This window comes from Nicotiana tomentosiformis, chromosome 5 (genome assembly GCF_000390325.3).
Source record: "Nicotiana tomentosiformis chromosome 5, ASM39032v3, whole genome shotgun sequence".
NCBI lineage: Eukaryota > Viridiplantae > Streptophyta > Magnoliopsida > Solanales > Solanaceae > Nicotiana > Nicotiana tomentosiformis.
Window position 1 is genome coordinate 86,879,000 of NC_090816.1, and position 72,089 is coordinate 86,951,088.

The following is a 72,089-nucleotide window of genomic DNA, read 5'->3' on the forward strand; positions in this document are numbered from 1 at the left end:
CCCTCTCTCATGTGCAAGAACCATCTCGATCCTCCTTGCGACATTAGAAGCCGCCTGAAAAGAAATTTCACTTCCGGTCTCCTTGGCCATCTGAAGTCTGATAGGGTGAGTGAGTCCCTTAATAAACCTCCTCACTCTCTCTCTCCCTCCGTAGGTAGTAAAAGGAGAGCATGACAGGCCAAATCCACAAAGCGGGACTCATACTGAGTAACAGTCATACTGCCCTACTGTAGACGCTCAAATTGCTTGCGGAATTCCTCCCTCAGTGTGATAGGGAGGAACTTTTCCAGAAATAGCTGAGAGAACTGCTCCCATGTAAGTGCAGGTGATCCGACTGGTCGGGTCAATGTATAATCTCTCCACCACCTCTTGGCAGAACCCGTCATCTGAAATACAGCAAAATCAACCCCATTGGTCTCAACTATACCCATGTTCCGCAGCACCTCATGGCAACATTCAAGATAATCCCGTGAGTCCTCAGAAGGTGTACCACTGAAGTGAACTAGAAAGAGCTTAGTAAACTTATCCAGTCTCAATAAGGCCTCAAAAGACATGGCAGGCCTATCACCGGTCTGTGCCGCAATAACTGGCTAAACTACCCCAACTGGTGGGGCTGCTGGAGCCTGATTCTGGGGAGCCATCTGCTCCGGAGCGGGAGTAGTGGGAGTTTGTGCTCCTCCCCCAGCATGTGAGATGGCTGGTGCCACTGAAAATGTATCATTCTGGGCCACGCCCTCCATAAGACTTACCAAACGGACTAGAGCGTCTTGAAGCACTGGAGTATCTATGAATCCTTTCGGGACCTGAACTGGTCCAGCTGGTACATTCTGAACTGGAATCTCCTCCTGAAGGTCCACCTGAGGTTCTTCAACAGGTGCAGCTGCTCGAGCTCTGGACTAAGCCTTACCTTGGCCTCTGCCTCGGCCTCTACCACGACCTCAGCCTCGACCTCTACCCTTGGCCATAGTTGCCACCAGGGGTTCTGGTCCATGTCCATCGTAGAGGTATTACGTGATCTCACCATCTGCGAGAGAATAAGAGTAGAATGGTTCAATCATCGATGATAGAATAAAATCAAATGACATAATAAGAAAGAAGTGATATTGTTCCTAAACTTCATAGCTTCTGAGAGATAAGTACAGATGACTCCGTACCTATCCCTCAGACTCTACTGAGCTTGCTCGTGACTCGTGAGACCTATGTAACCTAGTGCTCTGATACCAATTGTCACGACCCAAAATTCCCACCTTCGGACCGTGATGGGGCCTAACATTTCACTTGCTAGGCAAGCCAATGTTAGAATAATATTATCTACTTTTAAAATAATTTTTAAATTTATTAATAATCAAAGAACAAATGTGGAAGTAAAGTCTGAAATGTAGTGAATAATCCATAAAACCAACGGTGTCTAAATACCATCCTAGAATTGGTGTCACAAGTGCACCAGCTTCTAGAATAATACAAATAAAGGTCTGAATAAAATAAAGCTATCTGGAAATAAACACACAGCTAAAGTAAAATAGACGGGGACTTCAGAACTGCGGACGCCATGCAGTTATACCTCAAGTCTCCTCCGAGTAGCTGAAATCCGAGCATGTCTATGACATGCCGCTTGGACCAACTCCGAAATCAGCACAAGAAGTGCAGAGTGTAGTATCAGTATAACCGACCCCATGTACTGGTAAGTGCTGAGCCTAACCTCGACGAAGTAGTGACGAGGCTAAGGCAGGTCACTTACATTACCTGTACGCAATATTAATAACAACAACAACAATAGAAATAAATCAGGTAACTCATTTATACTAATTGAAGCCAACTCAGCAGTCATAACCAATTATCATTTCCATCAATTCTATTGCAGCGTGCAACCCGCTCTCACAATATATTCACATTCAATTCTGTTGCAGCGTGCAACCCGCTCTTACAATATATTCACATTCGGTTCTGTTGCGGCGTGCAACCCGCTCCCCCAATATATTCATTTTAATCAAGTCTGTTGCGGCGTGCAACCCAATTCTCCAATATATATATATATATATATATATATATATATATATATATATATATATATATATATATATATATGTTTGTCGACTTTTAAATAAGTCTGTTGCGGCGTGCAACCCGATCCTCCAATATATTCATTTATCAATTCTTATAGAAGAAATTTCCCCAATAAATACAATAATTAATATAAAATTATAAGACAACAAGCATACAATAATTATGATTTAATTATAAAACAAGCAAAGAAAAATAACAAATTATTATGGAAATCAGGGAGAAAATATGCAGTTTAATATTTAATATGCTAAATGTCAAATAACAATTAAGGCACATAATTCAAATAGCATGTAACAATTAATACAGGAATTCAAGAATTAAAATTTGACAAATAATAGGAGAGAAACAATTATTATAATAATTAATTCATGATTTAAAATAATTTATGATTTTTCAAGTAAGTAGGCAAACAATTAATTTGACGACGTATAGACACTCGTCACCTCGCCTATACGTTATTCACATGCAATTCACATAACAAATAATTTAAGGGTTCTATTCCCTCAAGTCAAGGTTAACCACGATACTTACCTCGCTTTGCAAATTCCAATCAATTATTCAACCACAACCTTTTCTTTTAAATTTGACTCCGAAAGCTTCAAATCTATTCATAAATAATTCGATATATTCAATACTAATAATAGGAATTAATTCCATATAAATTTACAAATATTCCGAATAAAAATCCGAAATTCATTAAAATATTTGACAGTGGGAGCCATGTCTCAAATCCCGAAAAAACTTATAAAACCCGAAAACTCATTCCGAGACGAGTCCAACCATACAAATATTATCCAATTCTGATGTCAAATGGACCTTCAAATCTTAAATTTTTATTTTTGGAAGATTTTATAAAAATATAATTTTCCTTCCATAAATTCGCGGATTCATGATATAAATGAATATGAAATCATGAAATATAATCAATATAGGATAAGGAACACTTACTCCAATTTTTTTCCAAAAATCGCCCAAAAATCGCCTTACCCGAGCTCAAAAATGGAAAAGGGTTGAAAATGGGACGAATCCCATTTTCCAGAACTTACACTTCGCGAATGCGAAACTTGTCTAGCTTGGCCTTTGCGAACGCGAGATACCCTTCGCGAACGCGAGATGCCCTTCGCGAACGCGAGATGCCCTTCGCGAACGCGAAGGCAATAATCTTGCCCAGCCTTTTTCCCTTCGCGAACGCGAGGCATCGGTCGCGAACGTGAAGCTTTGAACCTCAAGCCTTCGTTAATGCGGTCACTCTGTCGCGAACGCGAAGCACAAAGCGTGCCAGCCCCAATTTGCTCTTCACGTTCGCGAGAGTACCTTCACGAACGCGAAGAAGAACACACCAGAAGCCTAAAGTCTGCAGAAAACCAGACTTCCTAAGTTCGAAAATGATCTGTTAACCACCCGAAACCAACCCGAGCCCTCGGGGCTCCAAATCAAATATGCACCCAAGTCCTAAAACATCATACGAACTTGCTCGTGCGATCAAATCGCCAAAATAACACCAAGAACTACGAATCGGATACCAAATCAAAGGAGATTTTCAAGAAAACTTTAAAACTTATATTTTTATAACCGGACATCCGAATCACGTCAAATCAACTCCGATTCTCACCAAATTCGGTAGAAAAGTCATAAATATTATAGTGGACCTATACCGAGTTTCGGAACTAAAATACGGACCCGAGGCCAATAAATCTAACATCAGTAATTTCTTAGAAATCATTAAGCTTTCAAGCTTTTAAATTTTCATCAAAATTCCATATCTCGAGCTAGGGACCTCAAAATTCAATTTCGGGCATACGTCCAAATCCCAAATCACGATACGAACCTATCGGAATTGTCAAAATACTGATCCGGGTCCGTTTGCTTAAAATATTGATTAAAATCAACTTAGTTGAGTTTTTAAAGCTCTATTTTATATTTTAATACATTTTTTACATAAAAACTTTTCGGAAAATTGTACGAACTTTGCACGTAAGTCGAGAAATAATAAATGGTGCTTTTCAAGGTCTTAGAACATAGAATTACTTATTAAATTTAAAGAAGATATTTTGGATCTTCACAATAACATCTGGCCTGGCCTCCCCCTCTAGGACAACCCTTACCCGCCCAAAGTCCTAAAATTGTTCCGGATTCAATCTGAATCATATCCCGAGCCCCCGGAACCCCGTCTGAATATACCAAAAAGTTTCAAAACACATAATAGACCTACTCGAGGCCAATAATCACATCAAATAATATTGATTCAATGAATCACAACCCAATTCAAGCCTATTGAAACTATGAACATTCGACTTCCAAACCTAACGCCAAATCATACCAAAACAACTTCAATTGACTTCAAATTTTGCACACAAATCATAAATGACAAGACGGACCTATTCCAACTTTCAGAATCGGAATCCGACTCCGGATTCAATAAAGTCAATTTCCGGTCAAACTTCTCAACCTTCCAAATCTTCAACTTTCTAACTTTCTCCAATTCAAGCCGAAACAACCTACGGACCTTCAAATCAATATCCGGAGACACTCCTAAGTCTAAAATCACCATACAGAGCTATTGGAACCAACAAAACTCCATTCCAGAGTCGTCTACTCAAAAGTCAAACTACGGTCAACTCTTACAACCGAAACCTCCAACTTAAGGATTATATATCCCATTTCACTCCGGAACTCACCCGAACCAAAACCAATCACCCCCGACAAGTCACATAATCACAATACAATATAGAGGAGACAATAATTAGGAGATCTGGGCTAAAATATTCAAAACGACCGGTCGGATCGATACGAAGAAGGAAGTTATAGCGGTGGTTGTCAGAAGAAGGAAACAAATGGTTAAAAAATTTGTCAGTGAAAAATTAATACTTTGACAAGAATTTCATTTGTTCCGGCCATACATGCTTAAAGTCGAGCATGAAACACAGGATGTGTCATATCACACGTGTGTGTTTAATAGGCACAATATTGACAAGATCATGTATTCAATAGGTATCTCATAAGGATGAGGCGCCTACATGAAATATCCTATCAAATTGGAGGGTCTATTGGTGTATTTAAGCATTGGCCAAAATTTTATTATGAAGGAGACAGATAGTTTGTTGTCAAAGTATAAGTCAGATATACTAATTCTAATATAATATCGTGTTTAGTGTTTAACCATACTAAGTTTTTGATCACTCTTAATCTGGAATTGCTCACACAACATGTAAACATAGTTTTCTCTATTGAGGGCTAAAAAGAATATTGGTAAAAGTTCTCATATTTAATTATGTTCTCCGTGTGGAAAAAAAAATTATATTCTTAATCTAATTTATAGTATGTTAGGACAAGCTTTTAAAATAAGTTTATTTTCAGAAAAAAAAATTTCTTTTCAAAAGTACTTTTCAACAAAGTACTTTTGGGAAGAAACTTTTCAACGACAATTAGTGTTTGACCACGTTTTTAAAAAGTGTTTCTAAGTATATTTTTCTCAAAAGTACTTGTTCATTTTCTTCCTCTCGAGCCGAGGGTCATTCGAAAACAGCCTCTTGGCCTTCCAGGGTAGGGGTAAGGTATGCGTACACATTACCCTCCTCATAACCCACTTGTGAGATACCACTGGGTTGTTGTTGTTATTGTTGCTTTTGGAAAGAAGCTACTTTTTTCTACTTCTCAAAAACTAATTCTGCTTCTACTCAAAAACACCTTCTTTTCTTCCAAAAACTTAGGAACTTTACATAACTGTCACAGTTTAAAAGAAATATAACAAATTCTTAGCATGAAACCCAATATTACAGTTGTGGCAGAAAAATATATTTGTAGCACACAGTTCCATTAAAATAGGAATATTAATTACTAATCCGTAAACATAAGCAATTTGAATGGAAAGTCAATAATTCTTTGTACAAAAATCATGCCTTTTTTTTCTCTTTATCTATTAGCTTTTCTTCATTTTCTTCATCTTCTTAATTTTATTTTTTGCCGAAGCCAATATATTTTCTAAATTTGTTCCATTCGTTTTCTTTTAATTATCTTTCTTAAGTTTTTCTCTTCCTTCTTTCTTCCTTTCTTAACATAAAGATTTTATTTCGATAATAATATATGTTAATATATACAAAACATATATATAAAAAAATATACATTGAATTAACACATATAAAATATACAAAAAATATACATAAAAAATACATCTTCAATTAAGATAACACTTAGACATGTGAAATATACATAAAAATATATATCTTAAATTTAATTAAGATGACATATAAATATACAAAAAAAAAAAATACATAAAAATACATCCTGAATTAAAATTGCACTATATTTATAAACTATATTTAAAATATACATTAAAAATACATCTTAAAATAAGATGGCACTTCACAAATAAATATACAAAAAGTATATACATAAAAATATATTTTGAATTAAAGTAATACTTGATATACAAAGTATAAAAGACGTATAAATCAATACATCTTGAATTAGGCGGCATTCACATATGCATCAAATTTTTAAAAATGGAGTGAAAAAGATGAATGTTGGAAAGGGAGAATGAAGATGGACAAAAAAAGTACTTCATGTGATTAGTGAGACAGTTAACTTATTAAATATTGAGCTTAATTTTTATAATATGCTAATAATAAAAAAAAAAGTGTTCTTTATGGAATAAACAATAAATGATATTATTTTTTAAAATAATAGTTAAAAATGATCAAGCGTGTAAAAAAATCCAAAAACTTGGCCAAACACCTCAAGTTTGAAAAAAATACTTTTTTAAAAAAAATATTTTTGATTTTGGAGAAGTTTGATCAAAAATGCTATTAATTTGTACATCTTACTTTTTTTATTATTTTGTTTAAAACAATTACCACCTCTTTATATCTATTAGATTTTTTAATTCTTAAATTACTATTTTGCCCATAATAATAATCGTTTACAGAAATTATATGATATGTTTAATATCAAAAGATTCAAAAAATATTTTTAATATGCTATTCACATCTTTAACTTATGATCACATTATTCAAATCTTCTTAATATTATTCAATATCCATATTTTGAGATATTGATTATACAGAATATGGTGCATTATTCATCAAATTACCAACTACCACATGCTACATTTATAGTCTCCTTTTCAGATGCTAGATGAGAATGTAAATGTGGAAATACAATGTTACTTTTTAAAATAGTGCTTCAGGACCCACTGAAATTTAAAAGCTTCGAGGAAACTGCTCAACTATATTTCCTTAAAAGCGTCATACTGTATCATGTATTTCCTTAAAGGAGCAACATATTATATGAACTTGTGCTTCAACTGTATTTTTCACACGGTACATATCTCTTCGTTTTTCTCTCTTGCTCTTTAGGTTTGCTTCTATGGCGCAGCAAAAGGAATTCCTCAATGCTCAATCGAAGAAACCATCAGCTTCATCGCCCCCACTTCCTTGGAGAACTCGTATTGCACTATCCGTCATCTCTGCCGTTACCGATTATTCTCGCCGTCAAAACGGCACTGTCAACCGCCGCCTCCTCGATTTCTTCGCCCTCAAAACTCCGGCCAATCCCAATCCAGTTAACGGCGTTAAGTCCTCCGACATCACCGTCGATCCTTCCCGCCATCTCTGGTTCCGTCTCATCGTTCCCACCACTGATGAATCCCGGAAAATGAGTACACTTCCGATCATCGTCTTCTTCCACGGCGGAGGGTTTGTGTACCTCAGTGCGGATGGGATGGCGTACGACGCCGTTTGCCGCCGTTTTGCCAGGAAAACCCCGGCCGTCGTTGTCTCCGTTAACTATCGGCTGGCGCCGGAACACCGGTATCCTGCGCAGTACGACGATGGATTTGATGTGCTGAAGTTCCTTGATGACGAGAGGAACCGGGGGATCTTACCGGAAAACGTGAATCTATCATGCTGCTTCCTCGCCGGAGATAGTGCCGGAGGGAACCTCGCTCATCACATGGCTAAAAGAGCGTCGGAATCAACGTCCAACTTCAAAACACTCAAGGTATGGTCCCTCTCTCTCCATTTTCCTCCTCATTTTCCAAAACCCATACATATGCCACGTCTGCATTTCCGCATATATTTTATTCCTACAAAATATATGGATTACCATTTATTTTCTATAATACTAATATTAAATTATCACTGCCTCACGGGCCACAATTATTATTGTGTCAGTTATCTCAAATTGGTTGCTCAAAAATCTCTTCTACTTTTATCCCTTTGTCTTTTGCATTGAAAGCTTAAACGTACAAGTGGCTCTAAGAATATTTTATACATAGGTTAAAAAATACTATGAAGCAAGGAATAACTAATATATATATTATTATTTTTTCTAATACATCCTACCCGGAAAGATGTTCCTCTGTCCTATTTTCTCATAAGTCTTTCAATATTGGCTAAGTCAAGATGGAAAGTGATATGTGTAGCCAAAAGAAATACTAATAAATCTAAATCGATTAGCCAATTCCTGAGAAAATACCAATTAGATACTTGTACGACTCTCTTCCCCTTTATTCCTTTCGACTTGTTAATCAACAGTCTTGATTTAGATTGCGGTCCGCCAGTAGAGTGGAGAATCCCGCACTACGAAGTGTCCGCCTTTTCAACTTTGAATAAAATGAGAGGAATTTATTAATGAACCAGGAATTCCATTAATTGTTTTACATTATAATAGTATTAATTTCATTTTTCATTTTCTTCACTGATGATTAAACCTTACCTACCGGCTACCGCACACTTCACTTTTTTCCGTCACAGTTGGTTGCGTGTTTGATTCTAATTGAGGATTTTCGCCACGCGTACAATAACTAAATTGAATTTACTTCCATTAAGTAAAGAATATTGATAATTTGGTAAATACCGAATTACCGTATCAAAATCGAAAATTTTGGTATTCGGTATTCGATATTTTGGTATTCGGTATGGTATTTGATTTAAGTTTTAAAAATAAATTGATATTAGGTATGATATTTGGTATTTTAGTACCAAAATATATATTATATTACACAATACACATTTTATTAATTATTACATAAATATAAGAAATCTAAAATTTTACTTTTCTTTATTCTCTAAGTTCATCAATTAACTTTAAGCAAGTAACAATATAATTCTCTAAGTTTTCTCTCTCTAAGTTGGTATTTATTGGTTTTGGACAAAATTTTTGTCAACAAACATTTTTAGTTTTGTATTTTTGAGTACTTTAATTAAGATTATTACCGTCTATTACTCTATGCACTAGTTAGTATTCAAACCGAATAAACCGAAGTTACCGAACCGAATAAACCGAAACCGAAAGTAGAAAAACCGAATCATACCGAATTTAATTAGGTACTGTATTGGTATAGCATTTTACGAAACCGAATACCGAAAATACCGAACCAAAATATCTAAATACCCTACCGACCGACGAACACCCCTACTCTATCCTTTCATTTCCCTTTTATTTTCTTTTCAGAATTTAACATTCTTAAGACTTGGGAATTATGAAATAACTAGTGAAGTTACCCGCGCTTCGTGCCGGCATAAAAGATATCATCCGTGATTTTACAACATAATGTTTATGAAAATTTATTTATACTATTCCGTAAGGAAAGCTCTGCTCGTTCATTATTTCACTTTCCTGGGTTGAATGAGAGTTTTGTATTAATTATGAGGGAAGCCTCAGCAAAAGAGATACGATTAAGCTGTAAAGGAGCAAAAAAGGCCCTCCAAAAGCTTCCTGAGATGTTTCTTTATCTGAAACTAATGATCATGTAACCTATAGCCACGTGTATTTGATGAGAAGATAATTGAAACTTACCTTGATGAGAGCAACCCATTTTGTTGCTAGTTCAAATATAAAAAAAACTTTTTTAGTACATAAAATGAATTATAGCAAAATATTAAAGAAAAAAATGTGAAAAGAAAATTTAAGAGTTAAATAAGGACACAAACGATTGGAATATTTCTTCACTTCATAATTCTAAACTGAAAATATGAAATGAAACAACAATGACATGTAATAGTCATAGAAACCTGTAGTCGAAACTTGCAAAGCGGCTCCACCTTGATGATAATCCTCCACAGCATTGGTTGTCCCAATGTTGTTACATGAAAGCCAGGAATTTAGCGATGCAAGATTATTAAGGATTGTATTTGAGTCGAAGGGTTAGTGTAATGTCGGTTACAAAAAGACATTTAATGTGATCCTTTCAATTTTCATATAATTAAGTGGTGAGTTTTTTCAGTTATCAGATTAATTGTACGAATTTATTACTTTCAAATAGATGGAAAAAATAGAGAATTTATAGGAAAAGTAAGAGAAATGATCAAAAAAGGAGAAAATAGATAAAGAGGATCTTTGGCCAAAGAGAGGTGCAACCTCTCTCTCTTATTATCCCTACTATATATATATATATATATATATATATATATATATATATATATATATATGGTATTCCATAAAAAATGTATGGCCTATTTGCCCAAAATCTAACCATGTTTTAAACTAATCTATAGTATATTATATTAAAAGAAGGGTAGAAGCATGAGGTTAGACCAAGTGACGTATTGAGAAAATGTCACTTGACATATTTAAGACAAAATCTAAAAGAAAAATCTAATATATATATATATATATATATATATATATATATATATATATACACATATATATATATATCATATATAGATTCAATCATCAATTCTCCTTCTGTTTTAGCTAAAAATATGGAAGTGGAAAATAATTATAAGCCATAATAATAATTAATAAAAAAATGGAAATATGTAGATTGAGATAACCAATGACGATTGTACTTTTGGACAAGTTAAAATAAAAATAAAGTGAACAAATTTACTTAAGATATTAAGGATTTGATGAATTTGAAAATTGAAAAATTTTCAAGTAGCAATTTTTTATATATATTTTGTTTTTATAAAGTAGGAGAAAAATAAAATATTAATTAAAATATATATTCAATAACAAGAATAATGAGGTTATATTAATTTTGACAATTCAGATAAACGAATATTTTATACGTGAATAAATATTTCTTAAAATGATAGTGTAAACATTATCGCGACAATAAGATTTTTTGACGATTTATATTTGAATTGAGTGTTGTAAGGTTAAGTATGAAAGTGTAAGATGATTTTTGAAAATGTGATCTAATTTAACAAATAGAAGAATAAGATATATTTGAATTTGAGATGAGATTTTTTTTTAAATATGATAAGAAAAATTATATTTTGGAATACGAGCTATAGACTCAAAGTTACGATTGAATTTGTTAGTTGTATTATATTAAAATAAATGTGATAAAAATGAATATTAAATTCAAACAAGCTAATAAAAAGCTACATGACAATATAATAGTATTAAAAATTGAATAATATAATAGCAAAATATGGAACAAATAGAGAAAAAATAAAATTTTATCGTAAAGAAATAAGAAAGATAAAACTTGTTTAAATTTGATATGAAAAAGTTTTTAAAGCATGATAAGAAAGGTCATAATGTGGATAAGGCCACATAACTGAAGTTTAATAGATAAAATAAAGAATTAAAATATTAAATAATAAAAATAAATTAGAGATGATGTGAGGATATTTATACTAAGAATTAATTTAGAAACTAAAATGTAAATATATAATACATAAAAATATTATTTATAAATTTAAACAATTTAATAATTTCGAGTATTAATTTAAAATAAAGTAAATATTTATTTGAAGATTAAAAAATCACACTTCTATCTATATTATGTTAAAGGATAATAATGGATAATAATATTAAATAAAGAGGCAAGTTAATGAAAACCAAGTGAAAACATGAAATACTATATATTAGGTAATGTAATAGCAATAATTTGAAATTCAAAAATATTTAATATTAAAAATAGAAGGGAAAGATGATTTGAACTTGAGATTAGGTTGAAATTATGGTGAAAAAGCTAAACCTATGGATATGACCATAAAATTAAAGTTACTAGATAAAGAAAAATAACAATTGGATAACAATCGGGTGAAAATGTAGATAAGACTTATTTGAATTTGAGATAAAACATAAAGTGGTAGTAAGAATTCTCTTAAAACATAATGTACCCAAACAAGACATGTCACAACCTGATATGTTTAATTTTCTTTAATATTCATCACGGAATAAAATGCAAGTACTAGAATCAAACGGTTGGGTTATTACAGATATAAAAATAATATTTATATTGTACACGACAAGATATGAAAAACATTTTCATGTCCTGCTTTTTAATTTATATCTTAGTTGTAAATTTTATCAGGAATATTTAAATTTTAAGGTAATTTGCATATAATCCAAATAAACCAAATCATAATTTGATTTTGTGTCTGCGCATCGCGCGGGGTACTAATACTAGTTAAATTGAAGGGGTGTCTATTTGCTATCCGTGATTCTGAATTTGCCGGTTACTGTACTATGTGCTTCACTCTAACTGAATACTAGTAGTCGTACCCGCGCGATGCGTGGTCAGTATTAAAAAATATTAATTAAATTTCTATCTACCACTTTCTTTTTGTAATATAATAGAAGATATATATTTTATTACTCTTGAAATATTTTTTTATTTTAAATTTTAGCCTATTGTTTTTAATAATATTATCTGAATTTTAATGAATAAAATCTCTATTAAATTAAAGAGAGTTGTATAGTAATTGAATAACGTTTTTGTTATGTATTTTTTTTTATTATATTATCCAATATTTAGTATTATTGCATTGTTAATAGAAACTTTTATTAGCATATTACTTAATTTAAATTTTTGTATGCTACTTTCTTTTTATAATATAATAGAAGATACATATTTTTTTATTTTATATTTTATTCTATTATTTTCAATATTATTTTCTGAACAAATAAACTTTTTATTTTTAAAAATAAAAACAAAAGTTATTAAAAACAAAGAAATTTTAAATTGGCAGTTTTTTATTTTTTATTTTTTTTTTATTTTTTTTTTTTTGTAATTTTAGTTTTTTATTTTAAAATAATTTTAAAACTCCAACCTGAAACTTTTTTCCAATTTGAATGGATAATTTTTTTTTAATTTTCGTTTTTTATTATAAAATATTTTATTTTATTATTAATAGATATTTAAATTGAAAAACAATTACCAATAACTAATTATTAACTACTTATGCCATATGACTTTTTTCTAGGCTGTATTTTATTATTTTATAGGCTGCCACTTGGCTTAAGGAGATGATTTTTTCTTCTCCTTTTAATAATATATAGATTAGTAGTGGGAATATAGATACAAAAACAGTTATACATCCATATTATCCACTAAAAAATAGGTTAGATAATGAACTTTTTAGAAATGGGTAATATATGGATAAAATTCATATTATCAACTTGAAAAATAGATAATCAATGGATAACCAATGAGTTTAACTTTTACATTTGTAAATGTTCAAATTGAGGATTACTTAAATTTGGGAGACTAGAAATTCTCTCAAAAATTATCATATTCAAGAAGCCGTGGATAATATGGATATCCATGTTATCCGCCAATTAATCCAATTTTTGTAAGTATTAAATATGGTTCGGGTCGGATAATTTATCCGTTTTGACATTACCTTTTTTCAATCCCATATCCGACCCGACCCCGTTCATTTGCCACCCCTATTGAGTATTGAATATTACCAACCTTTCAAATATGATTCTTACTATTTGAATTAAGTATTGAAAGATGATCCGACTCTAAAAGGTGATTGGACTGGTGGCCATACAACCATTTTTCGGAGGTGAGGAACGAACCGAAGCAGAAGCAAGACTAGCAAAGATTGACCCATTGATATCAGTGACTCGAACGGATTGGACATGGAAGGCATTCCTGCCACCAGGTGAAGGGATGGACCGGGACCACGAGGCTATCAATGTTAGCGGCCCAAGGGCCGCTGACATATCAAAGCTGGATTTTCCGGCAACGTTGGTAGTGGTGGGTGGTTTTGATTCCCTTCAAGATTGGCAAAGGAGGTACTATGAGTGGTTAAAGAAGTCAGGCAAAGAAGTCTACATGTTAGAGTATCCAACCATGGTGCATGCTTTCTACATTTTCCCAGAGCTACCTGAATCTACACAATTAATTTCTGAGATTAAGGACTTCATTCATAAGCAATGCTCTAAGGTTGTGAAGAATTGATGTGCCATGATATATTGTTTCTTCACCACTCTAGATATCAAATCATGTGAGGAATTATAGAGTTCTCATGGAGCTAAACAAGAAGAGGATATATTATATATGAGAATAGACAGGTTAGTGGTACTCTTATTGTTGGCACTCATCTTGTTATGACATTCTACTTAATTGTTGGTACTTCATTTCCTCCAGACCCCCTACCCTCTCCTGGTCTGGAAATTCTATATGTTATGTTTTACTTATCTCTTAGACAGTAGAGAGTAACAGAATAGTTGCTACACTGACCTTGTTCTTTAACAACGCAAATGCTTTTGTTTCCATGATTAAAAAATATTCGGTTTCTTAAACTACCGTAAAGGATTACAAAATTAGGGGATTAGTGAAAGAAAAAAGCTTATGGAGAGAATTCTCCTGGTAAGCATTTAAAATTTTCAATCTTTATTTGGATTCAAATTTAAAAGAAATTTGGACTAGATTTTAAATTCAAAACATGCTAGTCCAAATAAATATTATAGGCTAATATAATTGAATTAGTTATTTAAATCCGGTTAATTAAACAGAAATTGACACAAATGTACAGCTTTTTACATCCATTTGCACCCACTTAGCCAACAAATATATTTCGCCACTGTTGCCAAAAGAAACATAGCAACCGGTATTCAAATTTCTCAAGCAATCTCTCTTCTCCTTCGCTCAATTCCTCCTCCTTTTCATCTTTCTCTCGCTCTCTCACAGACTTTTTATACACAGCTCCCATGGCTTCATCTATTCTTCTCTGAATTTCCTTTTTGCTTACATCACACTCTTCCTTTATGTAGGGCTAGTGAAATATGACAATATAAAGTGAGTACTTTTTTCTTCTTTAGTTGTCTTAGATTGAACCTCCAACATAAATACCATCTAAAGAAACTTTAGAAGAACTATCATTAAAGATTCACGTGAAATTTCAATTTCAATTTTAAAATCTTTTACTTAGCAGTTTTTTTTGAGCGGGTGTTGCTGGAATTTATTGAAAACACCGAACAAGGCTATACACATATCTTGGTAAAAATTGAAAGCGATTTGGACTAATTTTAAATTCAAGATGCATAGCTGAAATCAAGCGGAAAAAGCATCTCTGTGTCACGATTCGGAATCCCAACCTCGGGGTCATGGTGGCGCCTAACACCTACTTGATGGGCAAGCCAACGTGAAACAGGAAAGTAGCTGATTTTAACAAGAGGGGTTGCTCTGATGGTAAGCAACCTCCACTTTCAACCAAGAGGTTGTGAGTTCGAGTCACCCCAAGAGCAAGGCCGGGAGTTCTTGGAGGGAAGGATGTCGAGGGTCTATTGGAAACAGCCTCTTTACCTCATGGTATGGGTAAGATCTGCATACACACTACCCTCTCCAGACCCCACTAGTGGAATTATATTGGATTGTTGTTGAAAACAAAATATTAACAATGATAACGATACAAGTCTGAAGTAGAGTAAAATAATACCGAGCAATGAAGTCTAAACATAACCGAGAACCTGGACTCACGAGTACATGAACATCTAGAGTACTACAAACAAGGTGTAAACAAAATACACTGTTTTGAAACTCAATAAAACAGTAAAATAGAAGGGAATGGAACTTCAAGGCAACGAATGTCGTTCAGCCATACCTCAAGTCTCCGACAACGATTGAATCCGACGAAAAGCTACTGAGCGCCGCTAGGACCAACTCAGGAATCTGCACAAAAAGTGCAGAGTATAGTATGAGTACAACCGACCTCATATACTCTGTAAGTGCCGAGCCTAACCTTGACGAAGTAGTGACGAGGCTAAAGTGGACCACATATACTATCCGTTGCGGCGCGCAACCCGATCCCACCATATCATCATTTATCAATGTCAAAATCCGTCCTTACTCCACCATTTTAATTCATTACCTTTCAATTTCCGTTGCGGCGTGCAACCCGCTCCACAAACAATTTCAATTAATATAAACAATCCGATAGTCCAATTTACAAGTATTTCTACATCAAGAGAGTAAAGGTACAAGGCAATAAAGGACCACATAACAGTCAAAGAATCTCTAACAAATTCGAAGTTTCAACATTACAAGTTTATCGGTATCAAACAAACTAAACAAACTCACACAAATTAAACTACATCATAGAATGCAACAAATATTACAAAAAATAATAGGACAAGTAAAACATGCGACAATCAAAATATGCAAGTAAAACAATTAAAGGCAAGTAGCAAATAAGCATGGAGTCATTGAAGGGATGAACAATTTAGTACGATAATAATTAAATGACAAATAACAATTATGGCATAGAAGTCAAATAAAGTATGTAATAATTAAGGCATGGAACAAGATCATGAAATAACGAAAAACATGGAAAGCCGATATCTTGACAGCGAATATACACTCATCACCTCGCATATACACTGTTTTCTCATATAATCCACATAACACATAGTTAAAAAAAATTCCTAATTCCCTCAAGTCAAGGTTAGATCCAACACTTACCTCACTCCGCAATCAAATCAAAGCTCAACCGGGGTCTTTCTTCTAGAATTAGCCTCCAAACCAATCAAATCTTATCAAATATAGTTCAAACAATTCAAAATAAGCTTTAGAAACTACCCACGAGTGAAAAAGATTCAATCTTTAATGATTTAAAAAAATTCAATAAAAGTCAACCCCATATCCGCTTGGTCAAAACCTGAGATTCGGACCAAAATCCAATTATACATTTATCCCCGAGCCTGGTTATGTGATTAGTTTCGAAATTCGACCTCAATTTGAGGTCTAAATCTTAAATTCTCAAAATACCCAATTTCTATCTAAATCCTTAATTTCTACCATGGAAAAGCATAGATTAAAGGTTAAAATCATTAGGTGTTTATGAAAATGGAAGAAAACAAGTTAAAATCTACTAACCTATAAAGTTGGGATGAAAGACCGCTTCAAAATCGCCTCTAGGCCGAACTCAAACTTGGAAATTGTAAAAAATGGGATAAATCCTGACTTTGGGACTTTTAAATCACTGGGTGTCAGGCCTTCTTCATGTTCGCGAAGGGCTTGACGCAATCGCGAAGCAAATGCTCCCCTAGTGGCCTTCGCGTTTGCGAGGGACTGTACCCCCGTCCTTCACGTTTGCGAGCCTGGGCTCGCATTCACGTAGAACAAGCCTTGCCTCCCCCCAGAATCCCTTAACCCATCGCGTTCGTGAGTGAAGGGTCGCGTTCGCGAAGGGTAATCCCTCCAATGCTTCGCGTTCGCGATCACTTCTCCGCGTTCGCGTAGAAGAAAAACCTGCCAAGTCCCAAGTTACCCTTCGCGATCGCAAAGAACAAAACACCAGACATCAGCAATAGAGAAAACCAATAACCTTCTAAGTCCAAAATTGATCCATAGCCTATCCGAAACTCACCCGAACCCCTTGGGCTCTAAACCAAACATGCATACAAGTGTAATAACATCATACGAACTCGCTCGTGTGATCAAAATACCAAAATAACACCTAGAACTATAAATCTGACATCAAAATGCATGAAATATTTAAAGAAACTTAAGAACATTCAAATTCATAACCGAGCAGCCGAATAACGTCAAATCAATTCCGTTTTATACCAAATTTTGCAGACAAGTCATAAATAATAAAATAAACTTATACCAAATCCCGAACCGAAATCCGAACCCGGTAGCTATAAAGTCAACCTACAGTCAAACTTCAGAATTCCTTAAACCTTCACTTTACTAGTTTTTAACAAATCATGTCAAAACAAGTTAGGGACTTCCGAATTCAATTCCGGACATACGTCCACGTCCTATATCACGATACGGACCCACAGGGATCGTTAAAATACCGATCCGGGTCCGTTTACATAAAATATTGAGCGTAGTCAACTCAAACCATTTTAAGGTAAAAATTCACACTTTCTTCAATTTTTCACATAAAGACTTTCTGGAATAAGTCACGGACTAGGCACGCAAATAGAGAAATGCTAAACGGAGCTAATCGAGGTCTCGGAACACGCAAATAGAGGCTAACACTCAAAATGACCTATCAGGTCATTACATTCTCCACTTCTAAAATAAATGTTCGTCCTCGAACGGACATAGAAAAGTACCTGAACTGGTGAAAAGGTGTGGGTATCTACTCTGCATGTCGGACTCGGAGTCCCACGTGGCTGCCTCGATCGGCTGACCTCTCCACTGCACTCTAACAGAAGGATAACTCTTGGACCTCAACTTCCGGACCTGCCATTCTACAATGGCCACCATCTCCTCCTTGTAAGTCAAATCCTTGTCCAATTGGACTGAGCTGAAACCTAACATATGGGACGGATCACCGTGATACTTCTGGAGCATGGAAACATGGAACACCGGGTGAACTGGTGATAAGCTAGGTGGCAATGCAAGCTAGTAGGCCACCTCACCAACTCTCTCAAGTATCTCAAAGGGTCCAATATACCTAGGGCTCAACTTATCCTTCTTTCCGAACCTCATCACACCCTTCGTGGGTGAAACCCAGAGCAGAAACCTCTCTCCAACCATGAATGCAACATCATGAACTCTACGATCCATATAACTCTTCTGCCTAGACTGAGTTATGCAAAGTCGATCCTGAATCATCTTGGCCTTTTCCAAGGCATCCTAAACCAAATCGGTACCCAACAACCGAGCCTCTCCTGGTTCAAACCAACCAACTGGCGAACGACACCACCTCCCATATAATGCCTCATAAGGAGCCATCTAAATACTCGATTGGTAGTTGTTGTTATAGAGAAACTCCGCAAGCGGCAAGAACTGATCCCAAGAACTCCCGAAATCCATAATACAGGCGCGAAACATATCCTCTAATATCTGAATGGTATGCTCGGACTGTTCGTCCGTCTGGGGGTAAAATATTGTACTCAACTCAACCCGTATGCCTAACTCACGCTGTACGACCCTCCAGAAGTGCGATGCGAACTGCGTACCCAGATAAAAAATAATAGACACCGGCACACCGTGAAGACAAATGATCTCGCGGATATAGATCTCAGTCAACCACTCAGAAGAATAGGTAACTACTATTGGAATGAAATGTGTTGACTTGGTCAACCTGTCCACAATGACCCATATTGCATCGAATTTCTTCGAAGCCCATGGGAGCCCAACAACAATATCCATGGTAATACGCTCCAACTTCCACTCGGTAATCTCAAGCCTCTGAAGCAAACTCCAGGCCTCTGATGCTCATACTTTACTTGCTGAAAATTCAAACACCGATCCACATATGCAACTATATCTTTCTTTATTCTTCTCCACCAATAATGCTGTCTCAAATCCTGATACATCTTGGTGGCACCCGGATGAATGGAATACCACAAACTGTGGGCCTCCTCAACAATCAAATCACGAAGCCCATCCACATTGGGTACATAAATTCGACCCTGTATCCGCAAAACCCCATCATCTCCAATGGTAACCTGCTTGGCATCACCGTGTTGCACAGTGTTCTTAAGGACAAGCACACGGGGATCGTCATACTGACGTTCTCTAATACGCTCATACAAAGAAGACCGAGAAATCGTGTAAGCAAGAACCTGATCGGGCTCCGAAACATCTACCCTCACGAACCGATTGGCCAAAGCCTGAACATCTAATGCTAGCAGTCTCTTACCAACTGGAATATATGCAAGGCTACCCATACTCGCAGCCTTTCTACTTAAGGCATGGACCACCACATTGGCCTTACTGGGATGATATAAAATAGTGATATCATAGTCTTTCAACAGCTCCAACCAACTCTGCTGCCTCAAATTGAGATCTTTTTGCTTGAACAAATACTGTAGACTTCGATAATCCGTGAATACCTCATATGACACTCCGTAGAGGTAATGTCTCCAAATCTTCATGCATGAACAATGGCTTCAAACTCTAAGTCATGAACAAGGTAATTCTTCTCATGAACTTTCAACTGCCGCGATGCGTATGCAATCACCCTGCCATCCTGCATCAAGACTACATCGAGCTCAATACGCCATGCATCACAATACACCGTGTAGGATCTTGAACCTGTGGGCAACACCAACACTGGGGCTATCGTCAAAGCAGTCTTGAGCTTCTGAAAGCTAACTCACACTCATCGGACCACCTGAATGGAGCACCTTTTTGGGCCAGTCTAGTCAATGGGGATGCAATGGATGAAAAATCCTCCACAAATCGACGATAATAACCCGCCAAACCCAGGAAACTCGAATCTCTGTAGCTAAAGTAGGTCTAGGCCAGTTCTGAATTACCTCAATCTTCTTAGGATCCACTTTAATGCCCTCGGCCGATACAACATGTCTAAAAAAACAATTGATTCCAACCAAAACTCACACTTTGAAACTTGGCATATAACTAGCTATCTCTCATAGTCTAAGTACAACCCGAAGATGTTGCTCATGCTCCTCTCAACTGCGGGAGTAGATAAAGATATCATCAATGAATACGATCACAAAAGAATTCACATATGGCTTAAATACCTGGTTTATCAAATCCATAAATGCTGCTGGGGCATTTGTCAACCCAAATGACATTACTAGGAATTCATAATGCCGACACCGAGTCCGAAAAGCTGTCTTAGGGACATCCAATGCTCTAATCTTCAACTGATGGTAGCCAGACCTCAAATCAATCTTCGAAACACTTTGGTACCATGAAGTTGATCAAATAAGTCATCAATCCTCGGCAACAAATACTTGTTCTTGATTGTGATTTTGTTCAACTGCCGATATTCTATACACATCCTCATCTAACCATCCTTCTTCTTCACGAACAACATGGGTGCACCCTAAGGCGAGACACTAGATCTAATGAATCCCTTATCAAGCAAATCTTGCAATTGCTCCTTAAGTTCCTTCAACTCAAGCGGGCCTATACAGTATGGTGGAATAGAAATGGGCTGAGTACCCGGGGCCAAGTCAATACAGAAGTCGATATCTCTGTCGGGTGGCATCCCCAGCAGATCTACATGAAGCACCTCAAGAAACTCACGCACAACTGGTACTGAATCCATGGAAGGAACCTCTACACTAGAATAACGAATATAAGCCAAATCAGCTAGACACCTCTTATTGACCATACGCCGAGCCTTCACATTAGAGACAACCCTGCTGGTAGAATGGCCAGGAGTCCCTCTCCACTCTAATCGAGGCAACCCCGACATGGCTAAGGTCACCGTCTTGGCGTGACAGTCCAATATAGCATGATAAGGTGACAACCAATCCATGCCTAAAATAACATCAAAGTCTACCATATCAAGAAGTAGGAGATCTACACTAGTCTCAAGAATCCAAATAGTAATCACACACAAGCGATAAACACGGTCTACAATAATAGAATCTCCTACAGGTGTGGACACATACACATGAGCACTCAAAGAATCACGAGGCACAACCAGATATGAAGAAAAATAGGATGACATGTAGGAATAAGTAGAGCTCGGATCAAAAAGAGGTAAAGCATCTCTATGGCAAACTAGAATAATAGCTATGATAACGGCGTCAGATGACTCGGCCTCAGGTCTAGCTGGGAATGCATAAAAAGGGGGCTAGGCCCCACCACTCTGACCTCCATCTCTCGGACGACCTCTAGCTGGTTGGCCTCCACCTCTAACGACCTGACTTCCACCTCTGGCAACCTGACCCCTGCCTTTAGCTGGCTGTACGGGCGATGAAGCAACTAGTGCCGGAACCATGGTACGAGAACTCTAAGGTGGCATGCTGATAGACAATCTAGGGCAACACCTCCTAATGTGACATGTTCCCTTACACTCAAAATACCCTCTCAACTGCTGTGGTTGCTAAAGTTGAGACTGACCCAGATTGATCGGATACCTACTGTGGTAGCTCTAGATCAGAGGCGCACTAATAGGAGCTGATGGTGCACTATATGCTAGCTGTTCATGATGAGATACATAAGGACCACAACTACCCCAAGCACCGTGGGATTCCTGAAGCGCTGACTGGAATGGCCTAGGAGGATGGCCCCTACCAAAAGTACCCATGCCTCCAGATGAGGAACCACTGAAACCACCGAAATGATAAGGCCTCTTGTCAGACACTGGCCCCCTCTCCTGACCACAAAATATCTCGATCCGTCTAGCAATCTCTATGGCCCTCTCAGTAGGGAGAAAGATAATGGCATGGTGAGCTAGGTCCACAAATTGAGTCTCATACTGGGTGAAGATCATACCACCCTACTGAAGGCGCTCAAACTGCATGCGATACTCCTCTCTCAGAATGAAAGGAATAAATTTCTCCAAAAATAGTTGCAAAAATTGATCCTAGGTAAGCAAAGGTGAACCAGCTAGTCTGGTCAACACATAATCTCTCCACCATCTGGAACACTGCAAAGTTGACCTAATTGGTCTCAACAATACCCATGTTGCGCAATACCTCATGGCAACAGTCCAAGTAATCTTGTGGGTCCTCAGAAGGTGTACCACGAAAGTGAATAGGGAAGAGCTTTGTGAACTTGTCCAATCTCATCAATCCCTCAATAGACATCGCGGGCCTCTCCCCGACCTGTGCCACAACAACCGGCTGAACTACACCAGCTGGCTGGGTTGTTGGAGTTTGACATAGGGGAGCCATCTGCTCCGGAGTGTAAGTAGTGTGCTCCTCCCCAAGCCTGAGAGACGTTGGTGCCACCAGAATTGCACCGATCTGGGCCACACTCTCCATAAGGCCTACCAAGCGGACTAGAGCGTCCTAAAGCACTGGAGTGGCTATGAATCCCTCTAGGACCTGAGCTGGTCCAACTGGTACAGCCTGAGCTGAGATCTCCTCCTCATGATCAATCTGAGGCTCCACTGCGGGTGCTACTGCTTGGGCACCAGGCTGAGCCCTCCCTCGGCCTCAGCCTCTACCCCTAGTAGTAGCTGCAACAGGGGGCTCTGGCTCCTGCCTGGCTGTAGATGTTATGAATGTTCTCACCATCTGCGAGAGAACAAGAATGGAATAATTCAAACATCAATGGTAGAACAAAATCACATGATAGGTAAAGAAAGAAGTGAAATTTTTCCTAAAACTCTATAGCATGTATAAGATAAGTACAGATATCTCCGTACCAATCCTCCAGACTCTACTAAGCTTGATTATGACTCGTGAGACCTAGGCAACCTAGTGCTCTGATACCAATTTGTCACGACCCGAAATCTCAACCTCGGGGTCATGATGGCGCCTAACACCTACTTGCTAGGCAAGCCGACGTGAAATAGGAAATTAGCTAATTTTAACAATTGAAAACAAAATATTAAAAATGATAACGATATAAGTCTGAAGTAGAGTAAAATAATACCAAACAACGAAGTATAAATATAACCTAGAACCTTGAGTCACGAGTACATGAATATCAGAGTACCACAAACAAGGTCTAAACAAAATACACTATTTTGATACTCAATAAAATAGTAAAAATAGAAGGGAAGGAGACTTCAGGGTTGCGGACGCCGTGCAGCTATACCTCAAGTCTCCGACAGCGACCGAATTCGAGCAAAAGCTATTGACTGCCGCTAGGACCAACTCCAAAATCTGCACAAGAAGTGCAGAGTGTAGTATGAGTACAATCGACCCCATCTACTCTGTAAGTGCCGAGCCTAACCTCGACGAATTAGTGACGAGGGTAAAGCAGACCACATACAATAACCTGTATGCAGTGATAATGATAATAACAGGAAAAGAAACAAGAATTACAAGTAAAGCAATTAACTGATGAAAATGACCTTAAACCTCATTATCAGAAAACCTAGAATAACACGTATCATAATCTCATATAAAAAATCTGTGGCCAACTCAACAATAACAACATATACAAACCGTTGTGGAGCGCGACCCGATCCCACCATATCATCATTTATCAATGTCAAGTACCATATATACAATCAGTTGCGCTGCATAACCCGATCCCACCATATCATCATTTATCAATGTCAAAATCTGTCCTTATTCTACTATTTCAATTCATTACCTTTCAATTTTAGTTGCGGCGTGCAACCCACTCCACAAACAATTTCAATTAACATAAACAATCCGATAGTCCAATTTACAAGAATTTATGCATCAAGAGAGTTTAAAGGTGCAAGGCAATAAAAGACCACATAACAATCAAAGAATCTCTAACAAATTCGAAATTTCAACCTTACAAGCTTATCGGTATCAAACAAACTAAACAAACTCACACAAATGAAACTACATCATAGAATGCAACAAATATTACAAAAAATAATAGGACAAGTAAAACATGTGACAATCAAAATGTGCAAGTAAAACAATTAAAGGCAAGTAGCAAATAAGCATGAAGTCATGGAAGGGACAAACAATTTAGTATGAGAATAATTAAATGACAAATAACGATTATGGCATAGAAGTCAAATAAAGCATGTAACAATTAAGGCATGGAACAAGATAATTCATGAAATGCCATCCAAGTTTAGATATGTTACTTACCTCAAACAAGCCAAATCCAATACAGAACAAGCCAAACAATACTTTAGAAATGCCATCCCGCGTGAATCAACCTCCGAACGGCTCGAAACTAGTCAAAAGCAACTCAAAAATATCAAATAATACTTTAGGAAACAAACCAAACGATAAAAGTCGAATCTTTAATCAAATACTCAAAGTCAACCCGAGCTCGCACCTCAGAACCCAACAAAATGACATATTCCGACAATCCATTTGAATACGAGTCCAACTATACTAATTTCACTCAAATCCGATTCTGAATCGATGTTCAAAACTCAATTATTTAATTTAGGAAAGTTTAGACAAAAACTCCCAATTTCTTTTTTAAAATCATCAATCAAATGCCAAAATCGAAGATAAAATCATAGAATATAATCAAAACCGAGAAGAAAATAGCTACCTCAATCCATGTGGTGAAAATCCTCTCCAAAATTGCCCAAAATCGAGCTCCAAATCTCAAGTTGTGATAAAATGAACTAAAACCTCGATTTATAACTTCTGCCCAGCTCTTTCGCATTTGTGAACCAGTACCCGCTTCTGCGACTAAAGTTCCCCTTCTGCGTAAAAACACTGAAGGCCGACCTCTCGAACCTGCGGAATATACTCCACTTCTGCGATATCGCAGGTGCGAGAAAATGCGCCGCATCTGAGTCCAAAAGCCCGCTTCTGCGTTATCGCAGATGTGCTAAAATCTGCGCGTCTGCGGACTCCTACCCCCATCTCCAGGTTTTGCTTCTGCGCTTCATTTTCCACATATACAGCTTCGCACCTGCACTCATAGCTCCACAGGTGAGGTCACACCAGAACCAGAAACCATCAGCTAAGCCTAAATAGCCCAAAATATCCGGAATCAATCCGAAGCACACCTGAGCCCCTCGGGACCCCGCCCGATCATGCCGCCAAGTCCCAAAACATAACGCGAACCTACTCGAGGCCTCAAATTACCCATAACAACATTAAAACCATGAATCACACCTCGAATCAAACTTAATGAATTTTTGAACTTTCAACTTCCAAAACTCGTGCCGAACCATATCAAATCAATTTAGAATGCCCTCAAATTTTGCACACAAGTTCCAAATGAAATAACGAATCTATTCCAACTCCTAGACCAACAATCCAAACCCGACATCATTAAAGTCAACTCCCGGCCAAACTTATGAACATTCCAAACTTTTAAATTGCCAACTTTTGCCAAATAGTACTAAAACCTTCTAGAAACATCCTAATGCGAATCCGAGCATATGTACAGGTCAGAAATCACCATCTAGACCTTACGGAACCATCAAAACTCCGATCCAAGTTCAAATACACAAAAGTCAAACTTATTCAACTCTTCCAACTTAAAGCTTATGGAATGAGAATCATTCTTCCAAATTAATCCTGAATCACCCGAAAACCAAAACAACTATCCACACAAGTCATAATACATCATACGAAGCTACTTATACCCTCGAACCATCAAATGGAATGTAAATTCGCAAAACGACCGGTCAGGTCGTTACATTCTCCCTCACTTAAACATACATCCGTCCTTGAACGTGCCAAGGGTCATTCCAAAGCCATCAAATCACTGTTTAAACTCACCATGCACATACCCATGGGTGATTCCATGTCACCCCAATCCGTATAAGCCTGACAACACCACTTAATTAAAGATCCTTACTTCAACCTTAATCCATAAGCCTTCGAATCAAATCTCTAACATCCAGAATCCATTACAAGACTCAAAACTCGCATCCTCACACTGTATAAGTCTGAACAAGTTATATCAAGCCATAACCATAACCCAATATATAATCACATGATATACAACATAAATCAAATACTCATAGCAATAACTTTCGGCCACAAAAGCTGCTCAATAACAATTTGGATACCGGTAAAAAACCTCATATCAAATAAAACCTTGTTCTAAACCTTCGTACACTGCCAATGATGAATGAAACACATAAAAACTCATAACCACTCATCAGATCAACGAGTCACAGAGCTCTCTCGCCCGATAAGAACCATTGCCAAATTATAAATTGACTTCTGATATTATTCTTCTAAACATACCATAATCTAACACGAAGGATCATATCCCACATGAATACGCTTGTTACACCTCACACTTAAATAAAGTATGGTAAGTGAGAATCCTAGCGCGACCAATCAGCTGGAGACACGTATGAATCTAGAAAGTGGTCACACGTTTCAGTGGATCTGCGCCAAGTGTCTCACCGGGCATTGCAACCGGAGCGGGGCGACCCGTTTTACATGTGGGAGTGGCGGAAATTCCTATGCTTGTTGACAATAAGGATATTTCTCTTTCATTCTAGAAGTATCATCAGAACAAGTCCTCTCAAAATACCCTCAACGCCTCCTTAGAATTTCCTAGCAAATTAAGGCAAAGTCGAAGGTAAATCTGAATTTAGCAAGATTTATCTCGAAGAGCTTGGAGTCATCACCATCATCGAGTGAAATCGATTCTAAAGATTCATTAGGGGCGAACCTAACCAACGTAGAAGTATAATTAGATCTCCGACCAGGTATGTAGGGCAACTTTCTTTCTTGGCATGAGTTAGTGTAAGTCTCTCATTCTTTCTAAGTGACTCCTGTGTTGTAAAGTGTGGTAGTTCTAAGTCCTCTCAATGATGTTGTCCTTGTTCATGCGCGAGTTTGTTGATAACATACCCTTCAAATTCTATATTGTATCCAGTTGGTATCCTGTGGTTGAAAGTATGATTTATTTTGAAGTTCAAAGTTGCTATCTCTTGAAACTGTTATAGCATATATATATATATATATATATATGTATTTATCTATTTTACTATACCGAGCCACGCGATAGTCGGCTGGGTATGACACTTATTGTGCAAGCATTGATTAGTTGGATTTAATGAACCATGATGTGAGATATTACTGAGCCCATGTGTGGCCGGGTATGATGATGTGTGATGTGAGGCTACCGAGTCCTCTTGAGGCCGGCTATGCCAAGTTCTGTTAAGATTGACTACAACCGAGACCTCCTAAGGCCGGGTACAACCGAGTCCTCTTTGAGGCCGGGTATGGAGTGATGATGTGTGATGTGAGGCTATCGTGGGTCCCTTTCCCGACCTAGTTGTGTACGTGTACATTCTTTTGGTACTCTTAGAGGCTTGCAGGCTAGAGTCTGGTTGTATAGAAATGGGGCAATTACTGTAGTACGAGCCGCACCTCAGCCTCTACTATGGCCCCAGCCTCTCGCGGCCGTAGCTATTGGTACTGGTGGTCGTTTGCCTGATCCAGTCATACATGTCCTCACTATCTGTGAGCGAATATAAGAGTAGAAGTTTCAATTCCGGAAAAAACACATACGCACCACAAGAACACAAGAAAGTGAAGTTTTCTAACGATTTTGTAGCCTCTCGAAGGTAAGTACCGATGTTTCCGTACCGATCCGCAAGACACTACTAAACTTGATCATGACTCGTGAGACCTAAGTAACCTAGGGCTCTGATACCAACTTGTCACAACCCCAAAATTCCAACCCGTTATGATGGCGCCTAACACACTTGCTAGGCAAGCCGACAATCATATAACATCTAAACATTTGAATACACATGTTTTAATAAACTCAACAGAAGAAATCTCATAAATATCTAGTACAAATAACTGAAATACTTCTACAACCACCCAAAATCTGGTGCAATAAGCACATAAACACTACTGAGTATCAAACATAAACCAAATCCTTAGTATAACCATCTAAACAATAGAACAGTATTGAAGAAAATAGAGGGAAGGAGAGTCAAGGTTTGTAGACGTCATAGCAGCTACCTTGAAGTCTCCAAGCGGCTACTAGCAGGGATTTAGCAATCACTACGTCCAGATGTACCTGGATCTGCACAAGAAATTATAGAGTGTAATATGAGTACAACCGACCCCATGTGCACAATAAGTAACAGAACTAACTTTGGGATGAAAGGAGTGCCGATCTTAGAAGAAGACAGTCAAAGTCCAATATAATGACAACACATGTATAATGATGACAAAAACAATAAACAACTCAGAGGAATTATCACAATTAGCTCGTTCATGTTACAAGACTTTCAAGTTTAACAATTAAAGTCGGACACTAATAGGAACATGTCAATTACAACTAACATTAGGAATGGTACATCTCTACGCCTACATGTCAAATATGCATGTCAAATGAATGGTTTCATGGTGATATTCTCCAGTACTCACACTCTCAGAATACTCAATCTGCCTGACAAATGCCCACTCAACATGCCCACAATCACTCAGCACTGTACGGGTGCCTAACATCAATGCCCCTCACCAAAGCACGTGTATATATATCACTGTACATGAGCTCACTGCTAGTATGTCAGATTCCGAAGGGGCGGATCCTGCCCAAGCGCTAATATAAATATAATAAGGTCTATTGTGGCGTGCAATCCAATCCATAATAATAATAATAATAATAATAATAATAATAATAATAATAATAATAATAATAATAATAATAATAATAATAATAATAATAATAATAATAATAATAATAATAATAATAATAATAATAATAATAGTAAAGCCAATATGACCTGCTGCGGCATGCAGCCCAATCCATAATAACACTCATAACACAACTCTCAGGCCCACCTCAGTCATCAATCTCTCAAGGGCTCAAAATCTTGTATCACTCAGCCTAAACAATGATAACATGTGATGTAACAATGAATGATAAATATAGACTGAGATATGGTATGCAAATGAAGAATCTTGACTGAACATATATTTACAGTTAAGGCATATAACTTAAACAATAGAAATAACCTCATTAGGTCTCAACCGAATAAGCACATAGCCTAAACACGATTTCTAACTTGAATCACAGCTCAATTACTCTAACAAGCAGGGATTACAGGGATAAAACAAGACTTGATAGTAGCACAGTACCAAAAATCAACCCAGACCATGATTTCCATGGTGCACGCCCACACGCTCGTCACCTAGCATCTGCGTCACCCCAACACGACACGAATAACATGTTTTTCAGGGATAAATACCCTTAATTTCAAGTTTAGAAATGTTACTTACCTCAAAGCGCGGAACTCAATACTCCAACAAGCCCTTGCCATGCGAATCGGCCTTCGAGCAACTCGAATCTAGCCAAAATAACTTAATTCCATCAATAATAGCTATAGGAAACAATTCCAAAAGATAAAACTAAGGTCTTTAATCAAATCGAAAAGTCAACCTTAAAAGTCAACCTCGGGATCGCACCCCGGAACCTAACAAAATTCACAAAATTCAAATACCCATTCAATTACGAGTCCAACCATACTAAATTCATCCAATTCCACCCACAAATTGACACTCGAATCATCAAATATTACTCTCCAACAACATAGTCTAAAATCCCCAATTTTCACCTTAAACACACATAACTAGGTGTAATAATCAATATTTATCAATAAAAGTGATGAATCTTCACTTACCTCTTCAATTGTAGCAAAAACCCTCTAAACAATCGCCCCTTGCCGAGTCTCACATGTCCAAAATGAGAGAAATAACTCAAACCCTCATTTTTAACCTTCTGCCCAGGCTTTTTGCACCTCTGCCCCCATCCATCGCACCTGCGGTACCGCACCTGCAGACAAAGCCATCGTTGGTACGGAATTTCATTAACTCCCTGATTACCCACTTCTACAGAAAAGACTTCGTACCTGCGGAAGCGCACCTGCGCATACGACTCTGCTTCTGCAGTCCCAGACACTTCGTCCAAGCTTCGCTTCTGCGGCCCAATATGCGCTTCTGCGCACCTGCGCCCTCAACTCCGCATCTGAGGAAACCCAAGCCTCCACTCCTCTTCGCTTCTATTCTTAGCCGCCCGCACATACGAGCTCGCAGGATCGGAAATTTCCTTGTGCCTGTGCATTTTCCCAGCTCCAGCTAAAACCGCATATGCAACCCCAGGGCCACTTCTGCAGTCTCGCACACGGCCAAAACCACGCAGGTGCGATTGCACCAGACCTGAAGCCACAACATTTCTCTAAGTCCAAACCTCAATCTGATTTTAATCCGAATCACACCCGAGGCCCACGAGACCCCATTCAAATATACCAACATGTCCTAAAACATGATACGAACTTAGTCGAAGCCTCAAATCACATCAAACAACATCAAAATCACGAATCGTACCCTAATTCAAGCCTAATGAAACTAATAAACTTCCAACTTCTACAATTAATGCCGAACAATACAAATCAACTTTGAATAACCTCAAATTTTGCACACTAGTCCCAAATGACACAACGGACCTATTCTAACTCTCGGAACCAAATCCGAGCCCGGTATCAACAAAGTCAACTCTCGGCCAAACCTCTCAACCTTCCAAACCTTCAACTTTCCAACTTTCGCCAAAAAGCCTCAAACCAACCTATGGACCTCCAAATCAATATCCGGACATATGCATAAGTCCAAAATCACCATATAAAGCTTTCAGAACCATCAAAACTCTATTCCGGAGATGTCTGCAAAAAATTCAAAGTCCGATCAACTCTTTCAACTTAAGCGTTCAACCTTGGGACTAAGTATCCCAGTTAATTCCAAAACTCTCCCGAAACTAATCCAACCAACCCGGCGAGTCAGATAACCACAAATGAACATAGAAGAAGCGATAAATAGGGGAACAGGGCTACAGTACACAAAACAACCGGCTGGGTCATTACATTCTCCCCTATTAAACAAATGTTCGTCCTCAAACGGGTCTAGAATCATACCTGGACTCTCAAATAGGTGTGGTTAGCTGCTCCGTATCTCCCGCTCGGTCTCTTAAATAGCCTCCTTGACTGGTTGGTCCCTCCACTGAACTTCACTGAAGCTATATTCTTTGATATCAACTTTTGAACCTGCCGATCCAAAATGGCTATCGGCTCCACATCATAAGTCAAATTCCAATCTAGTTGTACAACGCTGAAGGACAAACACATAAGATGGGTCACCATAATACTTCCAGAGCATAGAAATATGAAACACTGGGTGAACATCTGATAGACTAGGTGGCAATGCAAGCTTGTAGCCCACTATTTGGTTGTCATTGTTTTCCTCAATTGGTTTTGCCGGTACTTTAATTGTGTTCTGATTATTCTGTCTCATTATCACCTGGTTACTCCTTGTTGCCATTTGTTGTTTTTTCTTTTTGCTGCTACCTTTAAATTGTTATTCTTTCCATGTTTAGCTTTGTATTGATATATTCCTATATTAGGTCTATATTGATATTTTGCACGGTTATTTGACTAGTATGTGTCTTGACTTGAACCTCGTTACTTCTCCCCAAAGGTTAGTCTTGATACTTACTGGGTACCGTTGTGGTATACTCATGCTACGCTTCTGCACATTTTTGTGCAGATCTAGGTACCTCTGAGCATGTTGGTCGTTAGCTAATTGTTGGAGATTTGCTACGGAGACTTCAAGGTATACATGCCATTACGCTTGCAGGCCTCGAAGTCACCTTCTGGAGCTTTACTTTGTTAGTGTTTACTTCCATTCCAAATAGTATTGTATTTGATATTCTTAGTTACTCTTAGAAGAGCTTATGACACCGTACTACCGGTTCTGAGAATATTTATAACTATTAGTCATTTTTAGCTATGTATGTCATTTACTGGTTCATGTTTGATGATTGAATTATTTGAATCTGTTAATAACTCAGGAAGTATTAGGACTTACCTAGTCCTAGGGACTAGGTGCCATCACGATGGGGTGTTGAATGGTTGATTCCACCTTGGTTATAGTCTTCATATTTGTGGTATATAGTGATGTCCGTATCTCCGTGATTATGGTCATGTGCTTCGCATGTTTGTTGTTGATATGCATATGGTTGTTGATTGTGAGCATCATGGCTCGACACATTCCATGTGTACCGATGTTTGGATTGGGGCACTTTCATGACCCCATTCTCTCTCTGTAGGATGTCGTGATGGCACCTAGTCTTTAAGACTAGGTAAGCCTAACATACATGAAGAAATAACGAAAATAATAATAGAACTTCAAATTTAAACCAATCAGCTATGATGAAAGAATTCAACAATAAAGCTGACAATAACTCCCAAAATCTAGTGAGATTGAGTCATAAGCTCTACACGAGTATACTGAAACATTCCTAATACATCACTATCTATATAAGAGTATGCAATACAAAAGCAAGGATAGAGGGTGACTCCAAGGCCTGCGATCGCCGGCAGGTATACCTTGAAGTCTCCGATTCGAAAGCTCAACTCACTGGTGCCTAGCCTGGTATGAGGTACCTGGATCTGCATAAAAAGATGCGCAGAAATGTAATATAAGTACACCACAATGGTACCTAGTAAGTATCAACCCTAACCTTAGTAGAGTAGTGACGAAGTCAGGTCAAGACACCTACTAGGATAATAAAAGAAGCTGAGCGGGTATGGTACAATATAAGAATGAAAACAAGGAAATGATACAATGAAGAAATTTAACAAGATAAGCTACACTGAAATTAAGGAAATAAAGGCATCAAGGGAGGAACACATAATAAGAATACCAAGGAAACAGTGTAGACAAAACACAATTTATGTAAATGAAAGGTAACAACAAGAATCACGTCCGAGGTACCGCCTCATATCTCATTTCAGAATCACAATCATAATCTTTCCTTATATCACCGCGGGAGCCTTACACTTAGTTTTAAAAATCATTTTCCCCGTAATAACTACCAGTATTTTAGCCTACCTTATCACACCACATGTATCAAGCCCATCTTATCTCACCGCATGCGTATCAACCTCTATCCTTATACCACCGCATGCGTATCAATATCACAACATACCACAACTTGCACCTCAAGGCCCAATACCAGAACTTGCCAAAAGAATCAACAATAACAATGTTTTTACAATAAATAGCCCATGGCTCAACTACAATGTGTACAAGAGTCTCAACAATAGCAACTGAAAGTGAATAGCTTAACAATAATGGTATTTCAATAATTTACAACTTTTCCTCAATGTGAATCACGTCTTTTACAACTTCAACACCAAAAATCAAATATATTCCCACAAATAACAATTTCAAGTAAGGTAACTCAATTATCAAATAATTAACAAGGCAATAAGGGAACAGTAACTTCAACTAAGCATGTAAGGGAAAAAAACAAGTAAGAGATGGGACAAGTATTAGCAATGTTAAATAAAGCATGTAAGGATGGATTAACGATGATTGATATAACATGTTATGACAACTCGATTAAAGGCATGAAAAGAATCTACATAGATTAAATCGGTCAATTACCACATATAGCCCGTGTACCCACTAGTCACCTTGCGTACACAGCTTTCACATACCAGTAAAGATATAAAACAACTCCAATCCTAAGGGGTAGTTCCCCTACACAATGTTTGACAAGATTCTTACCTCAAACAAGCTAACTCAATCCACTAGTAAGCCTTTTTCGCAAATATCCAACTCCTAATGACTCGAATCTAGCCAAAATAAATTTATACTATAAATACAAACCATAGAAAACTATTCCGGATAATAATGTTGAAATCTTTAAAGAGAATCAAAAAGTCAACCACGGGCTTGCGTCTAAGAACCCGACCAAACTTACTAAATCCGAACACTCATTCAATAACGAGTCCAACCATACTAAAATTACTCAATTTCGATCTTAAATCGACCTCCAAATCCTCAAAATATAGTTTATGAAATTTTCACAAATTCCCCCAATTTTTCCAACTCAAAATACTAATTAAATGATAAAAATAATGATGGATTCATGTATGATAGACAAATTCGAGTTAGAATCACTTACCCCGATCAACTCCTTGAAAATCTCTCTCAAAATCGCCCAAAACCGAGGTCTCTAACTCAAAAGATGAAAAATGGGAACAAACCCTCATTTTCTTTATTTTTGCCCAGCGATTATCGCTTCTGCGGTCAAATATCCATATTTATGGCTCCGCACCTGCGGAAAAACCATCGCAAGTGCGGCTTTCACTTCAGCCCAGCACCTTCCGCTTCTGCGGACCAAAAGCCCGATTCTGCGGTCACGCTTTTGCGGGCAAGGCTCGCTTTTGCGAGTTCGTTTCTACGAAGGCTTGAATTTCAAAGAAGGATTTGGTGTTTTAGTCTACAAATTAAGAGGGTGTGTTTTGGGGATTTGAGTGTCGAGTTTGACCTGGATTTGGAATCTAATCACATATTTAGACTTGTGGGATTATGGGTAGTCGGTTGTAACAATTCGACCGATGGTTTTGAGCTTTTGAGTAGCTTCATATGATGTATTATTACTTGAGTGTATGGTCAATTTTGGTCTTCAAGTGGTTCAGGATAGATTTAGAAGAATGACTCTTGATTTGGAAACTTTAAGTTGGAAGAGTTGACCAAGGTTTGACGTTTGGTTAATGGGACTCAGAATCGGGTTTTGATTGTTCCGATAGGTTCATATGATTATTTTGGACTTGTACGTATGTTCAGATTTATTTTCGGAGGTTCCTAAAAGAATTCGACAGTATTTGTCGAAAGTTGGCAATTTAAAGAACTTAAGAGTTCATAAGTTTGACCAAGAGTTGACTTTGATGTTATTAGACTCCAATTGGTGTTCCGAGACTTTGGATATGTCTATATAGTTGAATTGAACTTGGGTGCAAAGTTTGGAAGTAATCCAAAGTATTTAAGTGTGATTCAGACATTCTTTTGAAAGCATAAAAATTTAATAACATAAGAGAAATTCTATTCGGTTTGAGCCTCGATTCGTTGTTGTGATTTTTTCATGGGTATTTTAAGGTTTTTATAAGTTTGGATAATGTATTTTTACTTGTTGGTATGACTGGATGGGGTCCCGAAAGTCTCGGGTGTATCTTGGATTATTGGTTGAGAAACTAGTTAAGTTAAGGATTTGGAGGTTGACCATGGTCAATCGGGTCAAGATAACTTCTTTTCGGTATTTTGAGTGCGTGAGCAGGTTCGTAACATGTTTTATGACTGAAATGCATATATGGTTTGTGTCCGGGAGGTTCCAAATGAGTTTTGGGGTGCTAAAACAAAGATTTTCTTATTGATGATTTTTTTTTTCTGGTGTAAATAAATACGAAAATGTTATTTATGTCCCTGAAATTTTCAGAATTCCTTTAAAACTCCAAAATATCATATCTCCCTTATTCTAAGTCCAAATTGGGTGATTCAAAAAGCTATCTTGGGTGTAATCTTGCAAGGATCGATTTGGTCTTATCAAACGTGAGTTTTGGGTCTAGTATGTGATTCGGGCTGGGACAGTTGTTGCATTTTTTTTTGTTATTTCGGAATTTAGGTACTTTTTCTCACAAGGTTTCGGAGCTCGGTTTTGGGCAATTTTGGAGGAGATTTTCACTATTTGGATTGGGGTAAGTATTTTTGACTCAAATTTATTTATATTTCATGATTCCAACTTCGATTTTTGTTTTTGATTGATGATTCGAATTGGAGAAATTGGGAATTTCAGTAATAACTTTTCTAAAACATAAATTGATGATATGAAGGCCGATTTGAGGTCGGAATTGGATGATTTTGATATGGTTGGACTCGTATCGGAATGGGTGTTCGGAATTTATAAGTTTTATCGGGTTCCGGGATGCGAGTCCGGGGTTGATGTTTTGAGTTGACTTTTTGACTTTCATTAAAGATCTTAACTTTATTTGTCGGAATTGGTTTCTCTTGCATTGCTTGATGTTATTAAGTCGATTTTGGTTAGATTTGAGTTGAGCGGAGGTGGATTTCAGAGGAAAAATATTTTTAGAGTATTGATTGAGGACTTTTGAGGTAAGTATCTTGCCTAACTATGTGGAGGGGAACTACCCCGTAGGATTGGGTTAATTGCACTATTTGAATAATGTGGAAGATGTGTACATGAGGTGATGAGTGTGTACACGGGCTTACATGAGAAAATTGACCGGTTTAGACTCTTAAGTTACTTAATAGCATTTAATTGAAGTTGTTATTACATGTTATATCTTTCATTGTTGAGTTTATTCTTATGCATTTAATTGAAGTTGTTATTACATGTTATATCTTTCATTGTTGAGTTTATTTTTAGGCATTTAATTGAAGTTGTTATTACGTGGATTATCTTTCAATGTTGAGTTTATTCTTCTGTTTTATTGTGTTGTTGTTAAGACTCTTGTATATATTGTTGTTGAGACGTGGGCTATATGTTGTTGTGATATTGGTATTGTTGTTTTGATGCGAGTTGATATATTGTGTTGTTGTGATTTTGACACATGTGGACATGTTGAGAGGATTGTCGAGTGTTTGCACGAAGTTCTGCTATGATATTATTATTATTGATATTGCACATGCGGCGAGACAAGGTGGTCTATATATACATATATATATCGGGTATGTACATGTGGGGAGACAAGGTAGGTTATATATACACATATATCGGGTTTGCGTATGTGGCGAGACAAGGTGGGATAATTGTTGATGCGCATATGGCGAGACAAGGCGGACATTTACTTTATTATTGCGCACACGGAGAGACAAATGGGCTATTTCAGGGATGATATGTGATGGCATGGGGGAATACTAATGATGATATCTGTGAAATGGTGTGATGTTTCTTGTGTGTGTCATGCATATTACATGACTTGTGGTGTAGTTTCCGACGTGCTATTCGATGTCTCTGATAATACTTGTTTACTAGGCTGTGATGGTACACTTGCACATGCATATACCGTAACATGTCATTTATACCGGTTCAAGATTAAGAAACTTGATATTCTTTGATCATGCACATGTATTATGGTATATCTACTTTCTTTGCAATATGGTTGGACTGTTAGCCTATGATCATGTCAGGCAGATTATGATATTGGCCTATGACCTTGCTGGGCGAATTGTGATATTGAGCATGTGACCATGCCGGGGGGATTGTGATATTGGCACGTGAGTTGTCCATGCAGCACTCGAGTTGTCCCTGCGGTTGTGATCTATAATGAGGGCACGAGGTGCCATATGCATATGATTCTTCATTTGGGACTCGTGATTTATGATTATGAGGTGTGGTACCTCGGGGTGATTTTTGTTGTAAACCTGGTATTAGAGAAGCTTGATTATTTGGTTGTCATTGTTTTCCTCAATTAGTTTCGTCGGTACTTTAACTGTGTCCTGATTATTCCTGTTGCATTATCACCTAGTTACTCCTTGTTGCCATTTGTTGTTTTTGCTTTTCGTTGCTACCTTTAAATTATTATTCTTTCCACGTTTAGCTTTGTATTGATAACCATTCCTATATTAGGTCTATACTGATATTTTGCACGGGTTATTTGACTAGTAGGTGTCTTGACTTGAACCTCGTCACTGCTCCACTGAGGTTAGTCTTGATACTTACTGGGTACCGTTGGGGTATACTTATGCTACGCTTCTGGACATTTTTATGCAGATCCAGGTACATCTGATTATTCTGTTGCATTATCACCTGGTTACTCCTTGTTGCCATTTGTTGTTTTTGCTTTTCGTTGCTACCTTTAAATTGTTATTCGTTCCATGTTTAGCTTTGTATTGATAGTTGTTCCTCTGTTAGCTCTATATTGATATTTTGCATGGGTTATTTGACTAGCAGGTGTCTTGACTTGAACCTCGTCACTACTCTACCAAGGTTAGTCATGATACTTACTAGGTACCGTTGTGGTGTACCCATGCTACGCTTCTGCCCTTTTTTGTGCGGATCCATGTACCTCTGAGCATGCCGGTCGTTAGCTAATTGTTGGAGATTTGCTACAGAGACTTCAAGGTATACCTGTCATTACGCTCGTAAGCCTCGGAGTCACCTTCTGGAGCTTTACTTTGTTACTGCTTACTTCCATTCCAAATAATATTGTATTTGATATTCTTCGTTGCTCTTAGAAGAGCATATGACACCGTACTATCGATTCTGGGAAAATGTATAACTATTGGTCATTTTTAGCTATATATGCCATTTACTAGTTCATGTTTTATGATTAAATGGTTTGAATCTGTTAATAACTCAGCATGTGTTAGGCTTACCTAGTCCTAGGGACTAGATACCATCACGATCCTCAATGTGAGATTTTGGGTCATGACACAGGTAGAACCCCGAGACTCAGATTTTGACCATGTGGTCTCAGGTTGACCTTTGTTGATTTTTAGGGATTTGATTAAAGATAGAAGCTTTATTGTTTGGATTGAATTCTATAGTATTATTTGACTCGTTTGAGTAATATTTGAATAGATTCGAATCGTTTGGACTTTGATTGAAAAGAAAAGGCGGTTGTAGTTGATTAAAGCTTACCAAGTGGAGATAAGTATCTTATCTATTCTTGTAAGAGGAAATTCTCCCCATAGGTGATCTATTAGCTACTTGTTGCTTGATTTGAGTACCACGCTATATATAAGGTGATGAGCGTATGTGCGTATCTAGGTTATGACATTAGTCGGATAGAGTTGGGCTCGTGATATGCTTTATTTGAATTTTATGAATTGTTATCCAGGTTTATGTGATTCTATGAAGACGTTATAAATCTTAATAATGATTAAAAGACGTGTTAGAGTTATGACTTGTTGATTTGGACATGATGAGATTCTTTCACCATATAGGGCTTTCTAATTTAGCCGTAGTCATACAATTGACTTACTTGGTTTATGATTTATTGACTATTGGCTTACTTTGCTCTTGTTAATTTCATGATCGAACCTAAAAATATTAGATAAACATATTAAACTGTTGTGAAAGTTAAAATACATGATTAGCTATAGTCATGTCTTATTCATATAAATATTCATCCATATTTTTATTATATGTACTGGAGCGTTGTTATTATATTACTTCATATGTATATTCATGAGTTGGATATAAGAAACGTTGAGAATTTTGGCACCAAAGATATTGTGAGCGGATATTATTTATTGATAGTATTGTGATTGGATTAGGTTGCACGCTGCAACAGTATTATAATTGGATCGGATTATACGCTGCAACGGTAATATTAGTGTATCGGTTGCACGCCGCAATATTATTATTAGTGGACCGGGTTGCATGCTTCAATAACACTTGGATATGGATTCCTCCATTCGGAGTCAGGTGACTACCCATTTTAATTTAGGCCCTATGAGTGCAGGCACCTAGATTGGTGCTAGTTTGGACACTTAGCTAGTGTCAGGTATATGAATTTGTGCTGTGAGTATTGATATTGGATCATGATCATATATTCGTAGCCTAGACTCATGCAGTGGTTCTCATATATATAAATGTTGACTGACTCATATCATGATTATGAAAAGAATGGAGATAACTGATATGGTGTTCTATCTCTTGTCTGAAAAGCATGTCTAAATTCTAAATTTATTGTGTTTTCACTGGTGTACTTGATTGATGATATCATGTCTTATTCCATGTTCTAATTATATTTTTACAAGCTTATTGGATTGTTAGTAAGTGTTAGTGTCAAACTCTCATTGTTATTTCTTCGAGATTAGACTTGATACTTACTGAGTACCGTGATTTTGTATTATACTAAAATATTGCCTATTTTTATGCAGGTTCAAAGGATGGTATTAGTGGTACACATCGGGCTGCGTAGGAGCGTATTAGGAGACTTCACGATGAGCTGCTTTACTTGATCTGATCCGCAGCACATGGAATTCCCCTTCCCAACTTATCTATATCTGTCTATGTATTTTTATTTTTGAACAAATATTATTGTTCTTTTGAAACTATTTACTCTTGTTAGATGCTCATGATGATATTGTTATACCAGTTCATGGGAGAGTTTGTGAGACAGTTGTGGTCATGTTTAGACCCTTTGTAGAATTCATGTATTTATGATAGTGATTTGAGAATTATTGCATTTTGCTATCCCTATTGAATCTCAGTTAATGTCTTAGTAATTGAATTCTATAGTTGTTGTTAAGTGTTGGCTTACCAAACAAGCAGGTTAGACGTCATCACGATCATGGGCAGAATTTTGGGTCGTGACAGTAAATATAAGCTTCATATATAGTTTTTTATGGATTGAATGTGAGTAGTTATGGTATGAATAAATGTTAGTGAAAGTTGTTAGTTGTTGGATGGCCATAAGTAGAAAGACCTAAATGTGCCATTAATGGAGTTGGTTGGGTTGATAGAGAAGATGATGAATAGTGATGATGAGATTTTGATAGTGGATATATATGGTCCAAATGAACATGCTTATGTTATTATTGAGGTTATGTAAGGTGGTGTAATCAAGTAACCCCTAAATGACTAATTTGGGGCCTTTTGTGACTTAAGCTTGTAGTCACTCATTAACTTGGTCATTATAAATTCGAATTAGCGATTATTCATCGAAACAAGTTCGATATTGTAGATTGACGCCATTGAGCTTGTTGGACATTGTTTAACCACTTAGGGGAAAAAAGGGAACCATATTGAGGTCTGTTTAGTTAAATCCCCTTTCATATAATTATTTCTCCTAAAACTCCATATCTTTTAACTGTGCCTACATAATTAAATGACTTTTAAATTATTACTGTATAATTGTACTCGACAAGTAATGATACACTTTTGATGTTTTTTCTCCAAATGTGTTAGTCCCACATGCTATGCTCCATATGATAAAATTGTTATAAATGTTTCAAGCTTTCAATGAATATGAAGCAAATGTTTATGAAATAAAAAGAAAATATTATGTGGCTATCGAGCTGAACTCAAAGATAATAATTTTAGGACAAAGGTACCAAATATAATAAAATATTTTGAAAGTCTTGCTAGAACGGAGAAGGTATTGACCGAATGTACCCAATACCCAAAACTACAAGTGACGATATAGGACTATATTGTACCATTGACTTGGACGGTTAGATAATCTCCCTCGATTGAGATTTATTGAAAGAAAACTTTAACGGCCAAACTACAGGGAATTGTAGGGAGATGCCCTAGTCGATGTAGGAAAGGTGCTTGACTTTCATGAATATACACATAGTGACCTCCCCTTTTTAGTGACTAATAAACTTCCACTAAAAGTATTACTTTGTTTAAAACTCAAATCCTTGAATATTTTTATGAGATGAAATGATTATTGTTTCATATTATATATTACCTCTTCATGTTTCCTCTATATGTTCTTGTCACACTTTATGTTAGAGAGCTAACAATGTATACGAGTACTCTTCATTATGTATTCATATTTCTTTGTCGGGGGCACTGCATCTCTTTCGTGGATGCAAGTATTGATAGTCACGACGACATGGTTACACACTAGGCTTATCCCACTCTCTTCGAGCTGCATTGATGAGCCTCAACTATATGTTCAGGGTGTCTTTTGTTCCCTTACATTGTTGTCTTTAATTTGGTTAAAACTGGAGCCTTGTCAGCTGCATTCTTCTATTCGAGGGTGGCTTAGAGGCTTCACAGACAAACGTGAGTTACGTTATATCTTTTGTTATTTGTATTGAAGTCTCACATGATATGTATAAATAACTTTATTTGGTTAGTTTACAATTTTACAATATTTACGAAATAAATAAATTATTTTAAGAAAAAGATTATGTTTTTAAAAATCATGCATGAGTTATATTCATCAAGTCATGGAAGTTGGTTCGCTCGATCAAAATAAGGCATCGAAGTCCTATGTCCGCCCTTCAAGGTCAGCTCCTCACAAAGTGGATGGTAATAATAGCATGTTGTGGAGGTGCCTAATGATGGATGTGGCTGGAAACTGTATTTGTGTGGTGGTCGTTAGTGGTAGTAATAAATAGAAAACTTATAAAAGATTACATTCACATGAATATATTAATAATTTTAAGACACTGTACAAGATATGAATGATCTAGACCGTTAAGAGTTAATAAATGGTTGTAAAAAGAAAAATCAAAGATATTTTATAGGCTGATATATGAAAAATTCAGATTCAGACAGTAAAAACAAATGAAACCTTAATTGACATCGACAAACAAAAGAAAAATAAGAAAAAAAAGGTTTGAGGTAGAAAGTGTTTATTTGTTTAAAAAGATGGCCCATTAGCAGCCTTTTACCCAATATCGTTTTTAATTAAAGAAAAAGTGAAGTATGTACTCTCGTATTTCAATTTTTACATGGGACTATTGCTTTTTGGAAAGTCAAGATACTTTTATCGGGACTTTTTAAAATATTTAAAATTATTAAGACCTATATTATTTTTTATATAATTTCTAAATATGTAAATTTTACTTTAGAAAATTTATAAAATCTATGTCTAAGTTGTAGGAAAAATAAATAATTTGATATTTGCACTTCTAGCTCTGTTACATAAAATGAAGGGGGGGGGGTCTTAATTCGTACCAAAATAACGTTGCTTAGACGCTCATGACTAGGAGTTGTATTGGTTTATTCTGCATTGTATGAGATTATTCTAGACTCATGATTGATGGTATTATTCCTATTTTAGACTTAATTATATCTTTTGGTACATAATCAAGTGAGTTGTTATATTAGGTTCTCCTAACAGGCTAACATGATGGGTTATGTGTCATCCGGGCTTAGGAATTATTTGTGTCTTGACAAAGTGATATAAGAGCCTAAGTTCATCGATCTTACGAGTCATAAAAATATCTAGTAAAATCTTACTGATAAGTACAGAGATATCTATATTTATTTTCAAGAGGCTGCAAGTAGGGGTGGGCATAATACCGGCCGAACCGAAAAAACCGGCCGAATCGTGAATTTTATTTTTTCAGTTTCGGTTTAATCGATTTTTCGGTCGGTGCACGATTTTTAAATTATTAATTTTCGATTTTTCAGTGCGGTTTACGGTTTTGGTGTTTCGGTTTAACCGAATTACCGAAATTTTGGGTATTAGTTATTACCCATTTTAGGCTAAAGCCCAATATCTATTTGAACTTTGAAGCCCAATTTAGTTTACCCAAACCCAAACTTATTGATAGTCTGTCTAATACCCAAAGTCCAAACCCATCGATTACAACTGACTAAATCACTAATACATATTACACTTGGTCACTTCCCATTTCCCATTTCCCATTTCCCAAACCTAAATAAAGAATTAGATTTAGGGTTCTCAAACCTATATCAATTGAAAAGTTCGCCTCTTCGGTTCTTCCTTCTTCCTGTGCGACTGCTGCCACTGCGACTGCGACTGCTGTGACTCTTCGTCGCCGTCTCGCCGACTATTGCGACTTCTTCTGAGTTCCTGTGAGTTCTGCGCCTTCTTCCTCAGCTCAACTATGACGCCTTCTTCCTCAGCTCAACTATGACGCCTTCTTCCTCAGCTCGTCGCTCATCCTTCATCCTCAGATTAGTGTGAGTTCTTATGAGTTATGAAGAAAGAAAATGTCTTAATCTTTTGTGTATGTTGACTTTCAATTAGTCTCACGGCTAGTCTTTTGTTTATGTTGATTTTCAATTAGTCTCACTGTTATTCTTTTGTGTATGAAGAAAGAAAATGTCTCACTGTCTTAGTCTTTCACTTTAGTATATTTCAAAATCAGGTCTAACGTATGGACAACTTTACTTTAGTATTACGCACCATAATTTCTCTCAAAATTTCAAAAAGCAATCAAGTACATCAATAAAATAAAAAGGTGCTTGGATATTTCTGCCAAAGGAGGTTTATGGCCAACCGAAAAAGTAAAGGATTTGCTTTACATACCACTACAATAAATAAGTATTGTAAATAAACTCTAAAGTTAAAAGAGAAAGATGCTTGGATGTTTCTGCCAAATGAAGTTTCTAGGTAGATGGCCAACCTAAAAAGCAAAGGATTTGCTTTACATACCACTACAATAAATAAGTAATGTAAATAAACTCTAAAGTTAAAAAAGAAATGTACAGATTAAATATGTTTCCACTTATGAACATAGAAAAATTAGTATCTACACATAATCGTTTGATAAATGTTTGAACAAGTGGTAAGTTTAAAGATTTGCTTGTTTTATGATATTATTTTGTTATTTATAATTAAAAATATTTTATTAACTTGTGAAATTTTCTAATTTTTCTTTGTAGGTTCAACTATGCCTCGTGGTCCTAAAGCTAGATCGCCTATTTGAGAACATTTTGAGCTAGTTAAAGTAAATGAAGAAGCACGCAAAGCAAAGTGTCTTCATTGTGGTCGTGTTTATAATTGTCATCCAAAGTATTATGGCATTTATGGCTTAGTGAAATATATTAAGAAGTGTCTCATGCCTCTGTGATTCGTATTTAAGGCTTTAAGTATTATTTTCTAGACTTACTTTATGGCTTATGGGTTGTGACTAGTTTTTCACTGTTTTGTTGTTTGGTGATGGTATTTCTAGACTTATTTTGGACTTTGGTAGCTGCTAGATTTGCCACTGTGTTAAACTGTTTTGGACTAGTTTGCCACTACTGAACTGTGCGGTATTTTGCTACTTAGGTGTTCTGTTTGCACTGATGCCACTGAAGGTCTCCCTGCTCTCTGTGTGCTTGTTCTCTATAGTCTATTCTCGGTTTTATTTATAGTGTAGTTTCAAATTAGAGTGTTATTGTCAGCAAAACTTGTGTTAAACTGTCGTCTGCCACTGTCTTTCTCTGTTGCTGGGCTGGACGAACAGCAACTAAATGATAATTTGCTGGGCTGTCTTTCTCAAAAGTCAAAATGACAATTTGCTGTTGGACCGGACGAAAAGCAAATAAATTCCAGCCTTGTTTATTGATGTTCCTACAAACCGTAAATACTTGTTGTTCCTACAACCGTTTAAAACCGAAAAAATAAATCGGAAATAACCGAACCGAAGTTTGAAAAAACCGCACCGAACCGTAAAAACTTTAGTTTGATTTGGTTATTAATATTACAAAATCGAAAACCGATAAACCGAACTGTACTTTCATAATAACCGACCGAACCGACCGACGCCCACCCCTAGCTGCAAGTTCTCTAGGAAACTTATTTTTTTATACTAACATTCAAATATTTTTATATTGACCCCAACATAATAAAATAGTTTAACTTTTGAAACTAATTACACTAAAGTAAAAGGGCCAACATAGAAGTTTGAAGTAGCTAGTCTACGATGGTTGGTCTAACCAAAACGTCATGACAATTATTATTTAGCCTTATGTAGGGGTATCAATGATTATTCTAAAATCGATAAAACTGATCGAATTGAACTTTAGTAAAGTGATTAGTAGATTTTTAAAGTAAAATCATATGCTTCAATGTAAATACATAATATTACCAAACAATTAAGGTAGATTTTTAATTATAAAAGAAGCCAAAAAATTTCAAACTAAATATATTTATGTGTAAAATATGTTTTGTATATTTGTAATGACTCAACCAGTCGTTTTGTGTATTTGAGCCCCGTTTTCTCTTTTGAAGCTTCTCATATGTATATTTATGATTTTATGACTTATAGGGAGGTGGTTCTTAGTTTGGAAGCTTAAGTTGAAAATGTTGATCCAGGTTTGACTTCTGTGAAAACGACTCCGGAATGGTATTTTGATAATTCCAATAGGTTCGTATACTGATTTTGAATTTAGGTGTATGCCCGAAATTAGATTCGGAGATTCCTAGGTTGAATTGGTTATTTTTGCTAAAAGTTGACAATTTGAAGGTTTAAAAATATTCTAGGTTGACTTTATGGTTATCAAATTTGGATTTTTATTTCGGGAATTGGACTAAGTCTATTTTGCTATTTGGAACTTGTCTGCAAAGTTTAGCGCCATTCCGAGTTTGTTTGATAGGAATCGAACGCTTGGTTGCGATTTTGGCAATTCTTGAATTTCATTATGAATCCTATGTGTTTTGGTGTCCGAATCATGATTCTAGATGTCATTTGGTATGAGCGAGTTCGTATGATCTTTTTAGACTGGTGTGATATTTTGTGTGGAGCCCCGAGGGCTCGGACGTGTTTCGAATTAGTTTGGACTTGTTTCAGGTTGCTAGTGTGCTGGTGCTACAATTATCGCAATTACGAGCACCACCATCTCAATTGTGAAGAGGAAAAGGCGGTTCAGGTGTCACAACTTCGATGCCCTAGTCGCATTTGCGAAGTCAGTGTTAGACAAGGATAGGTCGCAAGACCACGTGGTCGCTTTTGTGAAGTAGGCTGTAATCGCAAATGCGAAGCCTTTGTCGCAATTGCGACATCTGTGTGGGCTGACATGGTTTGCTTTTACGATCCCTGTGTTGCATTTGCTAGGAGTAGCAACTGCGAACCCCAGGTCGCATTTGCGACATCCGCAGCTGAACAAAATGATGGGATTTCAAGACTTAATCTCATTTTATCACATTTTGAGCCCTAGACTCGGTGGGAGACAATTTTAGGAGGAGATTTTCATACAAAGCTATTTGGTAAATAATTTTGATCCACTTTTGATTATATAACACGATTATTTATGAAATTTAACATTTAAATCATGTGAATTGAAGAGAAGTTTTGGTTATTTTTTACTATGCTTTAAAAAAAATTGAGATTTGAGAGTCGAATTGGACTAGAATTTGAAAATCAAACACATATATGGACTCGTGGGGTTATGGATAGTCAAGATCTACCCTTTAACTCGGGTTTTGATAAGGCAGGCCTGGCGATGACTTTTGTTGACTTTTAAGAAATTATGTAATGATCTTAGCTCTATTAATTGAAATTGGTTTCTCTTGCATTGTTTGATATTATTAAGTCATATTTTGCTAGATTTGAGCCGAGCGGAGGTAAAGTTTAAGGGAATAGCATTTTTAGAGTATTGAATTGGCCTAATTGAGGTAAGTATCTTGCCTAACTTTGTGTGGGGGAATTTTTCCTTAGGATTTGGTCTATTTGCACTACTTGTACTATGTGAAAAGATGTGTACACGAGGTGACAAGTGTGTACACGGGTTTATGTATGGTAATTGACCGGATTAGACTCTTAGGCTATTAATATGCCTTAAATTAAAGTTATTGTTGTATGAAGCACATTTCATTATTGGTTCACTTCCCGTACTCTTGTGTTGTTGTTGTAATTCATTTATACATTATTGTTGAGCCGTGGGCTCTATAATAACGTGGCATCAGTATTGTAGTCTGAGCAATGTTGAGGCATATGGGTACGTGGTGTGCAGTTGATTATTGTATTGTGATTGAGATGCACATGCGTCAACATAAGGGTGGTGTGTATATTGATGCGCATGCAGCAAAATAAGGGGGCTTATGCACGTGGTGCAAGTAAAGAGAAATACTTCATTGTGATGCACACGCAGTGAGATAAGGGGGCTAAAGTGCGTGAAGCTATTTCGGGAAAAAAGTGTTAAATGTGTTAAATGTGAAGCTTACACGGCATCATAAGGGTGAATTGTGATTTGTGATTATGATGTATGGTACCTCGGGGTGATTCTCGTTGTTATTCTTATGTTGGAAAGGCTTGACGGTTTGAACATATCATTGTTTCCTAAACTGATTTTACTTTGTGTTTTACTTGTTTTGGTTAATTGTCGTGTTATCACATGCTTACTTTTGTTGCTATTTATTGATTATGCTTTTCGTTGTTAGTTCTATATTGATATTCTGCACATGTTATATGTCTAGTGAGTGTCTTGACTTGAACCTCATCACCACTCCACTGAGGTTAGTTTTGATACTTACTGGATACCATTTGTGGTGTACTAATACTACATTCTGCATATTTTTATTAAAATTCAGGTACCTCAGATCATGTTGGACGATAGAGAGTTGAGGTAGAGTTGTGGAGACTTCAAGGTATACCTGCTATTCCGCTTGTAGGCCTCGGAGTCACCCTCTATTTCTGTTCCTTATTACTAATATTTGTATTCCAAAACAGTGATGTATTTGACATTCTAGTGTAATCCCAATAGAGCTTATGACTCCGTACCACCAGTTTTGGGATGTATAACTGTTGATCAGTTTTTGCCAATGTTATGTTATTATCAGTTTCTATTTAATGATTTAAGTTGTTTTAACTCTGTTAATTTGTAACGACCCGGCCGGTCGTTTTGAATATTATAACCCCGTTCCCCTATTTACTGCTCAATTTATGCTCTATAGTTATTTTATGACTTACCAGGTTAGTTGGTTCGGGTCAAGAAGGAATTCGGAGTGAAATGAGACACTTAGTCTCATAATTAAAAATTTAAGTTAGAAAAGTTGACAGGATATGGACCTATGTGTAAACGATCTTGGATTTGAATTTCGATGATTCCAATAGCTCCGTATGGTGATTTTGGACTTAGGAGCTTGTCCGAAAAATTATTTTGAGGTCCGGGGTGTAATTAGACTTGAAATACCGAAAGTTGAAATTTTGGAAAGTTTGACCGGGGGTTGACTTTTTGATAGCGGGTTCGAAATTCGATTCTGAAAATTAGAATACCTCTGTTATGTCATTTATAACTTGTGTGCAAAATTTGAGGTCAATCGGACGTGATTTGATAGGTTCCGGAGTCATTTGTAGAAACTTGAAATTTTAAAGTTCATTATGCTTGAATTGGGGTATGATTCGTGATTTTAGCGTTATTTGAGGTGATTTGAGGGTTCGACTAAGTTTGTATGATGTTTTAGGACTTGATGGTATATTTAGTTGAAGTCCCGGGGGCTCGGGTGAGTTTCGGGGGGTTAACGGTTCATTTTTGGCCTTGGTGAGATTGATGATATCTGTTGCTGCATTTTTTTGATTTTCTCTTTCGCATTCGCGAAGAGTGTTTTCTGAGTGTGAGGTTTTGTTCTTCGCGTTTGCTAAGGGGAGGATGCGAACATGAAGGTATGGTCTGTGTGTACATCGCGAACGCGTGAGTGGTGTCGCGTTCGCGAAGAGGAGTGAGGCTATTGGGTACCCCAGGTCCTTGTTCTACGCGTTCGCGAAGTGGTGGTCACGTTCGCGAAGGTCTGAGCTGGTAAAGCTTCGCGTTCGCGAAGCCGTGGTCGCGTTCGCGAAGGGTAAGATTTGTAAAACTTCGCGTTCGTGAAGCCACGGTCACGTTCGCGAAGGGTTTAATTTGTGGGCAGTCGAGTTGTGCTTCGCGAACGCGAAGGACCTGTCGCGTTCGCGAAGAAGAGAGGTCTGGACAAAAAGTTTAAGTTCAAATACGATTTAGAGCTTAGATTGAGGCAATTTTTCGGAGATTTTCAGAGGAAACAATTGGGTAAGTGTTCTTAACTCAATATTAGTTAAATTATCCGAATCCATGGTTGTTTTTATCATTTAATTAGTGAATTAAGTTGAAAAAGTTTGAAAACCCTCTTGGATAAATTGAGGATTTGAGGGCCGAATTTTTATCAGAATTTAGTAATTTTGGTATGGTTAGACTCGTGGTGGAATGAGGGTTCATATTTTGTAACTTTTGTCGAGTTCCGAGACGTGGGCCCCACAGGCGATTTTTGGAGTTAAAATTAGGATTTTTATGAAAAAAAATTATATTTTCATATGGAATTAATTTCAATAAATTTTATTGACTGAAACGAATTATTTGTGACTAGATTCGAGGCATTCGGAGGCCAATTTGCGAGGCAAAGGCATAGCATAGTAAAGAATTTCACGCTCTGAGGTAAGTAACAGTTTTAAATCTGGTCCCGAGGGTATGAAACCCCAAAATTTGGTGTCATGTGATTATTTTAGAGGTGACGCACATGCTAGGTGACAGGCATGTGGGTGTGCACCGAGGGGATTGTGACTTGGTCCGTCCCGTGAAAACTGTAAAGTTGAATAACTTGTTGATAGTTATGTGCTCTCTATGTGTTGTGGAAACTTGACTATAAGTCATGCTAGAAACCATGTTTAGGCTATATGTTGGTATTGTTGGGACCCACAGAGGTCGTGTACATGTGAATTATCTGCTTAAATTGTTGTTTTGTACTCAGTCACAACTTACTTGATTATTTTATCTCAGTCTCTATTATTCATTATTGATATATCATATCATTGTTGTTTGGGCTGATTTTATGATTATGGAGAGCCCGGGAGACTGGAGAGCTTTATGACTGAGTGAGGCCAAGGGCCTGATTGTGAGTTATTATACTATAGCACGTGAGTTGTCCGTGCGGATCCTTATATTATACTATAGCACGTGAGTTGGCCCTGCAGATCCAGATATTTGTATTATGGCACGTGAGTTGGCCGTGCAGCACGTGAGTTGGCCGTGCGGATTTAGATATTAATATTATGGCACGTGAGTTGTCCGTGCAGATTATAACGCTTGGGCTGTAGGAGCCCCTCTGGAGTGGTACACCCCCAGTGAGCGCGGGTACCCATTGAGTGTGAGTGCTGAGGGCTGAGAGCCGAGTGGTTGAGTTGTTGTGACTAGTGGAGTGACTGTTGCCATGAGAGGATGTACTTGCTTTTTATTTGTTGTTGCACTTAGTTGCTATTTGTCATTGTTGTGAAATTTGTTGAAAGATTTTATATCCGGATTACATGAACTTGAACTGTATAAATTGATTTGACTTAAACTGCTGGATTTTAAAGCATGTCTATTCTCTGTTGGAATTACTAGAAATGAACTGTAACTGTGTAGCTCGTCATTATCTTCAATTCCTTATTTATTATTGTTACTTGCTAAGTTAGTTGTACTCATACTATACCCTACACTTCGTGTGCAAATCCAGGTGCTTCTGGACATAGCAGGTGCTAATTCTCTCGCACAGTTGGTTTTCCGGAGATTCAGAGGTAGCTGCCGTATTTCGCAGACCTTGACTCTTTTTCCCTATCTCCTTATTTACTATATTTTGGTCTTAGACTATTATAGACCTTATGTTCCAGATTTGTATCCATATTAGATACTCATGTACTCAGTGACACCAGGTTTTGGGGAATGTTCGTATCAGTATTGTGGGATTATGTATTGTATTTAAATATTATATTTTCAGACTTAAAGAAATTGTGGTTTATTAAGATTTTCGGCTTGCCTAGTATCGAGATAGGCGCCATCACGACAGGTTGAGATTTTGGGTCGTGACAAGTTGGTATCAGAGCCTAGGTTACATAGGTCTCATGAGTCATGAGCAAGTTTAGTAGAGTCTTGCGGATCGGTACAGAGACGTCTGTACTTATCTTCGAGAGGCTGCAGAACCCTTATGAAAATTTCACTTTCTTGTATTCTGTCATGCGAATTTGTTGATTTCGAAAACTAAATTTCTGTTATTCTATTCTCTCACAGATGGTGAGGACACGTACTACCGGATCGGATGGTCAACCACCAGTGCCACCGGTTAGGGCCGCGAGAGGCCGAGGCCGTGGTAGAGGCCGGGGTCGAGGTAGAGGTCGAGGTGTAGCTCGTACCACAGTTGGACCAGCACCTGTAGTACCACCAGTTGCTCCATTTTAGGAGCAGATTCCAGATATAGCTGAGCCGACAGGATCAACTCAGGCACCAGTTGTGCCCATTGAGATTCCAGGCCTTCAGGAGACTTTGGCCCAAATATTGGCAGATTGCACTGATCTAGCTTAGGTGGTTTCGGCTCATGCCACACCTGCCACTTCTCAGGCTGGGGGAGATACTCATACCCCTATTGCCCGTACTCCAGACCAGGTAGTACAGGGACTTCAGATACTGGGAGCACTACCAGCCCAGCCGGTTGCAGTTGTTCAGTAGTTCCTGTTATGGCAGATGATGAGTAGAGGAGACTTGAGAGATTTGAGAGGCTTCGACCTCCAACATTTAGCGGTACTGAGTCAGAGGATGCTCAGGGTTTTCTGGATAGGTGTCAATGGATGCTTCAGACAGTGGGTATTCTGGAGACCAGTGGGGTTTCATTCACTGCTTTTCAATTTTCTAGGGCTGCACTCAGATGGTGGGAGACTTACGAGAGGCGTAGGCCTGTTGGCGCAACACCCCTTACTTGGCAGTAGTTCTCCATGGTCTTTTTGGAGAAGTTTGTGCCTCAATCCCGCAGAGAGGAGCTGCGTAGACAGTTTGAGCAGCTTTGCCAGGGTGATATGTCCATGATGCAGTACGAGATGAGATTTTCTAAGTTGGCTCGTCACACAGTCTGGTTGGTTCCCACTGATAGGGAGAGGATTAGGAGGTTCATTGATGGCCTCACATATCAGCTGCGGTTACTTATGACTAGGGAGAGGATATCTGGTTCTACTTTTGATGAGGTTGTGGATATTGCTCGGCAGATAGAGATGGTTCGTAGCCAGGAACGCGGAGAGAGAGGCTAAGAGGCCCCGTGGTCTAGGTGATTACATCGGTGTTCCTTCAGGGGGTCAGTTTTACCACGGTAGGGGTCGTTCTTACAAACACACTTAGACGGGTCATCCAGTTCATCGTGGTGCATCAGCTAGCCACGGTTCTTACAGTGCTCACTCAAGCCAGTTTTCATTTAGTGCACTACCAGCACAGAGTTCTCATCATGTCTCATCCGCTCAGGCTTCTGCAGGTAATTCCTCGGGTTATCAGGAGCAGCAGTTCCGTTAGAGGAGGGGTTGTTTTGAGTGCGGAGAATTTGGTCATTTCAAGAGAGAGTGTCCTAGGCTGTTGAGTGGGGCTCCACAGTAGAGTCCTCGACTGACGACACCAGCACCAGCAGTTCCACCACCCGCCCAGCCAGCTCGGGGTAGGGGTCAGGCAGCTAGGGGTCACCCAAGAGGGGGAGGTCGATCAGGTGGTGGGCAGGTTCGATTCTATGCTTTTCCTGCCAGGCTAGATGTTGCCTCAGATGCAGTGATCACAGGTATTGTTTCAGTGTGCCACAGGGAGGCTTCTATATTATTTGACCCCGGTTCCACTTATTCATATGTATCATCGTATTTTGCTCAATATCTGGATATGCCCTATGACTCCTTAGTTTCACCTGTTTGTGTATCTACACCGGTGGGCAATATTATTATTGTGGATCGTGTGTATCGGTCGTGTGTGGTAACTATTGGGGAACTGGAGACTAGAGTTGATCTCTTATTACTTGGTATGGTTGATTTAGATGTAATCATGGGTATGGATTAGTTGTCTCCATGTCATGCTATTCTAGACCGTCACGCAAAAATCGTGACGTTGACGATGCCGGGGTTGCCAAAGGTTGAATAGAGAGGTTCTCTAGATTTTGTTCCTAGCAGGGTAATTTCTTATTTGAAGGCCCAACGTATGGTTGGAAAGGGATGTATGTCATATTTGGCCTTTGTGAGGGATGTTGATGCAGATACTCCTATTATTGATTTAGTACCGGTCGTGCGAGACTTTCTGGATGTATTTCCTGCAGACCTGCCGAGTATGCCACCCGATAGGTTTTGATTTCGGTATTGACTTGATGCAGGGCACTCAGCCCATTTCTATTCCTCCATATCGTATGGCACCAGCTGAGTTAAAATAATTGAAAGAGCAACTTCAGGAACTCCTTGAAAAGGGGTTTATTAGGCCTAGTGTGTCACCTTGGGGTGCACCGGTTTTGTTTGTGAAAAAGAAAGATGGTACTATGCGGATGTGCATTGATAATAGGCAGTTGAACAAAGTTACAATCAAGAATAAATATCCTTTGCCGCGTATTGATGACTTATTTGACCAGCTTCAGGGAGTGAGGGTGTTCTTCAAAATTGATTTGAGGTCTAGGTATCACTAGTTAAAAATTCGGGATTCAGATATTCTAAAGACGGCATTCACGACTCATTATGGCCACTATGAATTTCTTGTGATGTCTTTTGGGCTAACCAATGCTCCAGCATCATTTATGCATTTGATAAATAGTGTATTCCAGCCATATCTTGATTTATTTGTCGTGGTATTTATTGATGATATTCTGGTGTAGTCATGTAGCCAGGAGGAGCATGCACAACACTTAGGTATTGTATTACAGAGGCTGAGAGAGGAGAGATTTTATGCCAAATTCTCTAAGTGTGAGTTCTGGCTTAGTTCGGTGGCATTCTTGGGACATATAATGTCCAGTGAAGGAATTAAGGTGGATCCGGAGAAAATAGAGGTAGTTCAGAGTTGGACCAAGCCATCTTCAGTTACTGAGATTCGGAGTTTTCTCTGAACGTACAGGGGGGAGGGAGGGGGGGTGAATTATTGACTATTTAAAAATTAGTTGACTAACACAAGTATTAGTTGACTGATCACAATGCAGAATGAAAGTAAGTAGTAAAGAAGAGTAAATAACACACAACGATTTATACTGGTTCGGTACCGTTGTGGTACTTACATCCAGTTTCCCTTGGATCACAAGGGTTCCCTTAAGATCTTTGAAAATGTTACAACACAGATGGTTTTAACGCGTTCACCACCAACGAACAGTATCACACCTTGAGTAATTGACACAACTCTCTTTTGTGTTCTAGATCTTTCTATCTTTTGAGACACTAATAACTTTGAACTAAGAAGTAGACGGACTTAGAATACAGTGTAGGTAGTTGTACAAGTCTTCTTCTTTGAAAGTATCAGCCTTATTATAGGAGAAAAAAGAGTCGTTGAGTCTTTAGTGAAATCAGAGGCACGAGATCTTTGCAAAAGGGTTTTGACCCAAAGGGTGCGTCTTCGAATCCTGCTCTTTGAAGAGTCTAGATTCGATTTTGATTTTCCTTGTCACCGCTTGAATTAAGGAACCATTTACGCCTGGAGTGAGCTTAATTCTGGACACAGAATAATTGCTGGCGAGATTGGCAATCTGAGTTCCTTTGATTGAGGACGAATAAATTTGCTTCTCTTGATTGACCATTGATGTAGCAATAACATCTTGCTGAGCATCTCCATTCTTTTCTTTTTGTTAGTCCCGCAAATATAACATAAGATAATATTGTCATCATTGAAGCTTAAACTTAAACCTATCAATCTCCCCCTTTTTGATGATGACAATCAAGAAGGAGTAAACAGTAATTTAAGATACTTCCCTTTGAAGATGTTGCTCCCCCTGAGTTGTGTTGCTCCCCCTGAGATTATGTTATTTCCATCTCCTCCTGAATAACTGTAATTGCAATCCTCCTGCTGGTGTTTACTCATATTGTTTTCTCTCCCTTTGACATCAATCAAAAAGGAAAGAATAGCACACAGAATAATATAGGATAAAATGTACATACTAATAAGGTGGTTAGAGCAGCAGAAGTAGTGCCTTCAGCAGAGGCTTAGTTAGTACATACCCAAAAAATATTGTCTAAGAGAAACCACCAACAAATATAAGCATAAGCAAAAATAATTGGTTGCATTAATTTCTTCCCAAGAAGTATTTGAGGGTGTTGATCACTTTGGTGCAGAAGGAGTCATAGGAGTTAAAAACGTCCTTGACGAGTTTGTTTATCTTTTCACTCATAGAGTTGAAAGCCCTGGTTCCTTGTCTCCATGTGGCTCCTATGTCCATCCTGATCTTGGCCACATCTGTACCTATCTCCTTGGTGACATCCCTGATTTTATCTACCTGTTCTTTCATCTCAACAAGAAGCAGCTTGACTCCATCAAGGTAATGTTGAATTTGTTGAAGATTCTGAGAGGCAGTTGACTAAGAAGCTGGTTGATCATTTTGGACTTCAAATGGTGCTGGAGCACTTTCAACCTTGGCTCGCCTAACCAATCCATCATCACCCGGAGTGTACCCCATCATTGAAAAAGTTGTCTTATCATAAGTACTGGTGATGTACTTGGGTGTAAAGGGTGCCAAGTCTACTTTCATGACTTTTAGAATATGAGAGATGAGAAGACCTTAGGGCAGACATGCAGCGGAGGAGGATATATCCCTGATACTCTCAAGCATATAATGACGAATCCACACAAACCAGTCAAGACATTTATTATTAACCAAACAGTAGAGGACAAAGACATCTCTAGTGGACAAAGAGCTAAGGGATCGAGATCTGGGAAGGAGAGTAGTGGCAATCATGTGGGCTAAAACATGGTGTTCAAACTTAAGATTTTTGGGCCAATGTCAGGGGGTTATCAGACAGAAATTTTTTTGCTTCATTAAAAGACACTTTAAAGTTTTTGGGCCAAGAATTTTGGACAAACACATCATACCCACTAAACTTGGCAGAAAAGATCTTTTCAAATTGGTACGAGTCCAAAACAATTCTAGTCCCTAAAACCATAGATTTCAAATCATCTTTATCATTCACGAAAAGATTTGCATAAAACATTCTAACAGGTTCTTCATACACAGAGTTTCCAATAGTGTCAAAGAGAGGGGAAAGGTGCTGAGAATCAATAATTGCAGTCACATCACAATGAAGACTTTTCATAAGAGAGAGACTTACAGAGCATCTATAAGCCATGGGTTTTGACTTATAGGACTCAAGTCTTGCCTTTTCACTGGGGTCGTAGAAGATTAGCTTGTCCTCAAGACCAAATTCCAAGCGTTCCACTTTACCCTTTTTGCATGCAGCCTTTTTAGGGGTTTGATCCTTGGGTCTCTTGCCGGCCTTTTTCTGGCTAATGGGAGGAATTTTAGATGAATTGCTGCTTTCATTGTCTGTTCTGAGAAAATCTGAGTCAATGGACGACTCCACATCCGCAGACTCTTCAGTTTTAAGAGGTTTTTGGAATCTTCGACTGCGTCTGGTTACAGAGGAGGGATTTCTTTTGGCCATGGTGTGAAGGGTTGTTTGGTAGAGAATGAGAGGCGTATTGGAGACGGAGGGTTTTTATTGAAGATTTTAGGAAGAGCGGAGAGACGCCTTGATTAATGGAAAGGCCAAGTTCAGACGGAAGAGATGGTACAGAAGTGACTGATCGGCGGTACTTACAATAATTACGCTTACCCAGAAAAGTAATTAGATCTCATATAAGTAAGGAAATAAAGTATTCTAGTATAGGGTAAAATATTTTAAACATTCAAGGAAATATTTGATTTACAAATTTGGCAAAATGCCAATCTTTTTTCGGAGAAGGCAGAATCTTTCTTCCAAAAGAGATTTTGTAAAAATATCAGCAAGTTGAGAATCAGTACTAATAAACTCTAAAACAATGTTACCTTTTGCTACATGATCTCGGATAAAATAATTTTTAATTTCTATATGCTTTGCTCTAGAATGATGCACAGAATTCTTTGATAAACAGATAGCACTAGTATTGTCACAAAAGATAGGAATGGATGTAAGAGATAAATTAAAATCAAGAAGTGGGTGCATAATCCATAGAACTTATGTACAACAGCTTCTAACAGCTAGGTATTCTGCCTCAGTCGTTGATAGTGCAACATAATTTTGTTTATTGATGTGCCAAGATACTAATGCATTTCCTAACAATTGACATGTCCCACTGGTACTCTTCCTATCAATCTTGTCTCCTGCAAAATCATCATCTGAAAAGCCTCTTAGAGAGAAATTGTTAGAGTGATCATACCATAGTCCTAGTTCAGATGTACCGATTAAATATCTAATAATTCGTTTAATAGCAGAGAGATGGGATTCTTTAGGAGCCGACTGGAATCTAGCACATTTGTATACACTGAACATGATATCTGGTCGACTGGCAGTTAAATATAGTAGAGATCCAATCATCCTTCTATACATGGTTTCATCAACCAGTTTTCCATTGCTATCTTCATCTAGCACGATAGTTGGACTCATTGGAGTATCAATAGCCTTAGCATCTTCCATCCTAAAATTTTTTATAGGATCCTTGGTACACTTAGTTTGGCAGATGAAAATCCCTTTAGGGGACTACTTGATTTAAAGCCCAAGGAAGAAGGTCAGTTCTCCCATCATGCTCATTTCAAATTCTCTTTTCATGGAAAGAGCAAATTCTTGACAAAGAACAGAGTTAGGGCTACCAAAAATAATATCATCTACATAAATTTGAGTAATAAGATTACCTGAACTGGATTGCTTAATGAAAAGGGTTGTATCGATATTACCTCGTTTGAAACCTTGATTTAAAAGGAAAGAGCTTAACCTTTCATATTATGCTCGAGGAGCTTGTTTGAGAGCGTACATGGCTTTAGTCAGCTTGTATACATGATTTGGAATGGTGGAATTTGCAAAGCTAGGTGGCTGCTTCACATATACTTCTTCAGAGATATAACCATTTAGGAACGCACTTTTAACATCCATTTAAAATAATTTGAATCCTTTGTGAGCAGCGAAGGCGAGTAGTATTCGAATGAATTTAAGTCTTGCCACAGGCGCAAAGGTTTCATCATAGTCGATTCCTTCCTGTTGAGAATAGCCTTGAGCTACTAGTCTTGCTTTATTTTGAACAACTTGACCTGATTCATTCAATTTGTTTCTGAAGACCCACTTAGTTCCAACAATAGAAGAGTTTTGAGGCTTTGGAATTAATTCTCATACTTTATTTCTTTCAAACTGATCTAATTCTTCTTTCATAGCACTAATCCAATGAGAATCCTTTAGAGCTTCATCCACTTTCTTGGGCTCAATTTGAGAAATGAGAGCTACATGAGATTTGTTCTTTTGAGATTTTCTTGTAGTTATTCCCTCCTGTGGATCTCCTATAATGAATTTGTGAGGATATCCCGGTTCACTCTTCCATTCATTTGGAGTATTTACTGGAGTCACCCTTTCTTTGGTAGTCGACTGATCTGGCTGGATAGGTCAAGATCTTCTGGTGGTACTTCAGCTGATTGAGTCTGTTGATTAGCTGACTCATTTTGATGATCCTTACCTACAATAACTGACTTAGGAGCATAGGAAATTTCCTCATCTTCAGGAATATGTTCATTCCTTGGATGAGGGTTACTATCAACAAAAACAACATGAATAGATTCTTCAATACATAAGGTTCTCTTATTATAAACTCTGTAAGCTCTACTTGAAGGAGAGTAACCAAGAAATATACCTTCATCACTTTTTAGATCAAACTTACCAAGATTATCCTTCCCATTGTTATGGATGAAGCATTTGTATCCAATGGGGTGGAAATAGCTGATATTTGGTTTCTTACCATTCCACAGTTCATAAGGAGTCTTTTTGAGAACTGTTCGAATCAGACATCTGTTGATGATATGACATGATGTACTCATAGCCTCTGCCCAAAAATTATGAGGTAGAGAGTTTTTCACGATCATGGTTCTTGCCATATCCTGCAAGGTTCTGTTTTTATGCTTTACTACTCCATTTTGGTGTGGTGATCTTAGTGAAGAGAAGTTTTGAGAGATTCCTTAATCGTTGCAGAAATTTTCAAAAGCTCTACTTTCAAACTCTCCTCCATGATCACTTATGATAGTAGAGATGTAGTATCCCTTTTTCTCGTTGAACCTTCTTTTAGAAAACTTCAAAATTCTTTAGAGTATCATCTTTATGACTGAGAAACATAACCCAGGTAAATCTAGAGAAATCATCTACAATAACAAAAGCATATTTCTTACCTCCTATACTAGCAGTTCTAGTAGGACCAAATAAATCCATATGCAGCAATTGAAGAGGTTTAGAGGTAGAAACAATGTTTTTGACTTTGAAAGATGAGCGAGTTTGTTTTCCTAGTTGACATGCATCACAGATATGATCTTTCGAAAAATCTAGTTTTGGGAGTCCAATAACAAGATCATGTTTAGACAGTTTTTGAATAGTATGCATGCTTGCATGGCCAAATTTTCTATGCCAAACCCAGGGATCTTCAATCATAGATGTAAGACAAATTTGATCCCCAAAGTTTTTTAAGTTCTTGATAGTGTAGACATTTCTGTATCTATTACCTGAGAGAATGATATTACCTGATTCGTCTTCTATAAACCAGCCATATTTCTTAAAACGAACCTCAAAATCGTTGTCACATAGTTGACTGATGCTGAGAAGATTATAGCCAAGTTCATCAACTAGGTAGACTTTATCTACATCATATGTCGAGCTTAAAGGAACTTTTCCAACACCAATAATATTTCCTTTGGATTAGTCACCAAAAGTAACTGTTCCTCCATCTAGCTTGGTGACTGATTTGAATAGTTGTTTGTCACCCATCATATGTCTGGAACACACGCTGTCGAGATACTATTTTCATTTTTGATTCTTCTTGCGGTGTTCCTGCAAAACAAGATTACTCATTTTTAGGTACCCAAGCTTGCTTGGGTCCTGAATGGTTAGACTGCTGAGTGTTAGTTTGATTTGAAGATTTTGGTCTCCAGACCCATCTCCTGTTCTTTTTGAACCTATAATGATTTGAGGTGTGACCTCTTTTACCACAATAGAAGCAGAATGAGTTGTTAGAGTTACCAGTACTACTTTCAGCTTTAATTCTGTTCCTGCAATGGTTAGTACTATGGCCGTTTTTACCACAAAAAGAACAAGCAATTTTCTTCTTGTGATGAGCATTCTGATTTGACTTGACTGGACTGAGACTCGTGGTCTTTTGCAAGCCATTCAATTGAAGCTTGAGTTCATTTACTTCATCTTGAAGCATATCATGCTCAATTTCGCACACTTCTAGTTTTAAGGCCCAGTCTTTCTACTCTCTCTCTTTTTCTCTCTTGGTTCTTCTGAGCTCATTTACTACTTTTTCTATGTCTGCAAGAGAAATATCAACAAATTCTTGAAGTTCATAACAATTAGGGCATAAAGGAGTACGTACCTCACTAGTTCCTTCATCTGACATTGAACGAGGTTCTCTTGAGTCGTCTTCCTCATCGTTGTTGTCTGCCATTAGTCCAAGTTCTCCTGAATATTCATTGTCACTTAGAGCCATGAAACATATGTTAGCAATTTCCTCATGATCAGATTCTTCCTCATCACTCCATGCTCCGAAAACTTTCTTCTTTTGGATATTTCTGCTAAGCTTCTTCTTTAATTTCGGCTAGTCAGCTTGAATATGACCAAACTTTCCACATTCATAACACCCTCCATCATTTTTATCAGCTTCATTGCTCATCCTTCCTTTCCTGAAGTTGAACTTCCCTCTTCTGTTATTTCTGTTTCTTCTCATCATGCTGGTTACGACTTGAGAGAGCATTGCAATGTTTTCATCTTGTTCTCCTCCTTCTTCTTCTTCTTCTTCTTCTTCTTCATTTTTTGGTTCAGCCACAGTTTCCTTGAAAGCAACATTTTTCTTCTTCTCTTGAATTTGTCTTTCAAGATGAGTTTTTTCAAAAGCAATTAGATCACCTTTGAGCTCGTCATAGGAAATTTTGTCTAGATCTTGACATTCCGACGCAATGACCTTTGACTGCCAAATTATAGGTAAGCTTCTGAGAATCTTTCTAACCTGTTCGCCATTTTTAATAGGTCTTCCAAATGATTTGAGGTCTCCAAGTATTTTGCTGAACATGGAAAACATTTCTTCTACAGATTCACCATCCTTCATTTGAAATAACTCATAGTCCCAAACCAAGAGGTTTATCCTAGTCTCTTTCACTTTGTTGGTTCCTTCGTAAGTGACTTCCAGTTTGTCCCACATTTCTTTTGCAGTTTCGCAACTTGATATCTTTTTATATTCTTCTCCACTGATAGCATTGTACAGTAGATTTTTTGCTTTTGCATCAATAATGATGACAGCAGCTTGTTCATCAGTGTAATCATCCAACTCAAGAGGATCAGTAGATACGATGACTTGACCGTTTACATCCTTCTTGGGAGGAATTAGAAGATTTCCCTTTTAAATCATACGCCATACTTTGATGTCATATGACATAGTATACGTTTCCATGCAAACTTTCCAGTGAGAGAAATGTTGATCGTTGAAGTAAGGAGGTCGAACCTCAGAGGTTCCTTCTTGAAAGAGAGCACCAACAACAGTATTGGATCCCATGATCTTTTCCTCACTAGCGATTAAGCAAGATTGTGAGCCTTGCTCTAATACCAATTAAACGTACAAGAGGGGGGAGGGGGTGAATTGTTGACTATTTAAAAATTAGTCGACTAACACAAGTATTAGTTGATTGATCACAATGCAGAATGAAAGTAAGCAGTAAAGAAGAGTAAATAACACACAATGATTTATACTGGTTCGGTACTGTTGTGGTACTTACATCCAGTTGCCCTTGGGTCACAAGGGTTCCCTTAAGATCTTTGAAAATGTTACAACACAGATGGTTTTAACGCGTTCACCACCAACGAACAGTATCACACCTTGAGTTCTGAGTAATTGACACAACTCTCTTTTGTGTTTTGGATCTTTCTATCTTTTGAGACACTGATAACTTACATTGTTTGAACTAAGAAGTAGAAGGACTTAGAATACAATGTATGTAGTTGCGCAAGTCTTCTTCTTTGAAAGTATCAACCTTATTATAGGAGAGAAAAGAGCTGTTGAGTCTTCAGTGAAATCAGAGGCACGAGATCTTTGCAAAAGGGTTTTGACCCAAGGGGTGCCTCTTCAAATCCTGCTATTTGAAGAGTCCAGATTCGATTTTGACTTTCCTTGTCACCGCTTGAATTAAGGAACCATTTACGCAAGTACGAGCATCAGAGACCTGTTGGTTTGCTTCAGAAGTTAGAAATTTCTGAGTGAAAGTGGGAGCGTATCACTATGGAATTTGTTGTTGAGCTCCCACTGACTCAGAGAAAATTTAACGCAGTTTGGGTCATTGTGGACAGGTTGACCAAGTCAGCACATTTCATTCCAGTAGCAGTTACCTATTATTCAGAGAGGTTAGCTAAAATTTACATTCGTGAGATTGTCCGCCTTCACGGTGTGCCCGTGTCTATTATTTCAGATCCAGGTATGCGATTTACCTCATATTTCTGGAGGGCTGTACAAAGTGAGTTAGGCATGCGGGTGGAGTTGAGTATAATATTTCATCCACAGACAGACGGACAGTCAGAGCGCACTATTCAGATATTCGAAGATATGCTCTGCGCTTGTGTTATAGACTTTGAAGGTTCTTGGGATCATTTCTTGCCACTTACGGAGTTTGCTTATAATAATAGCTACCGGTCAAGCATTCAGATGGCTCCATATAAGGCATTATACGGAAGGCGATGTCGATCGCCAGTTGGTTGGTTTGAACCGGGAGAGGCTCGGATTGTTGGGTACCGATTTGGTACAGGATACCTTGGATAAGGTCAGGATTATTCAGGATCGACTTCGCACAACTCAGTCTAGGCAAAAGAGTTATGCCGATCGTAAAGTTTATGATATTGCATTCATGGTTGGAGAAAGAATATTGCTCCGGGTTTCACCTATGAAAGGTGTAATGAGGTTCGGAAAGAAGGGCAAGTTGAGCCCTAGGTATATCGGACCCTTTGAAATTCTTGAAAGGGTGGGTGAAATAGCCTACAGACTTGTATTACCACCTAGTTTATCAGCGGTTCATCCGGTGTTCCATGTGTCTATGCTCCGAAAATATCATGGTGATCAGTCCCATGTGTTAGATTTTAGCTCAGTCCAATTGGACAAAGATTTGACTTACGAGGAGGAGCCGGTGGCTATTCTAGCCTGGCAGGTCCGACAGTTGAGGTCTAAGAGTTATCCTTCAGTTCGGATGCAATGGAGAGGTCAGCTAGTAGAGGCATCTACCTGGGAGTCCGAGTCGGACATGCGGAGTAAATATCCACACCTTTTCTCCAGCTCAGGTACTTTTATTTCTAACTCCGTTCGAGGACGAACGTTTGTTTTAGAGGTGGAGAATGTGATAATCCAAAATATCATCTTTAAATTTAATAAGTAATTCTGTGTTCTAAAACCTTGAAAAGCACCATTTATCATTCCTCGACTTGCGTGCAAAGTTCGTACAATTTTCCGAAAAGTTTTTATGTGAAAAATGTATTAAAATGTGAAATAGAGCTTTAAAAACTCAATTGAGATGATTTTAATCAATATTTTGAGCAAATAGACCCGGATTAGTATTTTGACAATTCTGGTAGGTTCGTATCGTGATTTGAGACTTGGACGTATGCCCGAAATTGAATTCTGAGGTCCCTAGCTCGAGATATGGAATTTTGATGAAAATTTAAAAGCTTGAAAGCTTAATGAATTCTAAGAAATTACTGATGTTGGATTTATTGGCCTCGGGTCCGTATTTTAGTTCCGGAACTCGGTATAGGTCCACTATAATATTTATGACTTTTCTACCGAATTTAGTGAGAATCGGAGTTGATTTGACGTGACTCGGACGTCCGGTTATAAAAATATAAGTTTTAAAGTTTTCTTGAAAATTTCCTTTGATTTGGTGTCCGATTCGTAGTTCTTGGTGTTATTTTGGCGATTTGATCGCACGAGCAAGTTCATATGATATTTTAGGACTTGGGTGCATGTTTGGTTTGGAGCCCCGAGGGCTCGGGTTGGTTTCGGGTGGTTAACAGATCATTTTCGAACTTAGGAAGTCTGGTTTTCTGCAGACTTTAGGCTTCTGGTGTGTTCTTCTTCGCGTTCGCGAAGGTACTCTCGCGAACGTGAAGAGCAAATTGGGGCTGGCACGCTTTGTGTTTCGCGTTCGCGACAGAGTGACCGCATTAATGAAGGCTTGAGGTTCAAAGCTTCACGTTCGCGACCGATGCCTCGCGTTCGCGAAGGGAAAAAGGCTGGCCAGGATTATTGCCTTAGCGTTCGCGAAGGGCATCTCGCGTTCGCGAAGGGCATCTCGCGTTCGCAAAGGCCAAGCTAGACAAGTTTCGCATTCGCGAAGTTTAAAATGGGACTGCACAAATTTATGCTTCGCGAACGCGAGGCACTGACCGCGTTCGCAAAGGGTAAAAGTCCCAGAAACAGAACTTAAGTTCTGGAAAATGGGATTCGTCCCATTTTCAACCCTTTTCTATTTTTGAGCTCGGGTAAGGCGATTTTTACGGGAAAAAATTGGGGTAAGTGTTCCTTATCCTATATTGATTATATTTCATGATTTCATATTCATTTATATCATGAATCCGCGAATTTATGGAAGGAAAATTATATTTTTATAAAATCTTCCAAAAAAGAAAATTTAAGATTTGAAGGTCCATTTGACATCGGAATTGGATAATATTTGTATGGTTGGACTCGTCTCGGAATGAGTTTTCGGGTTTCATAAGCTTTTTCGGGATTTGAGACATGGCTCCCACTGTCAAATATTTTAATGAATTTCGGATTTTTATCCGAAAAATTTGTAAATTTATATGGAATTAATTCCTATGATTAGTATTGAATATATCGAATTATTTATGAATAGATTTGAAGCTTTCGGAGTCAAATTTAAAAGAAAAGGTTGTGGTTGAATAATTGATTGAAATTTGCAAAGCGAAGTAAGTATCGTGGTTAACCTTGACTTGAGGGAATAGAACCCTTAAATTATTTGTTATGTGAATTGTATGTGAACAACGTATAGGCGAGGTGACGAGTGTCTATACGTCGTCAAATTAATTGTTTGCCTGCTTACTTGAAAAATCATAAATTATTTTAAATCATGAATTAATTATTATAATAATTGTTTCTCTCCTATTCTTTGTCAAATTTTAATTCTTGAATTCCTGTATTAATTGTTACAAGCTATTTGAATTATGTGCCTTAATTGTTATTTGACATTTAGCATATTAAATATTAAACTGCATATTTTCTCCCTGATTTTCATAATAATTTATTATTTTTCTTTGCTTGTTTCATAATTAAATCATAATTATTGTATGCTTGTTGTCTTATAATTTTATATTAATTATTGTATTTATTGGGAAAATTTCTTCTATAAGAATTGGTAAATGAATATATTGGAGGATCGGGTTGCACGCCGCAACAGACTTATTAAAAGTCCATATTGGAGGATCGGGTTGCACGCCGCAACAGACTTATTTAAAAGTCGACATACATATATATATATATATATTGGGGGATCAGGTTGCACGCCGCAACATATATATATATATATATATATATATATATATTGGGGAATTGGGTTGCACGCCGCAACAGAACCGAATGTGAATATATTGTAAGAGCGGGTTGCACGCTGCAACGGAATTGAATGTGAATATATTGTGAGAGCGGGTTGCACACTGCAATAGAATTGATGGAAATGATAATTGGTTATGACTGCTGAGTTGGCTTCAATTAGTATAAATGAGTTACCTGATTTATTTCTATTATTGTTGTTGTTATTAATATTGCGTACAGGTAATGTAAGTGACCTGCCTTAGCCTCGTCACTACTTTGTCGAGGTTAAGCTCAGCACTTACCAGTACATGAGGTCGGTTGTACTGATACTACACTCTGCACTTCTTGTGCTGATTTTGAAGTTGGTCCAAGCGGCATGTCATAGACATGCTCGGATTTCAGCTACTCGGAGGAGACTTGAGGTATAACTGCATGGCGTCCACAGTTCTGAAGTCCCCGTCTATTTTACTTTAGCTGTGTATTTATTTCCAGATAGCTTTATTTTATTCAGACCTTTATTTGTATTATTCTAGAAGCTGGTGCACTTGTGACACAAATTCTGGGATGGTATTTAGACACCGTTGGTTTTATGGATTATTCACTATATTTCAGACTTTACTTCCACATTTGTTCTTTGATTATTAATAAATTTAAAAATTGTTTTAAAAGTAGATAATATTATTCTAACGTTGGCTTGCCTAGCAAGTGAAATATTAGGCGCCATCACGGTCCGAAGGTGGAAATTTTGGGTCGTGACAATTGGTATCAGAGCACTAGGTTACATAGGTCTCACGAGTCACGAGCAAGCTCAATAGAGTCTGAGGGATAGGTACGGAGTCATCTGTACTTATCTCTCAGAAGCTATGAAGTTTAGGAACAATATCACTTCTTTCTTATTATGTCATTTGATTTTATTCTATCATCGATGATTGAACCATTCTACTCTTATTCTCTCGCAGATGGTGAGAACACGTAATACCTCTACGATGGACACGGACCAGAACCCCCGGTGGCAACTATGGCCAGGGGTAGAGGTCGAGGCTGAGGTCGTGGTAGAGGCCGAGGCCGAGGTAAGGCTCAGTCCAGAGCTCGAGCAGCTGCACCTGTTGAAGAACCTCAGGTGGACCTTCAGGAGGAGATTCCAGTTCAGAATGTACCAGCTGGACCAGTTCAGGTCCCGGAAGGATTCATAGATACTCCAGTGCTTCAAGACGCTCTAGTCCGTTTGGTAAGTCTTATGGAGGGCGTGGCCCAGAATGGTACATTTTCAGTGGCACCAGCCATCTCACATGCTGGGGGAGGAGCACAAACTTCCACTACTCCCGCTCCGGAGCAGATGGCTCCCCAAAATCAGGCTCCAGTAGCCCCACCAGTTGGGGTAGTTTAGCCAGTTGTTGCGGCACAGACCGGTGATAGGCCAGCCATGTCTTTTGAGGCCTTATTGAGACTGGATAAGTTTACTAAGCTCTTTCCAGTTCACTTCAGTGGTACACCTTCTGAGGACCCACGGGATTATCTTGAACGTTTCCATGAGGTGCTGCGGAACATGGGTATAGTTGAGACCAATGGGGTTGATTTTGCTGTATTTCAGATGACGGGTTCTGCCAAGAGGTGGTGGAGAGATTATACATTGACCCGACCAGTCGGATCGCCTGCACTTACATGGGAGCAGTTCTCTCAGCTATTTCTGGAAAAGTTCCTCTGTATCGCACTGAGGGAGGAATTCCGCAAGCAATTTGAGCGTCTACAGTAGGGTAGTATGACTGTTACTCAGTATGAGTCCCGTTTTGTGGATTTGGCCTGTCATGCTCTCCTTTTACTACCTACGGAGGGAGAGAGAGTGAGGAGGTTTATTAAGGGACTCACTCACCCTATCAGACTTCAGATGGCCAAGGAGACCGGAAGTGAAATTTCTTTTCAGGCGGCTGCTAATGTCACAAGGAGGATCGAGATGGTTCTTGCACATGAGAGAGGGTAGAGGTACGATAAGAGGCCTCGTCAGTTTGGTGGTTTCAGTGGTGCCTCTTCTGGAGGCACAGGTAATTTTGGTAGGGGTCATCCTCCCAAACCGTTTCATTCAGCACTTCATGTATCTTCCGGTGCTTTAGGGAGTCACGGTCCTATTATGCATTACTCTGGGCAGCCAGCATTTAGTGCACATTCAGCTCCTATCAGTGCACCACTACTCCAGAGTTACTACAGTGGTTATCCGACCCATCTAGGTCAGCTTCAGCTTCAGCAGCCACGACATCAGGATGGGTGTTATGAGTGTGGGAACATTGGTCACATCAGGAGGTATTGCCCTAGGTTGGCGAGTAATAGATCTCGGCAGGATTCACATGCCATCATACCGGCACCGGTTGCTTCACCGCCTGCTCTGCCAGCTAGAGGTAGGGGTCAGGCAGCTAGAGGTAGAGGTCAGGCCATTAGAGGTGGAGGTCAGACTATTAGAGGTGGAGGCCAGCCAATCAGAGACCGTCCCAGGGACGCAGTTCAGAGTGGTGGGGCCCAGCCCCGATTTTATGCTTTTCTAGCTAGGCCCGAGGCCGAGTCATCTGATGCTGTGATCACATGTATTATTCCAGTTTGCCATATAGATTCTTCAGTTCTATTTGATCCAGGATCTACTTATTCCTATGTGTCCTCCTATTTTGCTTCATATTTGATTGTGCCTTATGATTCTCTGAGTGCTTTTGTGTGTGTATCTACACCGGTGGGAGACTCTGTTGTAGTAGATCATGTCTATCGTTCGTGTGTGGTTACTATTGGTAATCTTAAGACTAGTGTGGATCTTCTACTTCTTGATATGGTAGATTTTGATGTCATCTTGGGTATGGATTAGCTGTCTCCTTATCATGCTATATTGGATTATCATGCCAAGACAGTGACCTTAGCTATGCCGGGGTTACCTCGGTTAGAGTGGAAAGGAACTCCTGGTCATTCTTCCAGTAGGGTTATTTCTTATATGAAAGCTTGGTGTATGGTAGAGAAAGGGTGTCTAGCCTATTTGGCTTATATTCGCGATCCCAGTGCGGATGTCCCTTCTATGGACTCAGTACCAGTTGTTCGTGAATTTCCAGAAGTATTTCCTGCAGATCTATCGGGGATGCCACCCGACAAAGATATTGACTTCTGTATTGATTTGGCTCCGGGCACTCATCCCATTTCTATTCCACCATACCGTATGGCCCCGCCTGAGTTGAAAGAATTGAAAAAGCAGTTACAAGACTTTCTTGATCAGGGATTCATTAGACCTAGTGTCTCGCCCTAGGGTGCACCAGTATTATTTGTAAAGAAGAAAGATGGCTCGATGCGGATGTGTATAGACTATCGGCAGTTGAACAAGGCCACTATCAAAAACAAATATCCGCTGCCAAGAATTAATGTCTTATTTGATCAGCTTCAGGGTGCCAAGGTATTTTCGAATATCGATTTGAGGTCTGGTTACCATCAGTTGAAGATTAGGGCATCTGATGTCCCTAAAACAGCTTTTTGAAGTCGGTATGGGCATTACGAATTGCTAGTGATGTCATTTGGGTTGACAAATGCCCCAGCAACATTTATGGATTTCATAAATCGAGTGTTCAAGCCTTATTTGGATTCTTTTGTGGTTGTATTCATTGATGATATCTTGATTTACTCCAGTAGTCGAGAGGAACATGAGCAGCATCTTCGAAGTGTGCTTCACACCTTGAAGAATAATCAGTTATATGCCAAATTTTCAAAATATGTCTTTTGGTTAGACTTAGTTGCCTTTTTGGGGCATGTTGTATCGGCAGAAGGCATAAAGGTGGATCCTAAGAAGATTGAGGCTGTTCAGAATTGGCCTAGACCTACTTCAGTTACAGAGATCTGGAGTTTCCTGGGTTTAGCAGGTTATTATCGTCGGTTCGTGGAAGGGTTTTCATCTATAGCAAGCCCATTGACCAGATTGACCCAAAAAAGTGTCCCATTCGGATGGTCAGACGAGTGTGAGTTGAGCTTTCAGAAGCTCAAAACCGCTTTGACTACGACGCTAGTGTTGGTATTACCCACAGGTTCAGGATCGTATACAGTATATTGTGACACATCTCTCATTGGGCTTGGTGCAATATTAATGCAAGATGGCAAGGTAATTGCATATGCGTCGCGGCAGTTGAAAGTTTACGAGAAGAATTATCCTGTTCATGACTTAGAATTGGCAGCCATTATTTATGCGCTGAAGATTTAGAGGCCTTACCTCTACGGTGTCTCATGTGAGGTATTTACTGATCATCGCAGCCTTCAGTATCTGTTCAAACAAAAAGATCTTAATTTGAGGCAAAGAAGATGGTTGGAGTTGTTGAAAGACTATGATATCACCATTTCGTATCACCCCGGAAAGGCCAATGTGGTGGCCGATACTTTGAGTAGAAAGGCTGTGAGTATGGGCAGTCTTGCGTATATTCCGGTTGGTGAGAGGCCATCAGCTGCAGATGTTCAGACTTTGGCTAATCAGTTCGTGAGGTTAGATGTTTCAGAACCCAGTCGGGTTCTAGCTTGCATAGTCGCTCGGTCTTCTTTATATGAGCACATTAGAGAGAGCAGTATGATGATCCTCATTTACTTATCCTTAAGGACACAGTGTGGCAAGGTGATGCCAAACAGGTTGCTGTGGGGGAAGATGGGGTTCTGCGAATGCAGGGTCGTATTTGTGTGCCTAACGTGGATGGGCTTCGTGAATTAATTCTTGAAGATGCACACAGTTCCAGGTATTCTATTCATCTAGGTACCGCCAAAATGTATCAAGATTTGTGGCAACATTATTGGTGGAGGAGAATGAAAAAGGATATAGTTGCATATGTAGCTCAGTGTCTGAATTGTCAGCAAGTTAAGTACGAGCATCAGAGACCTGTTGGTTTGCTTCAGAAGTTAGAAATTCCTGAGTGAAAGTGGGAGCGTATCACTATGGAATTTGTTGTTGGGCTCCCACTGACTTAGAGAAAATTTAACACAGTTTGGGTCATTGTGGACAGGTTGACCAAGTCAGCACATTTCATTCCAGTGGTAGTTACCTATTCTTCAGAGAGGTTAGCTAAAATTTACATTCGTGAGATTGTCCGCCTTCACAGTGTGCCCGTGTCTATTATTTCAGATCGAGGTATGCGATTTACCTCATATTTCTGGAGGGCTGTACAAAGTGAGTTAGGCATGCAGGTGGAGTTGAGTATAATTTTTCATCCACAGACAGATGGACAGTCAGAGCGCACTATTTAGATATTCGAAGATATGCTCTGCGCTTGTGTTTTAGACTTTGAAGGTTCTTGGGATCATTTCTTGCCACTTACGGAGTTTGCTTATAATAATAGCTACCGGTCAAGCATTCAGATGGCTCCATATAAGGCATTATACGGAAGGCGATGTCGATCGCCAGTTGGTTGGTTTGAACCGGGAGAGGCTCGATTGTTGGGTACCGATTTGGTACAGGATACCTTGGATAAGGTCAGGATTATTCAGGATCGACTTCGCACAACTCAGTCTAGGCAAAAGAGTTATGCCGATCGTAAAGTTTATGATATTGCATTCATGGTTGGAGAAAGAATATTGCTCCGGGTTTCACCTATGAAAGGTGTAATGAGGTTCGGAAAGAAGGGCAAGTTGAGCCCTAGGTATATCGGACCCTTTGAAATTCTTGAAAGGGTGGGTGAAATAGCCTACAGACTTGTATTACCACCTAGTTTATCAGCGGTTCATCCGGTGTTCCATGTGTCTATGCTCCAAAAATATCATGGTGATCCGTCCCATGTGTTAGATTTTAGCTCAGTCCAATTGGACAAAGATTTGACTTACGAGGAGGAGCCGGTGGCTATTCTAGCCTGGCAGGTCC

At 38.1% G+C, this 72,089-nt stretch overlaps 4 protein-coding genes across 4 annotated transcripts; 1 reads left to right on the plus strand and 3 right to left on the minus strand.

Annotated features, from left to right (window-relative positions):
* Positions 1–7,315: 7,315 nt before the first annotated feature.
* On the plus strand, positions 7,316–14,405 carry LOC104088699 (probable carboxylesterase 18). The gene is made up of 2 exons (XM_009593422.4): positions 7,316–8,061; positions 13,781–14,405. Exons 1-2 carry the CDS (start codon positions 7,429–7,431, stop codon positions 14,213–14,215), a joined length of 1,068 nt encoding a protein of 355 aa, XP_009591717.1. The 5' UTR covers positions 7,316–7,428; the 3' UTR covers positions 14,216–14,405.
* A 6,612-nt stretch (positions 14,406–21,017) lies between these two features.
* On the minus strand, positions 21,018–21,392 carry LOC138892728 (uncharacterized). Its single transcript, XM_070176464.1, has one exon. The coding sequence runs from the start codon at positions 21,390–21,392 to the stop codon at positions 21,018–21,020; it is 375 nt and encodes a 124-aa protein (XP_070032565.1).
* A 36,265-nt stretch (positions 21,393–57,657) lies between these two features.
* On the minus strand, positions 57,658–58,116 carry LOC138892729 (secreted RxLR effector protein 161-like). The gene has a single exon (XM_070176465.1). It carries the CDS (start codon positions 58,114–58,116, stop codon positions 57,658–57,660), a length of 459 nt encoding a protein of 152 aa, XP_070032566.1.
* Positions 58,117–61,261: 3,145 nt separating this feature from the next.
* On the minus strand, positions 61,262–62,212 carry LOC138892730 (uncharacterized). The gene is made up of 2 exons (XM_070176466.1): positions 62,162–62,212; positions 61,262–62,056 (listed from the first exon to the last, which is right to left on the minus strand). Exons 1-2 carry the CDS (start codon positions 62,210–62,212, stop codon positions 61,262–61,264), a joined length of 846 nt encoding a protein of 281 aa, XP_070032567.1.
* Positions 62,213–72,089: the final 9,877 nt, after the last annotated feature.

Excerpts from the sequence above, each read along its gene's own strand:
- LOC104088699 (XM_009593422.4), top strand. The coding sequence starts at position 7,429 with ATGGCGCAGCAAAAGGAATTCCTCAATGCTCAATCGAAGAAACCATCA. Across the intron at positions 8,062-13,780 it reads CCAACTTCAAAACACTCAAG|GTGATTGGACTGGTGGCCAT; the intron begins GTATGGTCCCTC and ends CGACTCTAAAAG.
- LOC138892728 (XM_070176464.1), bottom strand. The coding sequence starts at position 21,392 with ATGTCGGGGTTGCCTCGATTAGAGTGGAGAGGGACTCCTGGCCATTCT.
- LOC138892729 (XM_070176465.1), bottom strand. The coding sequence starts at position 58,116 with ATGGAAGATGCTAAGGCTATTGATACTCCAATGAGTCCAACTATCGTG.
- LOC138892730 (XM_070176466.1), bottom strand. The coding sequence starts at position 62,212 with ATGGGATCCAATACTGTTGTTGGTGCTCTCTTTCAAGAAGGAACCTCT. Across the intron at positions 62,057-62,161 it reads TTCAAGAAGGAACCTCTGAG|GGAAATCTTCTAATTCCTCC; the intron begins GTTCGACCTCCT and ends ATGATTTAAAAG.